The sequence below is a fragment of the Strix uralensis genome, chromosome 2 (genome assembly GCF_047716275.1).
Source record: "Strix uralensis isolate ZFMK-TIS-50842 chromosome 2, bStrUra1, whole genome shotgun sequence".
Classification (NCBI taxonomy): Eukaryota; Metazoa; Chordata; class Aves; order Strigiformes; family Strigidae; genus Strix; species Strix uralensis.
The window spans coordinates 39,390,719-39,446,462 of record NC_133973.1 but is presented as its reverse complement, the minus strand read 5'-3'; the positions used below and the strand labels follow the sequence as shown (position 1 = coordinate 39,446,462).

The 55,744-nt window shown below is 48.7% G+C and overlaps 1 long non-coding RNA gene across 1 annotated transcript; it reads right to left on the bottom strand.

The window, feature by feature from the left end:
• Positions 1 to 24,491: 24,491 nt before the first annotated feature.
• Positions 24,492 to 35,740, bottom strand: LOC141940135 (uncharacterized). The gene is made up of 3 exons (XR_012627890.1): positions 35,621 to 35,740; positions 35,361 to 35,499; positions 24,492 to 24,831 (listed from the first exon to the last, which is right to left on the bottom strand). It is a non-coding gene; the product is annotated as an uncharacterized LOC141940135 (long non-coding RNA).
• Positions 35,741 to 55,744: the final 20,004 nt, after the last annotated feature.

Here is a 55,744-nt window from a genome sequence, read left to right as displayed (position 1 = left end):
CGCCGCCCCGCAGCGCCTCTCGCCGGCGGGGAGCGGCCGGCCGGGGGCCGGGGACGCGGCGCGGGAGCCGGCGCCGCCGGGGCCGTCCCGCGCTGCGGGGAGCGGAGCGGCGGGGTCGGGCGGGGCGGGGGCGCCTCCGCAGCCTCCCTTCTCCCTTCTCCTCCCGCTCCCCTGCCGCCCCCCCCCGCCCCCCGCCAGCGCAGGCTGCCCCCCCGGAGGCGGTCGGCGAAGGGGGCGCGTCCCGCCGGCGGCAGTTGCGCTTCCCGCTACCGTCATCCCCACGTTTTCGGCGGTGGTTTAGTAGCGCGGAGCCAGCAGCCCAGGAGGCGAGTCACTCATCTCTCAGAATGGGCTTGGAAGGGGGGGGGGCAAAAAGGTGTTTACAGTCTTACGGTTTGTCAACCCTTAGGAAACAGGAGCTGTCTCTGTTCGGCGCCCTGGGTGAGAGCAGCGTCCAAAAGGTAAAACGGTATTTAGGTGTATAATAAAAGGCTCTTGCCGTAGCTGGCCTCCCTACAGCTACACATAATAATTCTTAAGCTTTATGACCGCCACTTTTAATGGTTCAAGTGAGTTAGATTTATCGAACAGCTACAAGTATTACAAAATACTCCAAATTTCAAAACTAACCAAGCAAAACAGCATCTTGATTCATCTAGATGAACTGAAAGATTCAGTCACCCTCACAGGCATCCTCTGGCACCTGAAGAGCTCACCTAGCAGGCATCTAAGAAACATAATACAACGAATTTAGCACTCAGGTATATTCCTTAACATGGTAAAATACGGTTTTGAAACTGGTGCAGTAAACAGAGGTAGGCCACATGACCATACTTCAGAGCTTTTCTTTGTCACAGCTGCAACTGAATTGAAAATTGATCTGATCTGATCACTTCCAAAAAATGACGATGCATGCAACCAAAATCTCCTGCTCGGCTTTCACCTGTAAAGTTTTAGCATAAAAAATGCAGTTTATGCACAATAGCAATGTAATGTTACTGGTAACCTTCAAATTCCTAGCGTTGCACTTTTAATGAACTTAATAAGCTTCTATTATTCCAAATGATGCGTATGTTGGCAAGTTTATACTCAGGAGGTACAACGTTTACTTGTAAAGAAATCCAACCCCTTTGAAGGCTAATTTGAGTTTGCTGCCTGTTATACCCACAACACCGTTCTTTGACTTGTTCGGAAAAAGCTGTTGAAGGGACCTGCTCTAAATTAAATGCTCGGGTGCATCGTTTGTCTGTAATTATCAGAGTAACACATTGGTCTCTGTAACAGTGTGAATCACCATATAAAAGATACGCAGGTGAATATATTCGGTCATGCATGACAAGTATTAAAGCAACAGCTTCAGATCTATGGGTTTTTTACAGCTTCATCTTACAAACGTTGTTTAGGGGGCTGGTGAAAGGAAGGGCTAATACGCGTCCGCACGGCAGCCGGAGAGCTCAGATACAGCGTTACCAACCGGGGTACCCAAGTACAAGGAGAATTTCTGAGAACCATCAGAGACCTTTTGTATTCCTGTTGGGATAGAAAGCAGCCGCTCTTAGAGACTGGAGGCCCCGTAATATTTTGCTAGCGCTGCCCCATACCAACCCATATTTATTAAGTGCTCCTTGTCACCCATAACAGACCACGTGAACCGAGGGCTTTCTAAATCAGGATTACAGAAATCTGTGGCCTGTTTAGAACCAAGGGAAAGGATTCTTGCTACTATTTGTCTTTGGCGACTTCGATCTCCATCAGTAACACCTGCCTCACTGTAAAGAATTACCTCACTATAAAGAACTACCCCACTATGGTCCCAGGCTGCAGCTTTATTAGGAATGACTCACAGGACTCAGGCCCTTTTACTGAGTGCTATGGCAACTCTCCTGTCCTCCGGGACAGTGGTTTTCCAGTCGGTTTGCTTCTCTGGGTACGGAACTGCTAACTCCACGCACCAGAAATCGAGGCACTTCAACATTTCCTGATATCCTGGTTCACACAGCCACAACATCTTCCAAATGTGAAGAACTTGCACAAATGACACAGAGTTCAGTTCAAGAACGCTAATGAAGAAAACCTAGATTGCTTTCATTTCAGGTAGCATTATGGAGTGCTCTGCAAGCTTTTCGTTCTCCTCACCTTAATCTAATCTACCAGCAAATATCAGAAAACTAGGCTATTGAGGCAATTTGCTAAACCAAAAGGTTTTGAGTAAGAAATCGTGTGGCATGAAACAGAAAAAAGATTCTTTCATGAACACCCATAGTTGTTAACAGCAAGAGCTGCTGTGGGATAACGACCTTTCACTCCTAAATAGCACAGGTGCTAGGAGAGGAATTTGAGCACAAAATTTTAAAAGAAAGCCTTGTCAAGGAAGCTGAGATATGCAAGTTCTCATCATCCTTGTTATTTTCCAAATAACTCCCTGGGTTATTTTCCAAAAATACAATTGTGGCCATAATGAAGAAAGAGAAGTGTGCCTGTTACTAACTCTCGTTGCTCAAGGTTTTGAGCTGTCACTTGGTGGAGGTCTTCATAAGAAAACACAATGCCTTCATCGATTGGAAAGTTACGGAACCCACTGCAATACGAGTGTCCTCTTCCTGAATATATTTTGCAGTGGCTTGAGATCTTTTATGTTCTGCATTTTAAATTAAGGACTTTCTGGCATTGCTGTAAAAAGGCTCCCTGTTCAAATTTTAATGTGGCTTGTAAGACTGATGTGCTTCTCTCCACCATCCCTGAAAAGGGGGGAAGAGTCAGATTTATGTTTTGAAAATTGCATGTTTTGGTGCAGTAAAGAATAAGAAGGCAAACCAACATTGCAAGAAGAAATACACCAACCGCTGCAGAACAAATAGCACCACTACGTTTCTTTAAACCATTCCTCAGCTCGTCCAGCGTTCCTTCTTGAAAGGAGGCAGATTTACTAAATCCACGTTATCATGCCTGCTGTTTTAATGTCATTAAAACAGTTAATTTCATCTGAGAGTGTTCCTTCAGAATTTCTGCTTGATGAGCATGTGACATACGGGGTTTGTTCGAATTCGACATAACCCTGTCAACTGTTTTTTTCAGTGTGCATCAGAAACGTTCATGAGATCAGTGCAACCAAGCAGCTGCAGGATCGGGACCCACCTGCTTTTCCTAGGACTTGGATTTTGTGTTTATAACAATAGTATTGGGCTGCAAGTCAGAGGTTCTTGTCCCTGAGCTTACTTGCCACACCATTTTTATTTATGCAACATGACGAGGTTTTCTTATTGCAAAGCCAAGAAACGTACCTCTGAGAGAAAAGCAGTGTTTTTCAAGCTTCATTCCAGTTATTCACTGTTGTCTTAGCCTTCTCTTCCTCTCCAATGCTGAACAAGTGTCGTCAAAAGCAGGAGAAGGATGCAGAAAATTTTATACAAGAAGAATGAAGCCTTCTCTTGTACAAGACGGGAACATTTTGAAAAGGCAATTATTTAAGGTTTTTCTTAATGTTATTTACTACAGGAAAATTATGTCACAGGCTTAGAATTAAAAAGGGGGAACCAATGTCATTAGCTGTTCTGAGACAAGGTCAGTGAACAGATTTAGAAAAGTGGGTATTTACAAAAAGCTTTTCAGGATAATTACAGTGTCTCCTGTTCTTTTTAGAGAAGTTAAAAGCGGACTTAGAGATATCTCAAATGCATCAACACATTTGTACTTCTCTTTCTCACACACATTTGCACTTCTCTTTCTCACAGCATAAAACGAGGAATCTATTTACTTGCTCCTGCTTTTCTTCAGTCCATCAAAAAGAAGAAGAGAACGCACCTACTGGTGTCTCACTGTGCTATGTTAAGCCAATATTTGAACTACTGCCTAGAATGTACTCATGCAAGCTAAGGGAATGCTCTTACAGCCCCCGTTACCGTGTGTACGATTTACTCAGAGAATTATTTTGGTGTCAGCTAGGGCATTCTTTGCACAAGCAAGAACTATGCAAAGTGAGTAAGAGGTGTAGAATGAAATGCTGCACAAAGAAATACTCGGTTAACATCCAGGTGCCCTGTGTTCCACAGCAGCACAGAGAGAAGTGTTCCTCCAGGCAACACTGAGGCAACCATCAAAAGAACTTGAGCACTGTATGACACACCTGCCAAGCAGAAACCAGAAGCACAACGTATCATTTCACCCTAAATGCACCCAGGAACTTTTCAGAATTCCCGTTTTACTTCAAAATAGCTAGCTACAGTTCTATCAATTAGCAAATCCATCAGTAAAAGAGCTGCATTTTTCACAAATGTTTTATTGCAAAGAATTCAAATGGCCTCTACAAAATACAGAAACATTTCATGAAATCAGTTGATTACCTATATAGAAAATCTGTGAGGTTCATCAAGAAGATAGCTCGTGTCACCTAGATGTTAGTGATCATCTAACTAACTGTCCGTTGACAAGATTTAGGACTTTTTAGAAGATGCAGAGGGAAAAAGCAAAAACACCCCTAAAATGCCACACAATAGAGAGTGAGCAGAAACAGGCTCCTCCTAGCTCATGAATTATTGTGTCTCACACTTAACCTCAACATTTTTGCTGAAGCTGTGAAGAGTTATGGCATTTCTCCTAAAAAAGCCTCCCTAAACCTCCACAAAATGACTACAGTTACTTTGGCTGAAAATGCACACACAGGACCCTTAGAGCCTGTCAATAACATGTGACTTGCAAAAACTTCTAGGGTTTCAGGCAAAACTCTTCCTTCTCCTCTGTTTGCTGTCCCTGAACTACTCCAGGGTCAAGATATTTTACCAATGTCTTTGCATCATCTTGACTCCCCGGATCATTTTGATATAAGCCAACCAGAAAATTAGTCTGTAAAACCACAAGGTTCATTTGTAGCCTTATGAGGTAATTTTTGCTAAAAGCTGTCATCTTGAATGAGGGTTTTTTTTCAACGTGCTTTAGGTGACTTACAAACACAGCCTAACTGTGTTGCCACCAACACTATAGAGAGAGAATACTTCCTACAGGCACTTTTCTATGCAGACATCCAGTTTTCTCTCTGTAGAAGGCACGTTTTCCAAAGTCAGCTCTGCTGCTTGGAGTCCTTACGGCACAATCACGTCTCTTCGCTGGCTATCCCTCTCTTAGCACACAAAGACAACTGCGAATTCCTGTATTTCCAGTTCAGAGAAGCCCTTTAGTCCAAAAAATTAGTTTCTTTTCATGCTTTTCTGTGGTATGTTGGACAGTACTCTGGACAATGTTTTTTGTTGTTTCAGCCAGAAAGGTGAAAAAGGATGACCAATGTCTCTTCCCTTTTGGTTGGAATAAATGTTCATTGCCTTAAACCAGGGCTGTGACAGAGAAGAATCATTAAGATTTCTTGCTGCCTAACACCAGCTCCTAGTACAGGTATAGATAGACAATCATTATATTAAAAAGATTATTAAAAAAAAATCATCTTTCAACATCTGAGGAAAATGAGCTCATGTTTGGTTAAAAGGCTACGTTTGTCTAATATTTTGCAGCCACGGAAAGGCGAAACCTACTATTTACTACCTTCTTCTCAGTTCTTCAAAGATGCTCTCCCTTGCTCTGCTGCCTGTCTGACCTCTTAGCAAGCCAGTGCAGAAAACTGGCAGGAAGTTACTCAGTTTTTGTTGCTGCTGATGTAGAGAGCCACATCCCCAGGGTGAGGAGTCAGTGGAGGACCGGAGCCTCTGCCAGGGAAGGCAGGGCTGTGCTGCTGTGGAGGAGGGAAATTGAGGGGAGAGGGGCTGGAGCACTCCATACGCTGGCACTGAGCCTTCCCATCAGCACAGCCGTCCTGTGGTGTTTGCTCCACCTTAAAAGTAATGGGTGTTTGGGTTTGGTTTTTCCCAAATAACAAGAAAAAGATAAGATCACCAAAATGTAAATGCATCCATGCAACATTCTTGCCAGTTTTTAATTCAACATCTGGTGGTATGTGTTTTATATCAGCGGCGTTAAGAACAATGTCAGGAATGCATCCCAGTCCTATAATGGTTATTTTCACGTCAGGAAAGAAAAGAATAACTTAAAAGATAAGTGCTCTGCTCATGGTAAAGAACCACACGTTTTATTTAACTTTCATTCCGTTAAGGTCTTGCCTTCAAGAAAAGGGTAGCAGTGTGCCTGCTTTTAGCAGCTGATACTGCAGCCTGTCTAAATACAAAATACTGAGATGAAGCATTTTTTATGCATAGTACACAGTACCAACACTCACAGACTAAGTGTTTTTCAACACGTCCTTTTTAAAACAGTTCTTATTTTTACTTAAATTTACTTTATTTATTGATGGTTCTTGGACTTTGACGAGAAAACCTGGCCACCTGCGTGTGGCCAAACGTCCTGATCCAAGCCGAGGAGTGCACGTAACTCGGCCTAATTACTACTAAATAATAATGAGGAATTAGGCCTAATCAGTAATCTGGGATTTTTGCCACAGACAAAACCACTTCCTCTCCTACAGCAAAGATTTGTGATGGGCCCATCCTAGCTGTCCAGCCATACAATACGTCCTTCTTCAGACACCCCTCTTTGACCAAAAGCACCTGGACAAAGCTGCTGGAAAGCAACATGGCAGAAAAGGCCCTGGGGGTCCTGCTGGAGACCAAGTTCACCAGGAGCCAGCAAGGTGCCCTTGCCCAAAGGCGGCAGCAAGCGGCACCCTGGGCGGCACTGGGCAAAGCCTTGCCGGCAGCTGGAGGGAGGTGAGCCTTCCCTCTGCTCAGCGCTGGTGAGGCCATGCCTGCAGTGCTGTGCCCAGGTGGCCTCCCCGGGACGAGAGAGGCACGGGCACCCTGGGGAGAGCCCCTCAGTGCCCCGCCCCCCCCAGCACCCCCCAGCACCACCGTTGGGGTCACAATGCCCCACTGTGTTGACCCGGCGCTGCCCCGGCAACGGCCCCAGTGCTGCAGCGACAGTGTGCCTGCAGCACAGAGTCGTAGTGGGGTCTCGCCGAGCAGCATTGCAGAGCGCTAAGACCCCCTCGACAGCCTTTCTCGGGCCATTGGAGCCCCAGAGTGTGTGCTACCTGAGACTTCTGGTGTCCTCGGCGGGATGGGCCAGCTGAACTGCTGCCGTGGCTCCAGGTGAGCTCCCCCAGCGGCTCGGGGACACGCTGGCACAGCCGGGCCCCGCAGCAGCCGCCCTGCTCATGCCCGACGCCGTCTGCTCTGCAGGGACGACCCTGACCCCGTGCAGCCCTGCGGGCCTGTCCCGGGGTCACCCGAGCCGCTGCTGCGCCAGCGCGTGCGGGTGACCCAGGGCCGTGTGACGAGGGAAAGGGACCTCCTCCTCTCCAGGGACACCCTGGTCATCGCCAAGTCCAAGTAAGACTCGCAGAACCCCACTGCCTTTCCTGCCAAGCCCCGGCCCCGGCACCAGGCCAGGGACACCCAAGGAGCAGCCCCAGGCCCCCGGCACCCTGGTGCTGGAGGCACCCACGGCCATGCCCGTGACAGGTGGGCGGTAGAGGGGAGCCACTGGGCTCGGCCACCTCCAGGTCACTCCCTGCCGCTCCTCTCTGCAGACCTGGCAGCGCCCCGCGCCCGCAGCTCTGCCTGGCCCTGGGCCAGCTGCAGGTGCTGAGCACCAGCATGGGGGTGGCCGGTGATGGCCCTGAGGAGGAGGAAGGCAAGACCACCCGCTCCCTTGTCCTCGTCTGGCCCCGCGGCTCCTGCGTCGTGACCTTCCGGTGAGTCTCGGTGCCACATCCCACAGCAGGACGGGGCAGCGCCTCTGTCCTGCCCCACGGGGCTTCCTCCTGCCTCTGTGGCCGTCCCCACGGAGCAGGGCTGTGCCAGCGCCCGCCTCTGCCTGCAGGCTGGGGAGCAGCGGGCACTCAGGCTGCTTCTCTTCTCTTTCTGCAGCTCCCGGGCGCAGAAGGAGCTCTGGGTCGGCGCACTCCGAGGGTAAGCCCGGCCTGGCAGTTCGGCCTGGGAGGCCCGTGCTCACATCACGGGGGATGCTCCAGGCTGGGGAGAGGTGCCCCCGTGGCTGCAGGCAGCTCTTGAGCAGGCAGAGCTGGCCGAGCTGCTTTGCCCGCCTGTGTCCAGCCAACACCTGCCCAGCCCCGGCCCCACCACTGCCGCTGCTCTCCGCTCGACTGCCACGTGGCACCCGGCTGCTTCGAGGCAGCTTGGAAGTGCTCCCTGGGCTGGCAGGAGAGGGAAAACGCAGCTTGGGTCTCACACAGCTCTTTCTCTGCCCCTTTCCCATACACAGGACACCAGAAGGAGTGGAGGGAGCCTGGGTCACCCAGCTGCCCTCCATCAAGCCCCTGATCAAGGAGCTCAGCCACTGCAATGCAGTGAGTGTCCCTCCTGTCTCTGCTCTGCCCCCACATGCTGCTCCAGCCCAGCATCAGGCACATCGCTTCTCACCTTCTGCTCTTTTCCCCTTGCCCAGGTGGCGACAGTACGTGCCAGCAGCCTGGAGAGGTTGGTCGAGGGCCAGGCAAAGGTCAGGATCTTTCAGGGTGCAATCTTGGCCGTCCCCACCTCTCTCTCACACGTGGCCAGGGGCCGCCGCAGCTCACCAGGGGCCCTTTCTGCTGCTCGGCTGCTCGGTGAGCACAGTGCATTTCTTGCAGGCGGGTGCAGAGCAGCGGCCACCACCCGTCCCTGCTGGCAGCAAAGGTGGACGTGGCTCCTCGGCTGGTGAGTTTGGAGAAGAGGGGGGCAGGACGGCCTTTCTCTCCTCCTCTGGCAGGCGGGCACTCGCGCTGCAGGGGGGCTGCTGCCCTTCCCTCGGGGCACGTCCATCCCTATCGCTCTGTGCAGGAGACAGCCGAGCCCCCAGGACCCCTCGTTACCAAACGATGCCTCTCCCTTGCGCTCGGCGGTGGGGGGACAGCGCTGAGAGGGTCTGGGAGCACTCATCTGCTGGCTCTCATGCAGGGGTTTTTGCTTGCTTTCCCTTGACAGCGGGTGGGACCCGCAGCAGGAGGAGGGGGCTGCCCTGGCCCTTTGCACGGCGAGGGACCTCGGCTGCTGCAGAGGCGCCTGGGCCGTCGGGCTCTGCCGGCAGCGGGGCTCTCTTTGGCCGGCCCCTGGCAGCCCTCTGCAGCCAGGACGGCACACTGCCCCAGCCCATCCAGGTAAGCAAGCCTGGCCAGGGGGGCCCCACCCCGCTGGCTCCTCTGGAGAGCTGGGCGTCCCAAGCAGAGGGACCCCGGCTGGCACTCAGGGACAAAGCCGGCTCCTCCCCACGTCCCCAGCCTCCAGCCACCCCTCCATCCCGCCCCAGGGAGAGCTGCGGAGCCATCCCCACTCGCTCCTGGCCCTGAGAAACCTTCACCTGCCCCAGGGCCTGTCTCCAGCCAAGCAACTCTTCTCCTCTGTCCCCCGCAGGACCTGCTGGCTCTCCTGCACCAGCACGGGCCATCCACGGAGGGGATCTTCCGGCTGGCAGCTAGCGAGCGCGCCTTGCGTGAGCTCCGGGAGGCCCTCGACACCGGAGCGGAGGTCCGGCTCGAAAGCCAGCCTGCGTGCGTGCTGGCCGTCCTCTTGAAGGTGAACCCTGCTGACCTGGAGCCCGGCAGCTCCCGGCTCCATCGCTGCTGGTGGGCACCTGCAAGAGCAGGAGCCAAAACCCAGCCGCCTGCTCGTCAGCCACAGTGCCAGGGATGCTGCCTGTGCTCCTGGCGGTGGTGGTCAAGTCCTCACCCGGATCCCTTGGCATTGCAGGACTTCCTGCGCAAGATCCCCTCCAAGCTCCTCGAGGCACATCTCTACGAGGAGTGGATGAGCGCCCTGCAGAAGACCAGCAGGCAGGAGAAGCTGGCAGGACTGAAAGAGTAAGTGTGGCGAGCAGCCTGCCTGCTCCACGGGCACCGGCACAGGCCGGCACTGGTCTGCAGAGCGACGGCCTCCTTGAAAAAGCCCTTTTTTCTGCCAGCCACCTCTTGCTGCCGTGGCGTCGGGTTTTGGGGGCAAGTGGCACAGCAGAGCACTTCTCTCCTTGGAGCGCTGCCCGCAGGCACTGGGGGTTGCTCCACGAAGGGACTCTTGCCAGAAGGGAAGGCAGGGAGGAGGGAGGTGGCCCTCTCTCAGCGAAGGCGGGCCCTCTGCCGGAGAGCAGGTGTGGCCAGGGAGCCTTCCCTCGGGCGCGCTTGGGTGAGATCAGCCTGGGAGACATGTGTTGACAAGGTCTAGTTCATTAACATAGCGGTCCTGTTCCCTCAGGGTGGCCAGCAAGTTGCCCGAGGCCAACCTCGTCCTGCTCAAGCACTTGCTGGCCCTCCTGCAAACCATCAGCAGGAACGTGGCCACCAGCAGGATGACTGCCGGCAACCTGGCCATCTGCGTGGGGCCAAACCTCCTGAGCCCAGCTGAGGAGCACACCCTTCCCCTGGACGTCCTGGTGCAGGCCACGGGGAAGGTACGCTCTGTTTACCAGCCGGCTACAGCCCTCTGGGCCCACCCGAGCTTTGCTGTTCAGTGGTACCTGGCTGCCTCCTCTCTTCAGCAAACGCTCTTAGAGGGGCAGCTGCCAGCAAGAGCAGCCCCACAGCTGCGCAGAAGCCAGGCACAGCAGTGGGAAAGGCTGTCACACCTGGGTGCAAACCAGTGGTTTGCTGTGTGCAGGTGACTCAGCTGGTGGAGTTCCTCATTGACCATCACGAGGAGCTCTTTGGGGAGGAGGTGGCTGGGCTTGCCGGCACATCGCCTGAGGAGTCGCCAGCACCGGCAGCAGAGGTATGTCGGGGCCACAAACAGCGTGACAACCAAAGCCTCCCCCCTCAAAACGGGGGACTGCTGCCGCCGCAGGGACAACCCAGATCATCCACCAACCTGTGGCTCTGCAAAAGCGCAGAGGAAGGCTGACGCAGGCTGGCCCTTGCACTTTGTGCGGTGGTCCCACCAGAACTGCCTCAGTTGGGCTGCGCAAACCCATCCAAGGGATCTGCCTTTCAGAGCTGAGGTAGCAACTGGGCAGGTAGGTCCTTGCCACCTGTGACCTTCCCCCTTTCCATTGCAGGTGCCTCCAGTCGCCCCAGAAAGCGAACACCCAAAGACCTCATCTGGGGAGAGGAGGTAAAATGAGCTAGCTTTGATGAAGAGCAGAATTGTTTCATGTTTATCGTGGCTTTACCTGTCTAACCGTACTATTGAATGGAAAGGTTGCCGGGCTCTTCACACCACCTGAAGAGAAGAGCAGGCTGTGCGGAGGGGAGTGATGGGCCACCCGGCAGCAAGAGGAGGAAGGTGGATACGGAGCTGTCGGCGATGGGCAACTGAGGGCATCCGAGCAGGCAACATGAAGGGGGAGCCCAGGTGTGTAGCAGACCCTGTTGTCCATCTTTCAAAGGCTCTGAACACTGCTCTGAGTATAGGAGATCTTTCCGAGGTGCACAGAGATGGCCCCAGACAGGAAGCACGCACCTGCCCTTGGGAGAACGTGTAGGTCAGGAGAAACATACCGCTCCAGCGTTGGCAGGTTTCATTTTGCACTTGCTGAAGCTCTGTTTGTGCGAGGCTGAGCAGGCACCCTGGCAAGCGCACGAGACTCACAGTTTTGAGCTCCCTGACCCGCTACCTACAGAACGAGGCCAAGTCCCTCTTTTCTGGCCATGCCAGCTGGCAACCCTAGCGCTGGCTGCTGCTGCCTCAGTCCCAAAGACGCAGTAAGGAGTTGTTCCAAAGAGCTGTACACACTGAGATACTGGCATTTCTGAAAAAGCTCATGTTTCACCTCAGAAAACTGGCGGAAGAGAAAGAAAACCGCCACAATAACAAATCAAAAAAGAGCGCTGTTTGCCTGCCAGCCTGCCATTTTAGCACGGGACAGTGAGGGCTGCTGCTGCTGCTGCTGCTGCTCGCGTTTTGGGAAGGACCCCATCGCAGCTCCCCGGGGGCTCCCTGCCGAGCCCTGCTGCCTGGCAAGGGGGCGCTGCACATCTCTGTCAACTTGCCACGCCCTGAGGGCATCGCAGGTGTTGAGAAGGGGCCAAAGCAACACCAGAGTCGCTGCCAGTAAGGCTTCTCTCTCCGGTGCCAGGAACGACCCCTTTTTCATAGGGCTTCCCAAAGAACGGGGAACAAAGTCACGCCTGTTCCTGCCCTCATGGTTTCACCAGCGCTTTCTGACTCTGCCCTTGTAGGTGCCCATCTACTTTTGCTGCTTGGACTCCCCGATGAGCTCTGACGCCTGGGCTTCGACGAGCACGAGGCGACCCCAGCACCACCTCGGCGGAGGCGAGGAGAGAGGCGCCGTGCCCTTCTGCTCTGGACAGCAGATTGCACTTGCGCGCCACTAAGCCGAAGCAGCCCCGTGCCGCCTTCAGAGCCATCCCGGCCCTCGCAGGAGGCCTTGCTGGCTCACTGCCCAGCTGCCTCAGCCAGTGCCCACCAGCCAGCACATCTCCCCAGCTGGGGAGCTGGCATGGGAACTTCACATTACAGGGAGCATCTTACGCGTGGCGGCGCCTGTCGTCTGGGAGGGACAGGAGGGACATGCTGGCCAGACTGCTCCAGACTCGAAAACCCTCCAGGCTTTATTTACAACTACTCCTTCTCGGCAGAGAGATGCCGAACCAACGTGGATGTTGTCAGACTCCACGGATTAGAGAGAAATGACACAAAGACATTGATGAACGCAAGCAAAGAATGGTCCCTTGTCACACAACTTCCTTGACACTTCGGAGTGTGTGTCAAGAAGGTGGATCGTGCCAGCAGAGCTGCACTGATTTACGTGTGCAGGAACGAAGCACTGCACCTTTCAAAAATGCAACTAAATTCCAGAAAAGTATTGGCCTGCTCTTGGCATACAGCTGCATACCTCATAAACCTGTCAAGGTCAGGAAGGAAAGAGAAAATAATTTCTAAAACAAAAACGCAGACGGGCAGCGGACAGGAGCATTGAATTACTCCACTGCATTTTTATTCACAGCTACTCATTCTTGGCAGAGAGATGCTGAACCAACTTGCTGAGTCCGAGCGGGGAACACCCGCTGCAGCTCTTTGGTCGCTGCAAGTACTTGTATGCAGCACACAGCAGAATACCCTTTCTTATCACTCGGGCTCACACAGGACTAGCTTGCAGTTTCCAACAGCTTAAGAACTCCAGATCAGCTACATAAGATATGGCTTTCTTGCACCTCCTCCTGCAGATCAGCTCTCTCTGGACTGATGCAAACACACCCTTTTCCGTCCGTCCGTCATGAATGGAGTTTTGAAACCAGCTTCTCCCAAAGCTCCAAATACTGAAACGGCCTCTCTTCTTTCGACACTTCAGCCCTGTGTGATGTCTGATGGGGTCAAGCTCCTTTCAGAAGGGAAAACACAAGTGCCAGCCACCACCGGGGAAAGAAATGGCATGGCTGATCTGCAGGTCTTGCAATGGTTGCACGGGAGTCAGCAGAGCACGGACATTCAGCTGCGACTCTCCCAGCTGGCACCTGAAGTGTTTCAGAGGCAACGCCACCTTTTCTTCACGGCCAAAGCCTCACTTGATACCCGCAGCAAGTGCTGCCCTAAGTAATCTGACTTGTTTAGGCAACTGCATGACAGAATCCCTTGGGAGACGGTCCTGAAGGGTATAGGGGTCCAGGAAGGCTGGACACTCTTTAAGAAGGAAGTCTTAATGGCTGTCCCCAGGTGCTGTAAGAGAAGCCGGCGACAGAGAACGCCACCCTGGCTAAACAGGGAGCTGTGGCTGCAACTCAGGGAGAAAAGGAGAGTTTACAGCCTTTGGAAGAAGCGGCTAGCCACTCACAATGTTTCAAAGACACTCTGAGGCTATGCAGGGTGGAAATCAGGAGCTCTAAAGCCCAGACAGAAATGAATCGGGCTTCAGCAGTCAATGACAACAAGAAATGTTTCTGTAAGCACGTCAACAGCAAAAGAAAGACCAGGGAGAGCCTCCATCCCCTGCTAGACACGGGAGGAAACATGGCAACGAGTGATGAGGAAAAGGCTGACGTGCTTAATGCCTGCTTCGCCTCAGTCTTTAATTACAAGACCAGTTGTACTGAGGGAATCCAGCCTCCTCAGCCAGAAGACAGAGACTGGGAGAACGACCCTCCCACAATCCAGGAGGAGACAGTCACTGACCTGCTGCATCACATAGACACACACAAGTCTATGGCACTGGACGGGATACACCCGAGGGTGCTGAAGGAGCTGGCTGGGGTGCTCGCCAAGCCGCTTTCCAGCATTTACCAGCAGTCCTGGCTGACCGGGGAGGTCCCGACAGATTGGAAATTGGCCAATGTGACGCCCATCTATAAGAAGGGTCGGAAGGATGATCCGGAAAATTACAGGCCTGTCAGCTTGACGTCGGTGCCCGCGAAGCTGATGGAGCAGCTCATCCTGAGAACCATCTTACAACACGTGCGGGACAACCAGATGATCAGGCCCAGTCAGCATGGGTTTATGAAAGGCAGGTCCTGCTTGACAAACCTGATCTCCTTCTACAACAGGGCGACCTGCTTATTGGATGAGGAAAAAGCTGTGGATGTTGTCTACCTTGACTTTAGTAAGGCCTTTGACACCGTTTCCCACAGCATTCTCCTGGCGAAAGTGGCTGCTCGTGGCTTGGATGGGCACATGCTTTGCTGGGTAAAAAACTGGCTGGATGGCCAGGCCCAAAGAGTTGTGGTGAACGGAGTTAAATCCGGTTGGCAGCCGGTCACGAGTGGTGTCCCCCAGGGCTCGGTTTTGGGGCCACTCCTGTTTAACATCTTTATTGATGATCTAGAGGAGGGGATCGAGTGCACCCTCAGTAAGTTTGCAGACGACACTAAGTTGGGTGGGAGTGTTGATCTGCTCGAGGGTAGGGAGGCTCTGCAGAGAGACCTGGACAGGCTGGAGCGATGGGCTAAGGCCAACTGTAGGAGTTTCAATAAGGCCAGATGCCGGGTGCTGCACTTCGGCCACAACAACCCCCAGCAGCGCTACAGGCTTGGGGAGGAGTGGCTGGAGAGCTGTCAGTCAGAGAGGGACCTGGGGGTGTTGATTGACAGCCGGCTGACTGAGCCAGCAGTGTGCCCAGGTGGCCAAGAAGGCCAATGACATCCTGGCTTGTATCAGAAATACTGTGGCCAGCAGGGACAGGGAAGTGATCTTACCCCGTACTCGGCACTGGTGAGGCCGCACCTCGATTACTGGGTTCAGTTTTGCGCCCCTCACTACAAAAAGGACATTGAATGACTCGGGCGTGTCCAAAGAAGGGCAATGAAGCTGGTGAAGGGTCTGGAGCACAGGTCTTATGAGGACTCAGCAGAGCACGGACATTCAGGTGCGACTCTCCCAGCTGGCACCTGAAGTGTTTCAGAGGCAACGCCACCTTTTCTTCATGGCCAAAGCCTCACTTGACACCCGCAGCAAGTGCTGCCCTAAGTAATTAAACTCCCAACTGCTCGGAGCTCTGCACTATGGCAAAACTGAGGGGAATAAGAAAAAAAAAACCTACATCATTTTGGGGAAAAAGAAAACCCCTATGTACTCGAAAGGGAGAAACGTCAGATGTCGAGACCTGAGTGTGGTCTTCCTCACCGTTTCCCTGCCATTCATTTACCTGCCTCTGTGGCTAACTGAGAACTGCCGACCAGCATTCGGTCCGGAGTTAATAACCGGAGTCGATGGTGCTGTTGGACACGCAGCTCTCTCTTTGCTAGTGCTTGATACAGACTCAGAGCCTCTGCTAACACATTGCAATACAACGTTGTGCCCCATTCTCTCTTCCGTTGCACGGATGTCCCAAGGTATACTGCAACCAAAACACTTCATAAATAGAGGATTCCTTAAATGCCGTTAGGAAATGAATGCCGGCATCCCAGCCGTCTGCAAACAAAGCCGCCTCAAATCTGAGCACTGACAGAGTGATTTGTTTGTAATCGGACTGAACGGCCGATGTGTGCCTATTGCCCTTGCCTTTGCTGGAATACATTGTACGGGCTGTCGGCAGTCCTTAGCATTTCTTCACATGCCCTTCTTTCTAAAATCTCTTACGCTTTCTTTACAGAAATAAAGCATCAAATGTGTATCTGGCTAGTCTCAGTATTTGGATGAGTCCCTTCCCTTCCATCTTCCTCTCCCCTTCTCTGCGTTTCACCTCTCTCTCTCTGACATTTTACCGACACTGACAGTGCCCGTAACTTGGGTTAATCACAGGTTGTCCCATGACATAAGGACACAGAGCTCTTTCACCTTTCTCCTTTGAAGATCCATTTTTTGTGCATTATTTACCTTTCTTTTCAGAGTTGCTCATTGCTTTTGAAGAGGAAAAGATCCTTTCTGTGTATAATGTTAATCTATTTACATTCAATAAACAGCATGAAATCATATTACACTAATGATCAGTTTCCCAGATTAATGACAATTAAAAACAAAACCATGCTTTGTGCCTGATAAGACAAAGTGTAAGCCTCTGTTACTGTGTTAAAAGGCCACGACTGTAGCAGTTGCAGACGTTTGTAGCTACAGCAGTTACAGAGCTGCTGGCTACCATCCTCTGAGGTCCAGAGGACACCAGGCTTCATCTGAAGGCTTTCTAACAATGTAACACTCTTTGAGATGCCACTCCATTAAAACAGGACTTGTTCAGCAATAGGTTTCTTAATGAAAACCCAAGGCTGGAAACTTGTTCCTCGCTGGCAAAGTGAAAAGCAACACGAGGCGAGGCTGTCCAAAGCCTGGCTGCTGCACTTGAAGAAAACACCCCTTGAGTTTCAATGGGCAGACAGGACACGTTTTTGCAAGCCTGCTCCACAACATAGCACAACACAACACAACAGGTCTGTGTCCAAAGAGCATTAACACCGTCACGAGGACAACCACTCACAAGTCAGGCAATGCCCAAGTGAAGGCTACCGGCTGCCCTCATGGCTGGCTCTGTCATTCATGGCCACAGACTCTCTGTCCCGGCACTCATAGAGGACGAGACTGGCTTCTCACTCAGACAGCACATAGCCAACATGTCAGGTCACGTCATAGCTCATCGTGTCCCCGCATGGCTGCTTATCTACCCAACAGACAGTATCTTATTATCTATTATCTGTGTATGGAGAAAGACTCGTAGGAGATGTGATGGCAGGAGGCTGTCTTCGCCACAGAGAACACAAAACAGCTGAGTTTAAATTGCATTTTTTGTGCCACAAGATGTTCCTTTCTTTCCTGAGGACACCAGAATTTCATCAGAGCACTAATCTTGGTGAAAAGATATTTCTACTGACCTCGCGTGACATGGATCTGTCACATCACATCATCAGCGTAATGTTGCCTGAAAACAGGAAGGGAGGCAACCGTAAGAAGTATCAGCTGCTCATTCCACATTTGTTGGTAAGTCAGACCCCTTGCAGTCAGAGTGCACCTTCCTCTCCCACATCTCCAGCACCCTGCAAGGTACATCCTGGCAAATATAACTTGTCATTACCAGACACTATAATTGGGGGCTGTTATCTTCCCACCTTTAGAGAACCAGCCATTAGGAACAGAACAGGGGGCTGAAAGGAGAATTCCTAAACAGTGAGAAGGGCACACACCAAACATTTCCAGGTGGGGACAGCAAAACAGTTACTTCAGTTTTCTTGACAGTATTGGCTTCAGCCATAAACACAGCTCATTATCTACCAAGGTTTGTGCAGATGCCTTGGATAACTGAACAAGTCACACAGTCACCTATGTGCTATTGTATGCTATTACAAGCATGTCTGAGATGCTGCTCATTCGTGATTACCCACCTCTTATCTCCAGATTTTTGTTGCATTTCCTGAAAAGATGAAGGCTGCATCTAGATTTATAAATACACAAACAGAACTCTAATGACTGAGCTGTAGTAAATGTCTCAAGACATTGTCAATTCCAGAAAAGAGATTGTTGTCTCATAGTAATTCAGAAGTAAAATCAACATTTCTTACTGGAAAACATCGGTGTTTCCATGCAAGTCATTTTCTCCCTACCAATAATCTCAAGGAACTAGACTAGGAACTGAAAAGGGGGGAAAAAATGTTACTCTTTTAACAGACTTTATGCAAGAAAATCCTGTTGTAGAACTTTTTTTTATATAAAGTGCTTCTCAAAAAGCTCAGGGATGGCGACATCTGAGAGATCACTGAAGAACCGTCACCTTGTTTCAAAGCCATTTCAAGACTGGGGCGAGCATTGGATCCCATTTGTCTGTTTCCAAGAAATTTAATGATGGGAATTGGGATCATAACACAGTAGCCGAAACATAAACGTTCAAGCCGTAATTTGATATTTGAGTCTTTGATATTAATGATAAACCTAGGGGTGCCCAGTCCCCTGAGTCTGAGAACCACAAGTGTGGAAACAGTGACTTTCCATTCGCGGACACTGAAATTGTAAGGGTCCAGCTGCATCAGCGGAATGTTCACAAGTCCACAGGGCCTGATGGGCTTCATCCCAGAGTACTGAACGAGGCAGCAGATGTTATGGCAGAACCCCTCTCGGTCATCTACCAAACGTCTGGGGAGTCTGGGGAGGTCCGTGCTGACTGGAACCTGGCCAGTGCCATTCCAATCTACAAGAAGGGCACGAGGGAAGAGCCGGAGAACTACAGAGCTGTTAGTCTAACTGCAGATCCTGGAAAAACTATGGAGAAGATCATACTGGGTGCTACTGATAGGCATTTATGGAATCATACAATCATCAGGCACAGCCAACAGGGATTCACAAAGGGAAAGCGCTGTTCAACTAATCTGATACCCTTCTACCATATCCTTCCACCTGCCTAGCGGATGAAGGGAAGGCAGGAGATGTAGTTCTGGATTTTAGTAAGGCTTTTGATCAGCATCCTTCTGGGTAAGATGTCCAACTGTGACATGAGCCAGTACATGGTGTGCTGGCTCAAGAACTTGCTGAAGGGCAGGGCTCAAAGGGTTGTAGTGAATGGCTGGTATAGTAATACAAAGTAAATGAAGTTTTCCCATTTTTAACACCTTTTACAGACGATGTTTACATGTTCTTCTGCAGCCACTGAGGAAGGTGAAGCTTATCAGAATGCATGAATCGTAGTGGATGCAGGGAAGGTGGTGGACATAGGTTTTCTGCATTTTAGTAAGGCTCACATGTGAGCAAGAACACAGAACTTTCCCAGAGGCTAATCTGAAACCGCATTACGTCCTAGAAGAATCAGTAATTATACAAGGATTTTCCACCTGCTGTTTATGACAAGATGTGCAGTAGTTTGCTATTAAAAACAGAAAAAAGATAGAGCACATCTAATATAAGAAACCTGTAGGATTTTTTTCCTCTAGGAAACCTTCACTGGGTTACAAATCTGAAACTAAACACTTGCACCAGCACTCAGGAAATATGTCATTCAACTAAAACCAGAAACAACTGCCATCAGCAAAGGGTGTCCATGAGGGAATGATATTTCCTAGAAATATACTAAGATGCACGTGGATTAGTTTAATCTAATGAAGATGTAAACAAACCGAAGGACAGAGCTTTGAACGAAGGAAGTAGGATGCACAGAAAGTGTTTAAGGGAAACTTCTCTGCTAGTGAAAATCCTTAAGATTGTGCCTTTATAAAAAACTCAGGCTTGCAAGAAGCAGGGGTGTGACTTTTTCCTGATGCTAGAGGATCTTTCATTTTGCCAGTGGGATTCACAGCCATCTGCTGACCAGCAGAGGCCTTTTGAAATTCAGGTACACTGGGCTTCGTGTTCCAAAATGCTCCATGCTGCCTGTCAACTTCTTGTCCCCTCCCCACCATGCTGCTTCTCCCATTTAGCCTGTCTGTCTCAGGCCTACCCTGTCCATACCATCTTCAGATGCAACACGCTCCCTCAATTCCATTTCTCTGATGATGACTTCCCTTTTTCAGCCACGGAAGTGACTCCCCGCTGGTTGCTTTCTAGTCGCCTGAACATACAAGAGCTTTCAGGAGTGCTTGAGAAAAGAGCTCCAAGCGCTCTCTTGTAGCACTAAGTGCCACGCACTCATCTGCAGCTACCTGCTGATGTGTTGCAGCACATTACAGGGGCCTTGGACCACCAACCATGAAGACCACTGCCCTCTTGATTAATGCCACAGTTTTGCCTGGGCAGCAGGCTAGGGTGCTGCGAGGCAGGGGATCGGAGCGTGGGAAAGGGAAGGCATTTATTTAACACACTTATTCCCAAGATGACATAAGGATGCCACCCAACCACACACCAATACCTGGGAAGCAGAAAGCATTCCCCTAAAAGACACAGCCCTAATGGGGCTTCTGAGTCTTGCAATTGCAACTCCTAAACAGCTAGCAGCAGTACTAGCAGAACATTGTGCTTAGCCACACATTAAGAAAGGAATTACTCCTTTTAAAGCTCATAGTACCATACTTTCAAAGACAAACAGCACAGAAATCAAAGCACCACAATGCATAGTGCAAGTAAGCATTTGCTTTTAGTTTGTTCCTTTGATGAGATTGCATTGGATCATTTGCTTTTACCAATTACGGTTTTCTTGCATGTTTTTAAAATGCGTAGCATCAGAAAATTCTGGATGGTTAGAAGAGATATGTAATGAGTAAAATATCGTTTCTTCATTCTCATTTCAAACACATGCTGTAAGTTATGCTTACAGAAAATAACATTATAAAAGTCCAAGTAATATTAATCAAATTAAAGCTTCCTATTTATTCATTTATCAGATGTCATAACAGTAATGTTTTGGCTCATTTGAGTGGGTAAGCCACTGCAGTGGGTGCTATGCAAACTTACTAGCACTGGGAAATTATCCTACCTTGATGCAGGTCTTAAACATTGAGTACAGACAAGAAACATTTAGGGCATTTAACAGTGGCAGCTGGTCAAGATTAACCCTAAAATCGACTGTGTACATTGTCACATCACACAGCTCATCCGACAAATCAGTCTCTGAGGAAGCCAGCCTGGACCTGCCATACAGCCGCTCCAGTTCGGGACTGAGCAAACGCCCTGCTCAGCTGCTGAACAGACCAACGGCAGCTCCGCACAGGTGCGGGAGCAGCAATTCCAGCTCCGCGCTTTGTTCCAGGGGCTGGGCTAAGCTGCTTGCACCGCTCGGTGCCCTACTCCTGTTCTCACTCATGATCGCAGTATGATTTTGCAGTACCGTGACGATTCCAAAAAGACAGAATCTGCTTTGGCAGACCATTTGTAGCTACGGAAATACCAATGTCTCCAACAATTCACTCAGAAATTTTTTAACAATTGTTGAGTGGGCATTCAGCTCTTCAAAGAAGTTCTAGCAAGTCACTGCAGGTAACATTAAAACAACTCTCAGGAAAAACAAAGTCATTAAAACCTCTGCTGGGGCCAAGCATCCATCATCCGGCCAACACAAAAGCTGCCGTACTGATTAGCCCAAGAGTCCATCCAATCCACCGCTCCATTCCCTGGGGTTCCCAGCAGGGAGTGTGTAGGAAGAGAGCAAGAACAAGAGCAGCACACGCCGATCCTTCCTCCAGTACCTGGCCACACACAGCTTAGGAACTAAGTCAGGAAAATTAAATACCACGGTTCTACTGATTTTGTATTCAACAGTTTAGGTAGATGTGAAGGATTAAAAGGTTTACAACAGTTTAAAGGAAAAACTGAGAGAGGAGGCCTGCAGTTTCAGCTGCATTGGTATTCACAGGTTTTACTGCCTCTGCTCAAGCAGCGGAGGATCTGCACAGCCCGCACAGACTGCCACCTCTCCAGTTATGCCAAATCCACTTCAAGCATTTGCTTTTTAATCAACAAATGATTGGAGTTGCTCTGTTTATTCTCTGTCTTGTTAAGAGCTCCTGTGCTGTATCTGAACAATGAAAGCCTACAGCTCTTTCAAATTTAGGGTTGTATTTCTGAACCACTTGTTTCAGCACTCCCCACATTTCCTATTACAAGTCACAGAAATTATTATACTGCACAGAATCATCTAGGTTGGAAAGGACCTTGAAGATCATCTAGTCCAACTGTTAACCCAGCACTGACAGTTCCCAACTACACCATATCCCTAAGCACTATGTCAACCCGCCTCTTAAACACCTCCAGGGATGGGGACTCCACCACCTCCCTGGGCAGCCCATTCCAACGCCTAACGACCCGTTCTGTAAAGAAATGCTTCCTAATATCCAGTCTAAACCTTCCCTGGAGCAACTTGAGGCCATTCCCTCTTGTCTTATCGCTCATTACTTGGTTAAAGAGGCTCATCCCCAGCTCTCTGCAACCTCCTTGCAGGTAGCTGTAGAGGGCGATGAGGTCTCCCCTCAGCCTCCTCTTCTCCAGACTAAACAACCCCAGTTCCCTCAGCCACTCCTCATACGACTTGTGCTCCAGACCCTTCACCAGCTTCGTTGCCCTTCTCTGGACATGCTCCAGTCATTCAATGTCCTTTTTGTAGTGAGGGGCCCAAAACTGAACACAGTATTCTAGGTGCGGCCTCACCAGTGCTGAGGACAGGGTTAAGATCCCTTCCCTGTTTTCCAATTAAAACAATTAATTTCTAGCTCTAACTACAACTGGGGCAAAATACAAAACACAACAAGCTAAAACAGCATACTGCATCTGCAAGGCTTTTTTTTATTTGTAAAAAAAAAGAAACCTTCAGTTTAAATAGATCTAAAAATACACCTTCAGTACACTGTGTACTGAGAAGTCAGGAAAAACAATAACAATTTTGCTGGTAACTTACTAGTTCTAGATTCCACAGCCTTGCATAGCTTTGAGAGAACACACAGACAAAGTGGAATCAATACTTTTTCAATACGTCTCTGTAAGTAACATTTAGACCTCAAAGTGAGGTATTAGACGATGCCTCAAGAGTCTGCTGTAATTCATATGTGCCTTTGTTTCTCTTAACTTTCCTAATCAGGATCACCTAAAATACGTATTTTACTATAAAAGACAGTACATTCATATTTTACCTTTGAAGAGAAATCCGTGTGGATGCGAAGACAAACTCTCTTTTCATTTTCTATTTGTAAATCAGAATATATGGCATTACCCAGAAGCCAAATAAGTTAAAACTGAAGTATTATGTTTCCCATATACCAATTTCCTACTTGAATTATTAGAGGAAAAATAATGCACTTTTAGTACATACTACTTGTGGTATACAAAAAGATAATTCTGCTTTTCAACAATTGATATGGTGGCTTAAGAAAAGCGGTTATTACATTTGACCTGTTTAGTATATTTCAAATAAGGGAGCTCCTAATGTTTACACTAACCGACAGAACACTAAACTACAATTCTACATTCAATGTACTACTAACACTAAAAGACAGAAATTTCACAAGGCTTAAATTTGGGCTGATTCTAGGGGAATGGCAAGGAAAAATAAAAACAAATGCCTGAAATTCTTGGGAATTTCTTCAACGCTTTTGTTCTCTGATACACTGTCATGTAAATCGTCAGCTCACCACTGCTCGTGAGAATCTCTGTCACCATTCCTTCCAATTAGCCTTTCGTATAACATTTCCCAATTCTTTTGATAGTAGTTTTTTACTATAATGTGTGAAAGCACCTTTCTATCTGCTGTTTCTTAAGCCTTCATTTTTGCTGCCTTGTAAGTTCATATGACGGGCTACATTCCCTTCACTGAGCTTGCGTTTTGAGGAAGCGTCATCTCTCTTTGTTTACACTGAGTCTCCCAGCATCAATCGTTGCTTTACTTTCCCCTCACCCTTAAATTCACTGTAGGTCCCAAAGGTAAACCACCTGAAGGAACAGAATGTCCACTTCCTGTGGTCCATCCACCCACGGGTGAAGAGTTTGTTTCGCGTTGTGGAGTTTGCAGAAATGCTTATGCTTTTTAGACTAGCTTTTTTTTTTTTGTTAACCAGAGCAAAACAGGTGCCCTCATCCCTCGAGTGTCCTGGAAATAAAGTCCAGCTGGGATGAGGATGAGACCATTTCATAACCCAGGTAAAAGGAACAACTGACAGTGCAAGAAGGATGCCAAATCCCATCTACATAATTCTTGCTGTGAGGTACTGGCATTTCTGTCAACCGAGACATCAAAACTTGTGAGGTGTTTGCATGTGGCCACTACAGTCTAGGAAACATTGGACATTTACAAATAATTGCTATTAAAGGCTCTGTGTGTCTGTGGACTATCAATGATGCTGGATTTCAGGAGAAAGAAAAAAAAATACTGATTATTGTATACTGACTTTTTGTAATCTTGTACAATTGTAACGCAGCACGAGTGGGGATGGGAAAGAGGAATATTCTGGTTTATTTCCTAGACTGTTATAAAAAGAAATTTGTGTTAGGAAGGCACAAATGTAAGAAGTATCACGCTGTATCTAAAGGTATCAGTGTTTGTCCTGTCTAAGAATTCTTAAATTACAACTGCAGCTTCATTTAAACTTCTGGGTTATGCTTGAACTAAACTCCAGAAAAGTATTGGCCTGCTCTTGGTATACAGCTGCATACCTCATAAACCTGTCAAGGTCAGGAAGGAAAGAGAAAATAATTTCTAAAAGAAAACGCACACGGGCAGCGGACAGGAGCATCTTTCCTGGTCATAACCCGCTAGGAAGCCCAATCCCCACGTGAGTTTCCTTGTGCAGATCCAATCCTTCCAAACGACCTGACGTGTACAGGAAGCATCCATCCCACGGCTCAAGGCACAGCTGTGTGTTCCTGTGACGTGACAACAGACACAAGCCTGCACACTAGAAGAAGAGAAAGCTGAGGCTTGGAGATGACCTGGGCCAAGGACACCTTGCCCACATGTGTGCAAAATCTGATTTGTTTCACTGGGCCAGACTAGCATCTCCCTGGGATTGCAGGCAGATCAAGAAGAAGCTGTCTCTGGCGAATCACCGAGGAACTGGATGGGAGATGATCTCACCCGTGGGATGTTCTCCTCATTGTTTGTGAAGGGAGCAAGCCAGGATACTGAGAAATGCTGTGTTTAAAATAAAAAATAAATTTCAAAAAAGCTGAATTGTTTACACACAGTCCAAATGTTTGGAAACAGGGAAGTCCTACCCATGAAGGCAAAAGGAAAGGCACAGTTAGATTTCCAGGTCTCTAGGTGGGGACTAAAATTGGTTTAATAAATGAATCCACTGATCCTAGATGTATTGAGTGCAGGCCTTATTGCTGTTACAAACCACCTGACAAGAAGATTACTCACAACCTATTGTGGAGACAAAGGGAACGGAAGTATCTGAATGCTTTTAGACACTGCAACGTACCCTCCAGCCTGAAGAAGAAGATGAGAAATCAGGATTAAGTGACCACTTCATTGCTAGCCACAGATTACTCAGGTTACTCATTTCCCATGCTGCTGCAGAACTGGGTAAGCAGGACTCAGACTGTCAAGTTCACCAGAACGCTGGGAAAAACATAATACTCATATGTGTTTACATATATAGCATCACATGAAACTATTCTCAAAATCCATCCATCAATTTACATGCTCTGACATCTTGCTTGTATTGAGCGCTCTGAAATTCTCATCAGCTTTTCAAATATTCTCTCCTCCTGCAGTAGCAGGCAAAGCTTACTACAACTCATTTAAAGGCATTTAAAGATAAGGCGGGTTTAATATTATTTGGCGCGCTCTAACTCTTCAATCAGATCGCGTCTCCTCGGTAATTTATTATAGAAGCTTCTAAAATAGAAGTTCTATCTATGCAAGTAATTGCCATGTAAATTATTATAAAATCCCAAAATGCTTGGGAATTTCTTCAACGCTTTTGTTCTGTGATACACTGACATGTAAAATCGTCAGCTCACCACTGCTCCTGAGAATCTCTATCACCATGTGAAAACACAAACAGTGATACTCCTCTGAGAGGAACAGCAGACTGCTACTAAGAAGAAACTGTTTCCACCACATGTAAACCACAGCAAATCTCTTAGCTTCTCTCTACTTCAGCTCCCAGCATACACAGGGACAGCCCCTTCTCTTGCCTCAAGAGGTTATCTCAAGGAAAAATTATATCAAGGATCATGAGGCTCACTGACATTATGGATAGACCAGACACATCACCAATATGCACACATTATGTCAAATTGCTAAAGTTATCCATTTATTTTCTGTGGCAAACGGGGTCCCTTCTTTCTTGGTTTGCACATAACATTAGGTGGGTCAGGAAGCCTTTCCATTAGAAACTAACCAATACTTTTTTTTCCCATTTTTATCATGGAAATGACCCTTTATAAGTCCTTTTCCTAACAACTTTGCCAAGTTACCTATCACAGGGAAAGTTTTCCACGGTACTCACACTGATGTTTTGGGACATATTTTAGTTAAAGTTTCTGAAAAGAGCAAGGAAAAAAAACCACCACATTCCTCTTACTTTGTCACAGGTGTAACAATTCCCATGTTCACAAATTCATATGCAAGTTGTAGGACAGGGACTTCAAACTTAAAGAGGATAGGGAGCATTTTCTATCAGGGAATATCTTTTTGCAGACGCTGTTAAAATTTAGCTGGTTAAAACCACATTTTAAGCTTGTGGAGGAAGGCATAGCTCACACAAGTTTGATAAAGACTTGCTAGAGCTACCAAATACATGAAGACAGAAATTTCACAAGGCTTAAATTTGGGCTGATTCCAGGGGAATGGGAAGGAAAAATAAAAACAAGCCACAAAATAAAATAAATACAAAATGAAAAACAACTTATGTGCAAAACATACTGGGCAACCTGATCTATAAGAATCAATGGTCATGCCACTTATAATACATCCAAATCAACTCATTCCATCTGTTCTCACCCTTACCAGAAGGGAGGGTCTTTCAAGACTTCCCTAAGCATCTGTGTCATCCCTTAAGCAATGAAATTCAGGTTTCTGGAACAGCTGAAACTATTTGCTTCACAAAAAGAAGGAACATTACGGACCCAAACGAATAATTCATTTGATGACTTTCTTGTCTAAGTCAATACTAGAAATGGTTTAAAAGTTCATTAAATTGGTAGATTGAGAGAGCAAGGCACTGAAAGCTAAGACTAATACCCTGGGGTATCAATACAGAAACAATTCCATTCAGGACGTTTCACAAAATTTAGAAAACTTGCTTTGATATTTAGACTTCTAGCGGGTCTATTAATTGCAATCATCCAAAAACAAAGTTAACTGAGGAAGCATAGGGGCCCTTGCTCCATTTAGTTATGGAGAACTGTGGGGAGGAAAATGAAGGTGGTATTCAGTGTGTGCCCCACTCCTTCTGTTCCTTCATACTCAGAAACACCAGCCTCGCTGGATCTTTTTTCTGACCTAATGCGAGTACTCTTACGCTTTGCTCTCAGAGAACATGAAAAACTGCACTAGCACGGGTCACGAAACCTCACTTCAAAATATCACGGGTAACGGTTGCAAGCCTTAAATACTATTCTGCTGTTTTCACCTTGGCTGACTGCTCTCCTTCAGTAAGTAGGTAACCTGTCTTTTTTTCCTTTCCTTTTGCTCACAGCTTCTCCCCACCTCCAGGAGGTCTCCAGACACACATACACTTACATACTTGCAGTCTTCTAGTGTGGCAGGTGTAGCAGTACTTTGGCAAAGTAGTCACTCTGTCCTTAGTGCTCTACTAGAATAAAAGGGTGAAGAACTACTGTACTGGGGGTTCGAAAAGGGACTCTAAGGGTGAAATAATCAGAGCTGTGAAAAATTATCTGGCTTTGCTAGAGCTTGAGGCAATTATTTTGTGTTTCAGCCATCATGGCTGCAACAATCGTGCTGTTCAAACTCACTCTAGTATAAAACCTCCTCGGGTCCATTCAGTATAGATTTCGTTCCAATCCAGAACTACCACAAACCTTGGAAAGCCTACTTTGATTTTCAAGCTTGTCATTAAAATCTGCCCCCATAAACACGTGCACATCAATTTCATATGATTTGAGTTTTCATCGAAGACTGAGAACTACCAGCCTTCGGCAGATTTCCACATGTGCAGGGGTGCACATGTCCATGTGTGTGAGGGAATTAACCATTTAAATTTGTGTCTGGAAGGACACTAAAAGGACTCCCCCATCCATTGGGCAAGACAGAATTTTTCATGAGAACAAAGAGCCCAGCTTAAACTGCTTTCAGTGCACAGATTCAGCTCCTCCAGTAATATAAACTGATGTGGCTCTGCTCTGCTGAAGGAAAAAGAATTGTCGTTATATGGTTCGGTTCAGTTCAGTTTGGCTCTGCTTCCTTCTTAGTTTCCCTCAAACTCAACACTTTGATACAATGTTTTGTTACAACGGTTAGAGGAAAAAAAAAAAAAGGTCTCAGGTAGCCAAGGAGTTGCGATAAAGGAGCACAGTCCCTGAGCACATTAAAGCATACTCTTCCTCTGCTAGAATCACTGGACACCTTTTCAGCCAAAGTCCACCAAGAAGCGTATTTGATAAAATTTCTGGTTGTTTCTAGAGAATCCTGGACTTTTCCAGGACCACACAGCATTTCATTATGACAATGTCACGATCACGACTGCTCAACTCTTTCTACAGATTGTCTCACGCTGATCTGCCATCTACATTTCTTTCTACGATAGGGTTTCAAAACACAGTTGGAGTAGTCAGCCTCCACTACTGAAAAATCATACTATTGCAGTGCAACAAAATCCACAGGCAGAAAGCCAAAATTATGCTGTACTATGCTGCGGATTTATGAATCTACATCCTCAGACTCCAGGAGGTATTAACCAGAGGTACAGCAGTAGTAAGTTGGGTGGATCAACACTTTGGGATTCCTTAAATAATAACAGAAAACTTGTAATGTATTAATTGTCAATGCAAAGAATACGGTCATGGTCCCTTAATTTAAGGGTGCAGAAATTTTATAATACAACAGGAATTGGCATCTGGCTAATTCACAAACACTTGCTTGAATGCTGACTCTGACCAACTGAAAGATTCTCCGTATTTTTAGGGAGCCATGAATTCATCCCATTTTCTTTTCCACTACCCATATTCACCGGTAAACAAAGAAAATCATACCACAGGGAGTATAATATCAGAGGTATTTTCCACTGCTATTTTAAGATACTCTTTCAAAAGAGCAAGTTTCTCTCTATCCTATGTAGCTTTTAAAGAGAACCACAAGCTGCTTACGTCTATTAGGTCCTTCAAAACTAAACAGAGAAACCCACTGGGAGGCAAAGAGAAATCTTTCTAAACCACAAAACAGACTGTTAATTGTCACTGGCCTCCTGCTTATTCCCTCCTACCCCTTGAGACAGGATATTGCATAATCTGTCTGCTGTTACTCTTTTGCCTAAAAACTGCTATTTGGGTACACATGGTAGTATTACAGTAGAAGAAAACACCTCGTGATCTCATAAAAGAATGACTGAATTATTTAACCCCAGGCACCCAAACATAGCACCCTTTTAAGACCTCATACATGTATTTTTAGTGCCTTCCTTCCCAAAATGATGTTCAAGTATCTGCTTACAATACTGAAAGAAGAATATCTTGCTATGTATTTTACCCTTTATGATTTACAGGTCTTTTGATTTTCCTCCCCAAAACAAAAAAATAAGTGGAAAGACAACAGTGGGGGATCTTACAATGACAGCAAAGCTCAAGAATATTTGCAGTAACGGAAAGAAAGCTTTCAGCCTTCTCTCACGTAATTTATGCACTAATAACTGAGCATTACTTCATCACTGTCCTCAAGCATAATTGTCAGAAGACATTTGCATAGTTATCTAACAAAAAATTCTGTTTGGCAATCAACTTGAGAGAGTCTTCTATGTATAGGAACGTATACGTATTCATTCTTCTTGAATAAAGCTACAGCTTCCATACTATACAGACTAATGCGGAACTTCTGAGTGTCTGTCATCGTCTTCACCCATGTCATGTTTGCGCTCTCTTACGATTTAGCCACCTGGGGCATGCAGTAGACCCCCAGCGCGTTCTCTGCTCTCCATCACAGCATCTTCACCTGACGCAGTGAGACAACAGGAGGGACAGAGCACTCGGAAGCCAAAACGGGAAAACCCCTCTGTCGTTTTGCCTCTGGCTTCAGCTTGCACTTACGCAAGTGAAAAGTATCTCCCCTGTAAAACCAGTGACAACAGTAAGACAAGCAGCTCTGCTCCATTTAGTGATCCCTGCCTTGTTTCCAGTTATTCTGTCATTTGAATTCCCCATTAAAAAAGTCACATCCCCGGCTATGTGAGGCTGCCACATGGTGACATGTTATTCTGTCCCTCTTGTCCTTCCTCTGCTCCTCAAATGTCACAATGAAAAACTTCAATCTCGTCTCATTCCCTCGCCATTAACAAGAGCCAGAAGGTCAAAAGGAGGATTTTTAAGAATGTCAAAAATAAAGGCAGTTTCAAAAAAGTCCAAGTTTACACCTCAGGTGTCGTCTACTTCCAAGCAGAATCATAAGGATTGTATCCAGTCAGAAGGCAAGAGTACCAAATGAAACCTGGATTACTTCTAGCTTTTGAGCACAGAGCAATCAAAAAACCACATACTACACACAGTACTTACAATAAACTATTCCACTATAAACAGCTTGTCCAATTCAAACTTCTCTCTTTTTTGTTAATTCACGGCCATTGGAGATGGTCAATTAAAACCACCTACAATCTCACTGGAAGCTGAAGGATGTGGACAATGAACACAAATCCTTTAGAACATTTCTTTTCCCTTGCTTTCCTCAAAACCCAACTTTACTCTGAAAAATGACTACACTAGAAACACCGGTAGCAATCACCAGCATTATCCTCACTAACTAGTGAGAAGGCTTCTGCAGGTAGTAATGGTTCATGTCTTCCATCAAGCCTAAAGCCTAACACTTAATTGCTTTTACTGCCAAACACAGTCTTAACCACATTTGGCAACACGGTGTGGCAAGCTAACGTTAAAACACTTGCACAAAATTAATCAGAAGTGAGTTCATCATTTCAATTCTGATATAAACAATATTACATTAATTAAACACTTAACTGAGAACGTCCACTTTCAAAACTCCCGTCCCCCAAATCATTCCGACATGTTTCTGCTCCCTTCCACAATAGCAATGAAATGTCATCAGCAAGGTCATGGTTCAAAGTGATTTCAGGGCTGACTGCAAATCAATGCCAAATCACAGATTGGGTCTTTAAAAAAAAAAATTAAAAAAGAAAAATCTTAAGTTTTGATCAAGAGGGACTCGTACCTTAGCATGGGATGACGCTGTTTAAACAATTCCCTTAAAGATTCTCCCAGTCATAACCAAAACAAACCCCTGCCTAAAGACATCCAGGAAAACCAGGAAACCCAAAGGAATATTATTTCTAGGGTGAAATGCTGACAGCCCAAATACTGGGAGAATGCGCAGTTACATTCACCCAAACGGCCTCCGTTCAGGTTCTGCACTTAGAAAAGCCAAAGCCAGACAAACGTACACTAATGAAAGCACAGCGTTTACAAAGGTACCAGCAGCACCATGGCGTGCAGAATTCCTCCTACCCTGGTCTTTCAGGGCACTCCTTACTCACCCCAGCACCAGCCAGATGACACTTGTGTTTGCACACGTTACTCGTACTTCCCCACCCTTCTTTGCTGCCATCATCACTTCACAGCAGAAACAGAAAATACCAAGGAGGTATAGCCTTCTCCCTTATTAGTTTTCTGTCTTACCTAATAAATCATTATTCTCCAGTGCATTCATGATTTTTCTGCTCCTGACTGCATCCTACTTACCCATATTGTTCTAACAGCAAGGGTTTCAAAACCAGACAGGCTTAAAAACTGTCCCATTAAAAACCTAGCTATGCCTTCATTATTTTTTCCCCTCTAAAACTTGAACACTGGTAATAACAAGGGAGAGGGCTCTAATCTAGATACAGATGCCAACAGTTAACGGACACTTTTACTACTGTATTGTCTTCATCTACTTTAGTCTACTACATATTTTATCCAGAGACCAAAGGGATAGAAGTACTCCTGAAGAGAAGTATATACCTGTACTCTAACTCCAGAGCATGACAAAAGTCAAAGAACCTGTTTTATAGCTGGCAACCGCGAAAAATTGTACAGAAACAACAGCTAGTGTAGAAAAAGCTGTTAGAAAAAGTGCCTTCTGCAATGCAATGTATCGCTGCAGGCAGACGTATTGCCATTTTTGACCATTAATCTCCAATGTAAAACCCAAACATGTTTTGACACAAACATGGGCTTCGAGAATACTCGCTTTCATCGTATTCCAGTCTGCTGGATTACTTTACACAATGCGAAGATTCCCCATTCCCAGCACAAATCTCACGTTCTCACCTGTCCACATCAACACACTCGATAATGCAATTAGTACTATTGCTACACTAATGCCTACAGCGAATGAATGCTAATTCCTACATCAGATCTTTATTTAACTGAATGGATGACTCGTGCTTCTCTTAGCCTTCTGAAGTCACAGTGCATATAAACACCTGGCAGCCTTGGCATCATTAGCCTATTTATTACCTTTAGCAGGTTTAATATTGCGAGAACGGGAATTCAGTTCCTCGTTTCCTCCATTTTTCTCTTCCCCAACCCACCATGCACTAGGGATTTTGTGCCAAGATTCAGGAAAAGGAATGAGGTTTCACAAGGAATATTAAGTACATCTCTTCCTAAGTCTGACCTTCTCTAGAGTTCTGCAATGGCCCCAGAAGTAAGGAGACAAGCTCAGATTCAACTCATACAGTTGCTCAAAAAGCCATCAACTGTGCCATGTACTAACTGCAAATGAAAAAGAAAATCTCCAAATGACAAATGGCTTGCTTTCAAACAGTGCCTTCTCCCAGAAGTCTGTCTAATAGCAGAATCCTTGGAAACAGTGTTCCCATGGCCATGGATATTTGCTTCCATGGTATTCAGACAGTACCTTGCAAGTTCTGTACCACACATCTAAAAAAACATTTCCTTGAAGCTCCACTCTCCTCTTCAACCCTTGGAAATGCGCTGGTGCTGTACACAATTCCTGCACTGGCCCCATCCCTCTAATACATTAGATAAAAACTTTGACACACTCATGCTGTAAAACATGTTTTCCTCCTATCTGCTGACACACTGCTACTTTCACAGTTTGCGAGGCTGTACAGGTAAAACGTAGTCGTCTAATCCAAAAGTTACCACAGTACTGATGGAGAGAGACTAGTAAATTCAGCTGCATTCCGATCACAAGTTATCCCCACACAAAATGCAATCACTCCTAGCAGCATTCTCCCTCACATGAAATCACTGTGGGGAAAGGCAATTTCTCACCAAACAAAAAGCTGACAAATTCGCCTGGAACCAAGAGAGAGAGCAACTGAAAAGAGAACTTACTTATCAACAATGAGGGATGCCACAGAGAATTTAAATGTGCCAGAGATGCACTGAAGTGAAGAGGCAGTGCAACTCTCTTAAAAATAAATAAATAAAATGCTCATTTAAGGAGATTCCTGTTAATACTCATTTGTGGAATACAGTACAAACCACAATGGAATTTTGTTTCATTTCTGATATCCAATTTTGTTTCTAAGCAATACAAAAAGCACACCCAGAGAAAAGTTACAGTGAAAATAAAAAGGTACAGATTAATTGAATTAGGAAGAAATTTCAGTGCAGGCTGAGGTAAAGATAAAAAAAAAAAAAACAAGCAAATTCAGTTCCTGAGCAATTGATTCTGCTCTCAAGCTGCGCCACAGCATATGGAAAGCCACACAGAATGGGGCCACTCAGTCACATCCAGGACAGACCAAGATACAAGCTTAAAAAGACCTTTTTTTACAATAGAGGCAGACTGTTTGGAACAGGAAGAAGGCAGAAGGCTTCCTTACCATATATTGCATGTATATGTTCATTGGTATACATTGTATGTATATGTTGATATGGTCTTTCTATAGAGATAGATAAGAAAAGCTACTCTAAATATCCAAAAAGAAATACTCACGTATCAGCTTCCTGCGCCTACCACAAACATACCTCCTACCTACCGCCCTTGTTCTCAAACCCACGCTGCTCTTTAAGGTCGAACCTTTCAGCCGGTCTTACCTATTCGGCTTTCCTAAGTTTCCAGGCTCTGGGACAACACATCAGCACGCTCATCCCTGGCAGAAAGGAAGTTTGGGTCGAAGGCAGAGTAAATTCAGTAGGCAAGGCAATAGCAATAGAGCACCGGGAAACAAAGCGCTCGGTCACAGAGCAATCCTGCGCTGCAGCTGGCTTCAGCCATCGCTTTATCAAACAGATTCCCTGGCTCCCTCCCCACCCTGCAGCACCAAAGTTCTCACTCACAGACAGCAGTTAATCATCAGATACGAAACTTGTCTCTCTTGGTAAGGAGATTTAGACGAGACAACATTATGTAATAACATCTTTTGTAGATAGGCAAACAACTCCATGACTGCAACGTCACACTGAAAATCATTTAGTAAGAGCCTTCATAGGTACTGTTATTCCACTCTAAAAAAATACAGCTACAACCCACAATTCATACGGCATTTTGGTTAAATAAGCATTTCTCCATCCCAAAAGAACTTCAACTACCATGAAATCTATAAAAGTCAAAACATGCTAGTAGGTATTTCTTAAGCGTAAACACAGTGCTGAAGACAGCTTAGAAACATGAACACGTTAAATCACTCCAAATGTCTGAACACACCAATTTTCTCTGGAAAGCATACCCACGCGCCCCCAGCCTTACAAACCACATTCCTCAAACCTGACTCAGATCTACATACAGCAACTCTCATTGCAACTCTCACCTTCCAGATCTTCACTGTAATTGCTTAGATGCAAAACAGAAGCACAGACACCCCTGGATCTAACGGCATTTGGGGAAGAAGAACAGAACATGTATGAAGAAAACAACCTATGTGGAGAGTGTGCTCTCAGAGATGGCACAGCTTTCCTGAGTATATGCATAATAGAGGCAATAAGGCTTCATTACAATCACCTGTTCCAGCCTCTCCTACGTAGAGCCCATAAGATTTCCCTCCCCATATAAGTCCTGTTAGAAATAGAAAAAACATCCTTGGCTTAAAATTTTTTAATGATGAAAAAGCTTTATGAACTTGTTAGTCTAATGAGTGCTGCTATTTTTTAAAAATGCACCCTCTGTCTAGTCTCAGGATGTCCAACTTCAAATTTCCAACACTGGATCTTGTTAAATCTTTTCTCTCTTGGGTAAATATGCTGTTCCTCACCTTGACATTTCTAGGCAAGGATCCAACCACTTCTTTTGTCCTTTTGGAGCCACTCAAGACAACATATGCTCTGAGCGGTTTTACAGCCCGGGCCTTTTCAATGTTTTTTATACTGCAGTGGGCTGCACCTTGCACACAGATCTTTCACCTGAAGTGCACACAGCAAAACAGTAACACTTGTGCACCTCACAGGTAATATTCCCACCTCCTCCTCTATCTTCTCACATTCATGTAAAGGGCTACTCCCTGGCTGACTGCTTGTCAACCCTCCCAAGCCTTTCCAAAAATCACTAGCCCTGGGGCACAGAATCCCCTCACTCACCACTCCTTGTGGTACGACTCCACACCGGGTACGCTGAAGTGCATATGGGCTAGCTGCGCTCGGGAACTATGAAGTGACCCCACTGCTTTTAGAGAAGTGGTGCTCAGCCTCCACCATTTACTCCTTTCTTTGTACAGTCCTATAATAAAATGGAAGTATAATAAGTAGACTATGTTTTCCAAAGCAAAATCCTGGAGGAAAACTCTAGCTAGCACACAGCTGAGCGTTGATCTTCACCTGAGCACCACAGAGCCACTCACCTGCTCGGTGACGAAGAGGACAACGCAGCGCCTGTTCCTTATCAGCCCTTTCTGCCGAACGATAGCCACAGACCGCGTCACTGACGGGCAAGAACCGCCACCTTCAATTTGCATAGCAGCGTATGCTGTAAAGCATTAAAAAATAAAACTCAACCAAACACACAACCACCTCCCGGCCACAAGCACCCGCTCTCCGGAGGCGGGGGGGGGTGCGGAGCCGGGACCGCGCCGCAAGCTCCCCCCTCCTCCGCTCCCTCGACTCCTTCTCACAGGCGCAGAAAAACAAAACAAACACCCCCCTCCCCCCAAAAAAAAAAAACCAAACCACAAACCCCAGCTGCTATTAGGAAAGAGGGACTTACCAGGAACCTCGCCAGGAGAAGAAGAATGCGCACAAGCAGCAGCATCACCGCCGCGGCGCTGGCTGAGGGCTGCGGCCGTCAACTCCGCAGCTCGGCGCAGCCGGGAGGTGAAGTCCCGCTCCCGCCGCCGCGGGGCTCCGCTGCGGGCTCAGCGCGGAGCGCACACGCCGCCCCCAGCGCGCACGGACCCACGGACACACGCGCGGACCCACACACAGAGTCACGCACGGGCGGGCTGGCCCTGACGCCCGCAGGGGCCGCCCTGCGGCAGCCGGCCTCGCCCCTTCCCCGCCCGCAGCCCCGCTCGGGGAGGGCCGGAGCCGCCCGCCCGTGGTTCACCGCCCGGCCGTCCCCGCCGGCGGAGCCGCCTCCACCGCCCCGCGGGCGCCCCCCCGTACCTCTCCGCCGCTGCCGGGCAAGCCCCGCCGCCCCGCAGCGCCTCTCGCCGGCGGGGAGCGGCCGGCCGGGGGCCGGGGACGCGGCGCGGGAGCCGGCGCCGCCGGGGCCGTCCCGCGCTGCGGGGAGCGGAGCGGCGGGGTCGGGCGGGGCGGGGGCGCCTCCGCAGCCTCCCTTCTCCCTTCTCCTCCCGCTCCCCTGCCGCCCCCCCCCGCCCCCCGCCAGCGCAGGCTGCCCCCCCGGAGGCGGTCGGCGAAGGGGGCGCGTCCCGCCGGCGGCAGTTGCGCTTCCCGCTACCGTCATCCCCACGTTTTCGGCGGTGGTTTAGTAGCGCGGAGCCAGCAGCCCAGGAGGCGAGTCACTCATCTCTCAGAATGGGCTTGGAAGGGGGGGGGGCAAAAAGGTGTTTACAGTCTTACGGTTTGTCAACCCTTAGGAAACAGGAGCTGTCTCTGTTCGGCGCCCTGGGTGAGAGCAGCGTCCAAAAGGTAAAACGGTATTTAGGTGTATAATAAAAGGCTCTTGCCGTAGCTGGCCTCCCTACAGCTACACATAATAATTCTTAAGCTTTATGACCGCCACTTTTAATGGTTCAAGTGAGTTAGATTTATCGAACAGCTACAAGTATTACAAAATACTCCAAATTTCAAAACTAACCAAGCAAAACAGCATCTTGATTCATCTAGATGAACTGAAAGATTCAGTCACCCTCACAGGCATCCTCTGGCACCTGAAGAGCTCACCTAGCAGGCATCTAAGAAACATAATACAACGAATTTAGCACTCAGGTATATTCCTTAACATGGTAAAATACGGTTTTGAAACTGGTGCAGTAAACAGAGGTAGGCCACATGACCATACTTCAGAGCTTTTCTTTGTCACAGCTGCAACTGAATTGAAAATTGATCTGATCTGATCACTTCCAAAAAATGACGATGCATGCAACCAAAATCTCCTGCTCGGCTTTCACCTGTAAAGTTTTAGCATAAAAAATGCAGTTTATGCACAATAGCAATGTAATGTTACTGGTAACCTTCAAATTCCTAGCGTTGCACTTTTAATGAACTTAATAAGCTTCTATTATTCCAAATGATGCGTATGTTGGCAAGTTTATACTCAGGAGGTACAACGTTTACTTGTAAAGAAATCCAACCCCTTTGAAGGCTAATTTGAGTTTGCTGCCTGTTATACCCACAACACCGTTCTTTGACTTGTTCGGAAAAAGCTGTTGAAGGGACCTGCTCTAAATTAAATGCTCGGGTGCATCGTTTGTCTGTAATTATCAGAGTAACACATTGGTCTCTGTAACAGTGTGAATCACCATATAAAAGATACGCAGGTGAATATATTCGGTCATGCATGACAAGTATTAAAGCAACAGCTTCAGATCTATGGGTTTTTTACAGCTTCATCTTACAAACGTTGTTTAGGGGGCTGGTGAAAGGAAGGGCTAATACGCGTCCGCACGGCAGCCGGAGAGCTCAGATACAGCGTTACCAACCGGGGTACCCAAGTACAAGGAGAATTTCTGAGAACCATCAGAGACCTTTTGTATTCCTGTTGGGATAGAAAGCAGCCGCTCTTAGAGACTGGAGGCCCCGTAATATTTTGCTAGCGCTGCCCCATACCAACCCATATTTATTAAGTGCTCCTTGTCACCCATAACAGACCACGTGAACCGAGGGCTTTCTAAATCAGGATTACAGAAATCTGTGGCCTGTTTAGAACCAAGGGAAAGGATTCTTGCTACTATTTGTCTTTGGCGACTTCGATCTCCATCAGTAACACCTGCCTCACTGTAAAGAATTACCTCACTATAAAGAACTACCCCACTATGGTCCCAGGCTGCAGCTTTATTAGGAATGACTCACAGGACTCAGGCCCTTTTACTGAGTGCTATGGCAACTCTCCTGTCCTCCGGGACAGTGGTTTTCCAGTCGGTTTGCTTCTCTGGGTACGGAACTGCTAACTCCACGCACCAGAAATCGAGGCACTTCAACATTTCCTGATATCCTGGTTCACACAGCCACAACATCTTCCAAATGTGAAGAACTTGCACAAATGACACAGAGTTCAGTTCAAGAACGCTAATGAAGAAAACCTAGATTGCTTTCATTTCAGGTAGCATTATGGAGTGCTCTGCAAGCTTTTCGTTCTCCTCACCTTAATCTAATCTACCAGCAAATATCAGAAAACTAGGCTATTGAGGCAATTTGCTAAACCAAAAGGTTTTGAGTAAGAAATCGTGTGGCATGAAACAGAAAAAAGATTCTTTCATGAACACCCATAGTTGTTAACAGCAAGAGCTGCTGTGGGATAACGACCTTTCACTCCTAAATAGCACAGGTGCTAGGAGAGGAATTTGAGCACAAAATTTTAAAAGAAAGCCTTGTCAAGGAAGCTGAGATATGCAAGTTCTCATCATCCTTGTTATTTTCCAAATAACTCCCTGGGTTATTTTCCAAAAATACAATTGTGGCCATAATGAAGAAAGAGAAGTGTGCCTGTTACTAACTCTCGTTGCTCAAGGTTTTGAGCTGTCACTTGGTGGAGGTCTTCATAAGAAAACACAATGCCTTCATCGATTGGAAAGTTACGGAACCCACTGCAATACGAGTGTCCTCTTCCTGAATATATTTTGCAGTGGCTTGAGATCTTTTATGTTCTGCATTTTAAATTAAGGACTTTCTGGCATTGCTGTAAAAAGGCTCCCTGTTCAAATTTTAATGTGGCTTGTAAGACTGATGTGCTTCTCTCCACCATCCCTGAAAAGGGGGGAAGAGTCAGATTTATGTTTTGAAAATTGCATGTTTTGGTGCAGTAAAGAATAAGAAGGCAAACCAACATTGCAAGAAGAAATACACCAACCGCTGCAGAACAAATAGCACCACTACGTTTCTTTAAACCATTCCTCAGCTCGTCCAGCGTTCCTTCTTGAAAGGAGGCAGATTTACTAAATCCACGTTATCATGCCTGCTGTTTTAATGTCATTAAAACAGTTAATTTCATCTGAGAGTGTTCCTTCAGAATTTCTGCTTGATGAGCATGTGACATACGGGGTTTGTTCGAATTCGACATAACCCTGTCAACTGTTTTTTTCAGTGTGCATCAGAAACGTTCATGAGATCAGTGCAACCAAGCAGCTGCAGGATCGGGACCCACCTGCTTTTCCTAGGACTTGGATTTTGTGTTTATAACAATAGTATTGGGCTGCAAGTCAGAGGTTCTTGTCCCTGAGCTTACTTGCCACACCATTTTTATTTATGCAACATGACGAGGTTTTCTTATTGCAAAGCCAAGAAACGTACCTCTGAGAGAAAAGCAGTGTTTTTCAAGCTTCATTCCAGTTATTCACTGTTGTCTTAGCCTTCTCTTCCTCTCCAATGCTGAACAAGTGTCGTCAAAAGCAGGAGAAGGATGCAGAAAATTTTATACAAGAAGAATGAAGCCTTCTCTTGTACAAGACGGGAACATTTTGAAAAGGCAATTATTTAAGGTTTTTCTTAATGTTATTTACTACAGGAAAATTATGTCACAGGCTTAGAATTAAAAAGGGGGAACCAATGTCATTAGCTGTTCTGAGACAAGGTCAGTGAACAGATTTAGAAAAGTGGGTATTTACAAAAAGCTTTTCAGGATAATTACAGTGTCTCCTGTTCTTTTTAGAGAAGTTAAAAGCGGACTTAGAGATATCTCAAATGCATCAACACATTTGTACTTCTCTTTCTCACACACATTTGCACTTCTCTTTCTCACAGCATAAAACGAGGAATCTATTTACTTGCTCCTGCTTTTCTTCAGTCCATCGAAAAGAAGAAGAGAACGCACCTACTGGTGTCTCACTGTGCTATGTTAAGCCAATATTTGAACTACTGCCTAGAATGTACTCATGCAAGCTAAGGGAATGCTCTTACAGCCCCCGTTACCGTGTGTACGATTTACTCAGAGAATTATTTTGGTGTCAGCTAGGGCATTCTTTGCACAAGCAAGAACTATGCAAAGTGAGTAAGAGGTGTAGAATGAAATGCTGCACAAAGAAATACTCGGTTAACATCCAGGTGCCCTGTGTTCCACAGCAGCACAGAGAGAAGTGTTCCTCCAGGCAACACTGAGGCAACCATCAAAAGAACTTGAACACTGTATGACACACCTGCCAAGCAGAAACCAGAAGCACAACGTATCATTTCACCCTAAATGTACCCAGGAACTTTTCAGAATTCCCGTTTTACTTCAAAATAGCTAGCTACAGTTCTATCAATTAGCAAATCCATCAGTAAAAGAGCTGCATTTTTCACAAATGTTTTATTGCAAAGAATTCAAATGGCCTCTACAAAATACAGAAACATTTCATGAAATCAGTTGATTACCTATATAGAAAATCTGTGAGGTTCATCAAGAAGATAGCTCGTGTCACCTAGATGTTAGTGATCATCTAACTAACTGTCCGTTGACAAGATTTAGGACTTTTTAGAAGATGCAGAGGGAAAAAGCAAAAACACCCCTAAAATGCCACACAATAGAGAGTGAGCAGAAACAGGCTCCTCCTAGCTCATGAATTATTGTGTCTCACACTTAACCTCAACATTTTTGCTGAAGCTGTGAAGAGTTATGGCATTTCTCCTAAAAAAGCCTCCCTAAACCTCCACAAAATGACTACAGTTACTTTGGCTGAAAATGCACACACAGGACCCTTAGAGCCTGTCAATAACATGTGACTTGCAAAAACTTCTAGGGTTTCAGGCAAAACTCTTCCTTCTCCTCTGTTTGCTGTCCCTGAACTACTCCAGGGTCAAGATATTTTACCAATGTCTTTGCATCATCTTGACTCCCCGGATCATTTTGATGTAAGCCAACCAGAAAATTAGTCTGTAAAACCACAAGGTTCATTTGTAGCCTTATGAGGTAATTTTTGCTAAAAGCTGTCATCTTGAATGAGGGGTTTTTTTCAACGTGCTTTAGGTGACTTACAAACACAGCCTAACTGTGTTGCCACCAACACTATAGAAAGAGAATACTTCCTACAGGCACTTTTCTATGCAGACATCCAGTTTTCTCTCTGTAGAAGGCACGTTTTCCAAAGTCAGCTCTGCTGCTTGGAGTCCTTACGGCACAATCACGTCTCTTCGCTGGCTATCCCTCTCTTAGCACACAAAGACAACTGCGAATTCCTGTATTTCCAGTTCAGAGAAGCCCTTTAGTCCAAAAAATTAGTTTCTTTTCATGCTTTTCTGTGGTATGTTGGACAGTACTCTGGACAATGTTTTTTGTTGTTTCAGCCAGAAAGGTGAAAAAGGATGACCAATGTCTCTTCCCTTTTGGTTGGAATAAATGTTCATTGCCTTAAACCAGGGCTGTGACAGAGAAGAATCATTAAGATTTCTTGCTGCCTAACACCAGCTCCTAGTACAGGTATAGAAAGACAATCATTATATTAAAAAGATTATTAAAAAAAAATCATCTTTCAACATCTGAGGAAAATGAGCTCATGTTTGGTTAAAAGGCTACGTTTGTCTAATATTTTGCAGCCACGGAAAGGCGAAACCTACTATTTACTACCTTCTTCTCAGTTCTTCAAAGATGCTCTCCCTTGCTCTGCTGCCTGTCTGACCTCTTAGCAAGCCAGTGCAGAAAACTGGCAGGAAGTTACTCAGTTTTTGTTGCTGCTGATGTAGAGAGCCACATCCCCAGGGTGAGGAGTCAGTGGAGGACCGGAGCCTCTGCCAGGGAAGGCAGGGCTGTGCTGCTGTGGAGGAGGGAAATTGAGGGGAGAGGGGCTGGAGCACTCCATACGCTGGCACTGAGCCTTCCCATCAGCACAGCCGTCCTGTGGTGTTTGCTCCACCTTAAAAGTAATGGGTGTTTGGGTTTGGTTTTTCCCAAATAACAAGAAAAAGATAAGATCACCAAAATGTAAATGCATCCATGCAACATTCTTGCCAGTTTTTAATTCAACATCTGGTGGTATGTGTTTTATATCAGCGGCGTTAAGAACAATGTCAGGAATGCATCCCAGTCCTATAATGGTTATTTTCACGTCAGGAAAGAAAAGAATAACTTAAAAGATAAGTGCTCTGCTCATGGTAAAGAACCACACGTTTTATTTAACTTTCATTCCGTTAAGGTCTTGCCTTCAAGAAAAGGGTAGCAGTGTGCCTGCTTTTAGCAGCTGATACTGCAGCCTGTCTAAATTACAAAATACTGAGATGAAGCATTTTTTATGCATAGTACACAGTACCAACACTCACAGACTCAGTGTTTTTCAACACGTCCTTTTTAAAACAGTTCTTATTTTTACTTAAATTTACTTTATTTATTGATGGTTCTTGGACTTTGACGAGAAAACCTGGCCACCTGCGTGTGGCCAAACGTCCTGATCCAAGCCGAGGAGTGCACGTAACTCGGCCTAATTACTACTAAATAATAATGAGGAATTAGGCCTAATCAGTAATCTGGGATTTTTGCCACAGACAAAACCACTTCCTCTCCTACAGCAAAGATTTGTGACGGGCCCATCCTAGCTGTCCAGCCATACAATACGTCCTTCTTCAGACACCCCTCTTTGACCAAAAGCACCTGGACAAAGCTGCTGGAAAGCAACATGGCAGAAAAGGCCCTGGGGGTCCTGCTGGAGACCAAGTTCACCAGGAGCCAGCAAGGTGCCCTTGCCCAAAGGCGGCAGCAAGCGGCACCCTGGGCGGCACTGGGCAAAGCCTTGCCGGCAGCTGGAGGGAGGTGAGCCTTCCCTCTGCTCAGCGCTGGTGAGGCCATGCCTGCAGTGCTGTGCCCAGGTGGCCTCCCCGGGACGAGAGGGGCACGGGCACCCTGGGGAGAGCCCCTCAGTGCCCCGCCCCCCCCAGCACCCCCCAGCACCACCGTTGGGGTCACAATGCCCCACTGTGTTGACCCGGCGCTGCCCCGGCAACGGCCCCAGTGCTGCAGCGACAGTGTGCCTGCAGCACAGAGTCGTAGTGGGGTCTCGCCGAGCAGCATTGCAGAGCGCTAAGACCCCCTCGACAGCCTTTCTCGGGCCATTGGAGCCCCAGAGTGTGTGCTACCTGAGACTTCTGGTGTCCTCGGCGGGATGGGCCAGCTGAACTGCTGCCGTGGCTCCAGGTGAGCTCCCCCAGCGGCTCGGGGACACGCTGGCACAGCCGGGCCCCGCAGCAGCCGCCCTGCTCATGCCCGACGCCGTCTGCTCTGCAGGGACGACCCTGACCCCGTGCAGCCCTGCGGGCCTGTCCCGGGGTCACCCGAGCCGCTGCTGCGCCAGCGCGTGCGGGTGACCCAGGGCCGTGTGACGAGGGAAAGGGACCTCCTCCTCTCCAGGGACACCCTGGTCATCGCCAAGTCCAAGTAAGACTCGCAGAACCCCACTGCCTTTCCTGCCAAGCCCCGGCCCCGGCACCAGGCCAGGGACACCCAAGGAGCAGCCCCAGGCCCCCGGCACCCTGGTGCTGGAGGCACCCACGGCCATGCCCGTGACAGGTGGGCGGTAGAGGGGAGCCACTGGGCTCGGCCACCTCCAGGTCACTCCCTGCCGCTCCTCTCTGCAGACCTGGCAGCGCCCCGCGCCCGCAGCTCTGCCTGGCCCTGGGCCAGCTGCAGGTGCTGAGCACCAGCATGGGGGCGGCCGGTGATGGCCCTGAGGAGGAGGAAGGCAAGACCACCCGCTCCCTTGTCCTCGTCTGGCCCCGCGGCTCCTGCGTCGTGACCTTCCGGTGAGTCTCGGTGCCACATCCCACAGCAGGACGGGGCAGCGCCTCTGTCCTGCCCCACGGGGCTTCCTCCTGCCTCTGTGGCCGTCCCCACGGAGCAGGGCTGTGCCAGCGCCCGCCTCTGCCTGCAGGCTGGGGAGCAGCGGGCACTCAGGCTGCTTCTCTTCTCTTTCTGCAGCTCCCGGGCGCAGAAGGAGCTCTGGGTCGGCGCACTCCGAGGGTAAGCCCGGCCTGGCAGTTCGGCCTGGGAGGCCCGTGCTCACATCACGGGGGATGCTCCAGGCTGGGGAGAGGTGCCCCCGTGGCTGCAGGCAGCTCTTGAGCAGGCAGAGCTGGCCGAGCTGCTTTGCCCGCCTGTGTCCAGCCAACACCTGCCCAGCCCCGGCCCCACCACTGCCGCTGCTCTCCGCTCGACTGCCACGTGGCACCCGGCTGCTTCGAGGCAGCTTGGAAGTGCTCCCTGGGCTGGCAGGAGAGGGAAAACGCAGCTTGGGTCTCACACAGCTCTTTCTCTGCCCCTTTCCCATACACAGGACACCAGAAGGAGTGGAGGGAGCCCGGGTCACCCAGCTGCCCTCCATCAAGCCCCTGATCAAGGAGCTCAGCCACTGCAATGCAGTGAGTGTCCCTCCTGTCTCTGCTCTGCCCCCACATGCTGCTCCAGCCCAGCATCAGGCACATCGCTTCTCACCTTCTGCTCTTTTCCCCTTGCCCAGGTGGCGACAGTACGTGCCAGCAGCCTGGAGAGGTTGGTCGAGGGCCAGGCAAAGGTCAGGATCTTTCAGGGTGCAATCTTGGCCGTCCCCACCTCTCTCTCACACGTGGCCAGGGGCCGCCGCAGCTCACCAGGGGCCCTTTCTGCTGCTCGGCTGCTCGGTGAGCACAGTGCATTTCTTGCAGGCGGGTGCAGAGCAGCGGCCACCACCCGTCCCTGCTGGCAGCAAAGGTGGACGTGGCTCCTCGGCTGGTGAGTTTGGAGAAGAGGGGGGCAGGACGGCCTTTCTCTCCTCCTCTGGCAGGCGGGCACTCGCGCTGCAGGGGGGCTGCTGCCCTTCCCTCGGGGCACGTCCATCCCTATCGCTCTGTGCAGGAGACAGCCGAGCCCCCAGGACCCCTCGTTACCAAACGATGCCTCTCCCTTGCGCTCGGCGGTGGGGGGACAGCGCTGAGAGGGTCTGGGAGCACTCATCTGCTGGCTCTCATGCAGGGGTTTTTGCTTGCTTTCCCTTGACAGCGGGTGGGACCCGCAGCCGGAGGAGGGGGCTGCCCTGGCCCTTTGCACGGCGAGGGACCTCGGCCGCTGCAGAGGCGCCTGGGCCGTCGGGCTCTGCCGGCAGCGGGGCTCTCTTTGGCCGGCCCCTGGCAGCCCTCTGCAGCCAGGACGGCACACTGCCCCAGCCCATCCAGGTAAGCAAGCCTGGCCAGGGGGGCCCCACCCCGCTGGCTCCTCTGGAGAGCTGGGCGTCCCAAGCAGAGGGACCCCGGCTGGCACTCAGGGACAAAGCCGGCTCCTCCCCACGTCCCCAGCCTCCAGCCACCCCTCCATCCCGCCCCAGGGAGAGCTGCGGAGCCATCCCCACTCGCTCCTGGCCCTGAGAAACCTTCACCTGCCCCAGGGCCTGTCTCCAGCCAAGCAACTCTTCTCCTCTGTCCCCCGCAGGACCTGCTGGCTCTCCTGCACCAGCACGGGCCATCCACGGAGGGGATCTTCCGGCTGGCAGCTAGCGAGCGCGCCTTGCGTGAGCTCCGGGAGGCCCTCGACACCGGAGCGGAGGTCCGGCTCGAAAGCCAGCCTGCGTGCGTGCTGGCCGTCCTCTTGAAGGTGAACCCTGCTGACCTGGAGCCCGGCAGCTCCCGGCTCCATCGCTGCTGGTGGGCACCTGCAAGAGCAGGAGCCAAAACCCAGCCGCCTGCTCGTCAGCCACAGTGCCAGGGATGCTGCCTGTGCTCCTGGTGGTCAAGTCCTCACCCGGATCCCTTGGCATTGCAGGACTTCCTGCGCAAGATCCCCTCCAAGCTCCTCGAGGCACATCTCTACGAGGAGTGGATGAGCGCCCTGCAGAAGACCAGCAGGCAGGAGAAGCTGGCAGGACTGAAAGAGTAAGCGTGGCGAGCAGCCTGCCTGCTCCACGGGCACCGGCACAGGCCGGCACTGGTCTGCAGAGCGACGGCCTCCTTGAAAAAGCCCTTTTTTCTGCCAGCCACCTCTTGCTGCCATGGCATCGGGTTTTGGGGGCAAGTGGCACAGCAGAGCACTTCTCTCCTTGGAGCGCTGTCCGCAGGCACTGGGGGTTGCTCCACGAAGGGACTCTTGCCAGAAGGGAAGGCAGGGAGGAGGGAGGTGGCCCTCTCTCAGCGAAGGCGGGCCCTCTGCCGGAGAGCAGGTGTGGCCAGGGAGCCTTCCCTCGGGCGCGCTTGGGTGAGATCAGCCTGGGAGACGTGTGTTGACAAGGTCTAGTTCATTAACATAGACTGTCCTGTTCCCTCAGGGTGGCCAGCAAGTTGCCCGAGGCCAACCTCGTCCTGCTCAAGCACTTGCTGGCCCTCCTGCAAACCATCAGCAGGAACGTGGCCACCAGCAGGATGACTGCCGGCAACCTGGCCATCTGCGTGGGGCCAAACCTCCTGAGCCCAGCTGAGGAGCACACCCTTCCCCTGGACGTCCTGGTGCAGGCCACGGGGAAGGTACGCTCTGTTTACCAGCCGGCTACAGCCCTCTGGGCCCACCCGAGCTTTGCTGTTCAGTGGTACCTGGCTGCCTCCTCTCTTCAGCAAACGCTCTTAGAGGGGCAGCTGCCAGCAAGAGCAGCCCCACAGCTGCGCAGAAGCCAGGCACAGCAGTGGGAAAGGCTGTCACACCTGGGTGCAAACCAGTGGTTTGCTGTGTGCAGGTGACTCAGCTGGTGGAGTTCCTCATTGACCATCACGAGGAGCTCTTTGGGGAGGAGGTGGCTGGGCTTGCCGGCACATCGCCTGAGGAGTCGCCAGCACCGGCAGCAGAGGTATGTCGGGGCCACAAACAGCGTGACAACCAAAGCCTCCCCCCTCAAAACGGGGGACTGCTGCCGCCGCAGGGACAACCCAGATCATCCACCAACCTGTGGCTCTGCAAAAGCGCAGAGGAAGGCTGATGCAGGCTGGCCCTTGCACTTTGTGCGGCGGTCCCACCAGAACTGCCTCAGTTGGGCTGCGCAAACCCATCCAAGGGATCTGCCTTTCAGAGCTGAGGTAGCAACTGGGCAGGTAGGTCCTTGCCACCTGTGACCTTCCCCCTTTCCATTGCAGGTGCCTCCAGTCGCCCCAGAAAGCGAACACCCAAAGACCTCATCTGGGGAGAGGAGGTAAAATGAGCTAGCTTTGATGAAGAGCAGAATTGTTTCATGTTTATCGTGGCTTTACCTGTCTAACCGTACTATTGAATGGAAAGGTTGCCGGGCTCTTCACACCACCTGAAGAGAAGAGCAGGCTGTGCGGAGGGGAGTGATGGGCCACCCGGCAGCAAGAGGAGGAAGGTGGATACGGAGCTGTCGGCGATGGGCAACTGAGGGCATCCGAGCAGGCAACAGGAAGGGGGAGCCCAGGTGTGTAGCAGACCCTGTTGTCCATCTTTCAAAGGCTCTGAACACTGCTCTGAGTATAGGAGATCTTTCCGAGGTGCACAGAGATGGCCCCAGACAGGAAGCACGCACCTGCCCTTGGGAGAACGTGTAGGTCAGGAGAAACATACCGCTCCAGCGTTGGCAGGTTTCATTTTGCACTTGCTGAAGCTCTGTTTGTGCGAGGCTGAGCAGGCACCCTGGCAAGCGCACGAGACTCACAGTTTTGAGCTCCCTGACCCGCTACCTACAGAACGAGGCCAAGTCCCTCTTTTCTGGCCATGCCAGCTGGCAACCCTAGCGCTGGCTGCTGCTGCCTCAGTCCCAAAGACGCAGTAAGGAGTTGTTCCAAAGAGCTGTACACACTGAGATACTGGCATTTCTGAAAAAGCTCATGTTTCACCTCAGAAAACTGGCGGAAGAGAAAGAAAACCGCCACAATAACAAATCAAAAAAGAGCGCTGTTTGCCTGCCAGCCTGCCATTTTAGCACGGGACAGTGAGGGCTGCTGCTGCTGCTGCTGCTGCTCGCGTTTTGGGAAGGACCCCATCGCAGCTCCCCGGGGGCTCCCTGCCGAGCCCTGCTGCCTGGCAAGGGGGCGCTGCACATCTCTGTCAACTTGCCACGCCCTGAGGGCATCGCAGGTGTTGAGAAGGGGCCAAAGCAACACCAGAGTCGCTGCCAGTAAGGCTTCTCTCTCCGGTGCCAGGAACGACCCCTTTTTCATAGGGCTTCCCAAAGAACGGGGAACAAAGTCACGCCTGTTCCTGCCCTCATGGTTTCACCAGCGCTTTCTGACTCTGCCCTTGTAGGTGCCCATCTACTTTTGCTGCTTGGACTCCCCGATGAGCTCTGACGCCTGGGCTTCGACGAGCACGAGGCGACCCCAGCACCACCTCGGCGGAGGCGAGGAGAGAGGCGCCGTGCCCTTCTGCTCTGGACAGCAGATTGCACTTGCGCGCCACTAAGCCGAAGCAGCCCCGTGCCGCCTTCAGAGCCATCCCGGCCCTCGCAGGAGGCCTTGCTGGCTCACTGCCCAGCTGCCTCAGCCAGTGCCCACCAGCCAGCACATCTCCCCAGCTGGGGAGCTGGCATGGGAACTTCACATTACAGGGAGCATCTTACGCGTGGCGGCGCCTGTCGTCTGGGAGGGACAGGAGGGACATGCTGGCCAGACTGCTCCAGACTCGAAAACCCTCCAGGCTTTATTTACAACTACTCCTTCTCGGCAGAGAGATGCCGAACCAACGTGGATGTTGTCAGACTCCACGGATTAGAGAGAAATGACACAAAGACATTGATGAACGCAAGCAAAGAATGGTCCCTTGTCACACAACTTCCTTGACACTTCGGAGTGTGTGTCAAGAAGGTGGATCGTGCCAGCAGAGCTGCACTGATTTACGTGTGCAGGAACGAAGCACTGCACCTTTCAAAAATGCAACTAAATTCCAGAAAAGTATTGGCCTGCTCTTGGCATACAGCTGCATACCTCATAAACCTGTCAAGGTCAGGAAGGAAAGAGAAAATAATTTCTAAAACAAAAACGCAGACGGGCAGTGGACAGGAGCATTGAATTACTCCACTGCATTTTTATTCACAGCTACTCATTCTTGGCAGAGAGATGCTGAACCAACTTGCTGAGTCCGAGCGGGGAACACCCGCTGCAGCTCTTTGGTCGCTGCAAGTACTTGTATGCAGCACACAGCAGAATACCCTTTCTTATCACTCGGGCTCACACAGGACTAGCTTGCAGTTTCCAACAGCTTAAGAACTCCAGATCAGCTACATAAGATATGGCTTTCTTGCACCTCCTCCTGCAGATCAGCTCTCTCTGGACTGATGCAAACACACCCTTTTCCGTCCGTCCGTCATGAATGGAGTTTTGAAACCAGCTTCTCCCAAAGCTCCAAATACTGAAACGGCCTCTCTTCTTTCGACACTTCAGCCCTGTGTGATGTCTGATGGGGTCAAGCTCCTTTCAGAAGGGAAAACACAAGTGCCAGCCACCACCGGGGAAAGAAATGGCATGGCTGATCTGCAGGTCTTGCAATGGTTGCACGGGAGTCAGCAGAGCACGGACATTCAGCTGCGACTCTCCCAGCTGGCACCTGAAGTGTTTCAGAGGCAACGCCACCTTTTCTTCACGGCCAAAGCCTCACTTGATACCCGCAGCAAGTGCTGCCCTAAGTAATCTGACTTGTTTAGGCAACTGCATGACAGAATCCCTTGGGAGACGGTCCTGAAGGGTATAGGGGTCCAGGAAGGCTGGACACTCTTTAAGAAGGAAGTCTTAATGGCTGTCCCCAGGTGCTGTAAGAGAAGCCGGCGACAGAGAACGCCACCCTGGCTAAACAGGGAGCTGTGGCTGCAACTCAGGGAGAAAAGGAGAGTTTACAGCCTTTGGAAGAAGCGGCTAGCCACTCACAATGTTTCAAAGACACTCTGAGGCTATGCAGGGTGGAAATCAGGAGCTCTAAAGCCCAGACAGAAATGAATCGGGCTTCAGCAGTCAATGACAACAAGAAATGTTTCTGTAAGCACGTCAACAGCAAAAGAAAGACCAGGGAGAGCCTCCATCCCCTGCTAGACACGGGAGGAAACATGGCAACGAGTGATGAGGAAAAGGCTGACGTGCTTAATGCCTGCTTCGCCTCAGTCTTTAATTACAAGACCAGTTGTACTGAGGGAATCCAGCCTCCTCAGCCAGAAGACAGAGACTGGGAGAACGACCCTCCCACAATCCAGGAGGAGACAGTCACTGACCTGCTGCATCACATAGACACACACAAGTCTATGGCACTGGACGGGATACACCCGAGGGTGCTGAAGGAGCTGGCTGGGGTGCTCGCCAAGCCGCTTTCCAGCATTTACCAGCAGTCCTGGCTGACCGGGGAGGTCCCGACAGATTGGAAATTGGCCAATGTGACGCCCATCTATAAGAAGGGTCGGAAGGATGATCCGGAAAATTACAGGCCTGTCAGCTTGACGTCGGTGCCCGCGAAGCTGATGGAGCAGCTCATCCTGAGAACCATCTTACAACACGTGCGGGACAACCAGATGATCAGGCCCAGTCAGCGTGGGTTTATGAAAGGCAGGTCCTGCTTGACAAACCTGATCTCCTTCTACAACAGGGCGACCTGCTTATTGGATGAGGAAAAAGCTGTGGATGTTGTCTACCTTGACTTTAGTAAGGCCTTTGACACCGTTTCCCACAGCATTCTCCTGGCGAAAGTGGCTGCTCGTGGCTTGGATGGGCACACGCTTTGCTGGGTAAAAAACTGGCTGGATGGCCAGGCCCAAAGAGTTGTGGTGAACGGAGTTAAATCCGGTTGGCAGCCGGTCACGAGTGGTGTCCCCCAGGGCTCGGTTTTGGGGCCACTCCTGTTTAACATCTTTATTGATGATCTAGAGGAGGGGATCAAGTGCACCCTCAGTAAGTTTGCAGACGACACCAAGTTGGGTGGGAGTGTTGATCTGCTCGAGGGTAGGGAGGCTCTGCAGAGAGACCTGGACAGGCTGGAGCGATGGGCTAAGGCCAACTGTAGGAGTTTCAATAAGGCCAGATGCCGGGTGCTGCACTTCGGCCACAACAACCCCCAGCAGCGCTACAGGCTTGGGGAGGAGTGGCTGGAGAGCTGTCAGTCAGAGAGGGACCTGGGGGTGTTGATTGACAGCCGGCTGAATGAGCCAGCAGTGTGCCCAGGTGGCCAAGAAGGCCAATGACATCCTGGCTTGTATCAGAAATAGTGTGGCCAGCAGGGACAGGGAAGTGATCTTACCCCGTACTCGGCACTGGTGAGGCCGCACCTCGATTACTGGGTTCAGTTTTGCGCCCCTCACTACAAAAAGGACATTGAATGACTCGGGCGTGTCCAAAGAAGGGCAATGAAGCTGGTGAAGGGTCTGGAGCACAGGTCTTATGAGGACTCAGCAGAGCACGGACATTCAGGTGCGACTCTCCCAGCTGGCACCTGAAGTGTTTCAGAGGCAACGCCACCTTTTCTTCATGGCCAAAGCCTCACTTGACACCCGCAGCAAGTGCTGCCCTAAGTAATTAAACTCCCAACTGCTCGGAGCTCTGCACTATGGCAAAACTGAGGGGAATAAGAAAAAAAAAACCTACATCATTTTGGGGAAAAAGAAAACCCCTATGTACTCGAAAGGGAGAAACGTCAGATGTCGAGACCTGAGTGTGGTCTTCCTCACCGTTTCCCTGCCATTCATTTACCTGCCTCTGTGGCTAACTGAGAACTGCCGACCAGCATTCGGTCCGGAGTTAATAACCGGAGTCGATGGTGCTGTTGTACACGCAGCTCTCTCTTTGCTAGTGCTTGATACAGACTCAGAGCCTCTGCTAACACATTGCAATACAACGTTGTGCCCCATTCTCTCTTCCGTTGCACGGATGTCCCAAGGTATACTGCAACCAAAACACTTCATAAATAGAGGATTCCTTAAATGCCGTTAGGAAATGAATGCCGGCATCCCAGCCGTCTGCAAACAAAGCCGCCTCAAATCTGAGCACTGACAGAGTGATTTGTTTGTAATCGGACTGAACGGCCGATGTGTGCCTATTGCCCTTGCCTTTGCTGGAATACATTGTACGGGCTGTCGGCAGTCCTTAGCATTTCTTCACATGCCCTTCTTTCTAAAATGTCTTACGCTTTCTTTACAGAAATAAAGCATCAAATGTGTATCTGGCTAGTCTCAGTATTTGGATGAGTCCCTTCCCTTCCATCTTCCTCTCTCCTTCTCTGCGTTTCACCTCTCTCTCTCTGACATTTTACCGACACTGACAGTGCCCGTAACTTGGGTTAATCACAGGTTGTCCCATGACATAAGGACACACAGCTCTTTCACCTTTCTCCTTTGAAGATCCATTTTTTGTGCATTATTTACCTTTCTTTTCAGAGTTGCTCATTGCTTTTGAAGAGGAAAAGATCCTTTCTGTGTATAATGTTAATCTATTTACATTCAATAAACAGCATGAAATCATATTACACTAATGATCAGTTTCCCAGATTAATGACAATTAAAAACAAAACCATGCTTTGTGCCTGATAAGACAAAGTGTAAGCCTCTGTTACTGTGTTAAAAGGCCACGACTGTAGCAGTTGCAGACGTTTGTAGCTACAGCAGTTACAGAGCTGCTGGCTACCATCCTCTGAGGTCCAGAGGACACCAGGCTTCATCTGAAGGCTTTCTAACAATGTAACACTCTTTGAGATGCCACTCCATTAAAACAGGACTTGTTCAGCAATAGGTTTCTTAATGAAAACCCAAGGCTGGAAACTTGTTCCTCGCTGGCAAAGTGAAAAGCAACACGAGGCGAGGCTGTCCAAAGCCTGGCTGCTGCACTTGAAGAAAACACCCCTTGAGTTTCAATGGGCAGACAGGACACGTTTTTGCAAGCCTGCTCCACAACATAGCACAACACAACACAACAGGTCTGTGTCCAAAGAGCATTAACACTGTCACGAGGACAACCACTCACAAGTCAGGCAATGCCCAAGTGAAGGCTACCGGCTGCCCTCATGGCTGGCTCTGTCATTCATGGCCACAGACTCTCTGTCCCGGCACTCATAGAGGACGAGACTGGCTTCTCACTCAGACAGCACATAGCCAACATGTCAGGTCACGTCATAGCTCATCGTGTCCCCGCATGGCTGCTTATCTACCCAACAGACAGTATCTTATTATCTATTATCTGTGTATGGAGAAAGACTCGCAGGAGATGTGATGGCAGGAGGCTGTCTTCGCCACAGAGAACACAAAACAGCTGAGTTTAAATTGCATTTTTTGTGCCACAAGATGTTCCTTTCTTTCCTGAGGACACCAGAATTTCATCAGAGCACTAATCTTGGTGAAAAGATATTTCTACTGACCTCGCGTGACATGGATCTGTCACATCACATCATCAGCGTAATGTTGCCTGAAAACAGGAAGGGAGGCAACCGTAAGAAGTATCAGCTGCTCATTCCACATTTGTTGGTAAGTCAGACCCCTTGCAGTCAGAGTCCACCTTCCTCTCCCACATCTCCAGCACCCTGCAAGGTACATCCTGGCAAATATAACTTGTCATTACCAGACACTATAATTGGGGGCTGTTATCTTCCCACCTTCAGAGAACCAGCCATTAGGAACAGAACAGGGGGCTGAAAGGAGAATTCCTAAACAGTGAGAAGGGCACACACCAAACATTTCCAGGTGGGGACAGCAAAACAGTTACTTCAGTTTTCTTGACAGTATTGGCTTCAGCCATAAACACAGCTCATTATCTACCAAGGTTTGTGCAGATGCCTTGGATAACTGAACAAGTCACACAGTCACCTATTTGCTATTGTATGCTATTACAAGCATGTCTGAGATGCTGCTCATTCGTCTGCTCACGGTGAGGTGATTACCCACCTCTTATCTCCAGATTTTTGTTGCATTTCCTGAAAAGATGAAGGCTGCATCTAGATTTATAAATACACAAACAGAACTCTAATGACTGAGCTGTAGTAAATGTCTCAAGACATTGTCAATTCCAGAAAAGAGATTGTTGTCTCATAGTAATTCAGAAGTAAAATCAACATTTCTTACTGGAAAACATCGGTGTTTCCATGCAAGTCATTTTCTCCCTACCAATAATCTCAAGGAACTAGACTAGGAACTGAAAAGGGGGGAAAAAATGTTACTCTTTTAACAGACTTTATGCAAGAAAATCCTGTTGTAGAACTTTTTTTTATATAAAGTGCTTCTCAAAAAGCTCAGGGATGGCGACATCTGAGAGATCACTGAAGAACCGTCACCTTGTTTCAAAGCCATTTCAAGACTGGGGCGAGCATTGGATCCCATTTGTCTGTTTCCAAGAAATTTAATGATGGGAATTGGGATCATAACACAGTAGCCGAAACATAAACGTTCAAGCCGTAATTTGATATTTGAGTCTTTGATATTAATGATAAACCTAGGGGTGCCCAGTCCCCTGAGTCTGAGAACCACAAGTGTGGAAACAGTGACTTTCCATTCGCGGACACTGAAATTGTAAGGGTCCAGCTGCATCAGCGGAATGTTCACAAGTCCACAGGGCCTGATGGGCTTCATCCCAGAGTACTGAACGAGGCAGCAGATGTTATGGCAGAACCCCTCTCGGTCATCTACCAAACGTCTGGGGAGTCTGGGGAGGTCCGTGCTGACTGGAAGCTGGCCAGTGCCATTCCAATCTACAAGAAGGGCACGAGGGAAGAGCTGGGGAACTACAGAGCTGTTAGTCTAACTGCAGATCCTGGAAAAACTATGGAGAAGATCATACTGGGTGCTACTGATAGGCATTTATGGAATAATACAATCATCAGGCACAGCCAACAGGGATTCACAAAGGGAAAGCGCTGTTCAACTAATCTGATACCCTTCTACCATATCCTTCCACCTGCCTAGCGGATGAAGGGAAGGCAGGAGATGTAGTTCTGGATTTTAGTAAGGCTTTTGATCAGCATCCTTCTGGGTAAGATGTCCAACTGTGAGATGAGCCAGTACATGGTGTGCTGGCTCAAGAACTTGCTGAAGGGCAGGGCTCAAAGGGTTGTAGTGAATGGCTGGTATAGTAATACAAAGTAAATGAAGTTTTCCCATTTTTAACACCTTTTACAGACGATGTTTACATGTTCTTCTGCAGCCACTGAGGAAGGTGAAGCTTATCAGAATGCATGAATCGTAGTGGATGCAGGGAAGGTGGTGGACATAGGTTTTCTGCATTTTAGTAAGGCTCACATGTGAGCAAGAACACAGAACTTTCCCAGAGGCTAATCTGAAACCGCATTACGTCCTAGAAGAATCAGTAATTATACAAGGATTTTCCACCTGCTGTTTATGACAAGATGTGCAGTAGTTTGCTATTAAAAACAGAAAAAAGATAGAGCACATCTAATATAAGAAACCTGTAGGATTTTTTTCCTCTAGGAAAACTTCACTGGGTTACAAATCTGAAACTAAACACTTGCACCAGCACTCAGGAAATATGTCATTCAACTAAAACCAGAAACAACTGCCATCAGCAAAGGGTGTCCATGA